The following is a 59,325-nucleotide window of genomic DNA, read 5'->3' on the forward strand; positions in this document are numbered from 1 at the left end:
AGCCCAGGACCTACACCTACCTTCCAGGCACCTCCTCCCGTGCACCCGCACCCACCACTCCCGTCATTCCAGCTCCATTCCAGCTCCTCGCTGGACCTGTGGGTCCTTTTTTTGGTTATTCTGAATGTGTCCAAGCGCCAGGGCTGTTTTTGTCCTCTCAGGAACCCCAGTGCCTGCACCTTGGGCGAGGCGGATGGGCGAGGGTGGCCTTGGTCTTCTACAAAGTAGACCCCCGAGGTAGAGCGGTTGTAACCCACAGAGCGAAGGAGAGAGGGTACCCGGGTTGGCATCGAGAGGCCCTGTTTAGAAGAGCCTCCCCAGTTAAACAAGTGGCAAACACTTCAGGAGCACCCGAGCCTCGGTCGAGGTCGTCGCCGGAGTGTGCGGTCCCCCGGGCAGGGTCCTGCTGACACTGCGCGGCTCCCTCCTCTCGGGCGAAGCCTTCCCCATCCGGCCCCGCGCTCTCCTCGCTGGTGCAGCGTCTGCCCCCGCACCCCGGCCGGCAGGTGCTGGCCAGCCCGGCTCGCCTGCTGCGGGCCTTCCCTGCGGGGTTCCGGCGCGGCCCCCATCCCCGCGCGGGCCACCCCTCCACCCGCCGCGGGCCGCAGTGGGCCGGGCCCCGCGGCAGCCGCCTCCCGCCCGCTCCGCTGCCGCCCCCGCCCCCGGTGCGGCGGGCTCAGTCCTCGGCGGGGCGCGCGGCGGGCGGCTGGACTCGGCTCGGCTGCGGCCATGGCCCCGGGCCTGCGCGGCCTCCGGTGCCGCGGCCTCTGGCTGCTCCTGGGTGAGTAGGCGGGGGTCCCGGCTCCGGCTCAGGACGGGCCGCGGGCGGGGGGCGCCTCCCTCCGGGGAAGGGGCGGCTTCGGAAGCCTCGCGGGGGCGCGGGGCGCGGGCACTCAGGTTCCGGAGGAAACCGTGACCGACCTCATGGCACCTTGGCCCCCGGCTCCAGGCTGCGGGCAGTTTCGGGTTCCAGAATCAGAACCACGTACCATTTACCTAGAAAACTGGCTAAAACTGAAAATCTGACACATTCACAGCCAACAGTTGCTGGTTTGTAGATAAGCCTCCTTTGCAGAAATGAGGCCAACCATTCTCTTCGGGGCATTTCCACAGGGGGTGTGTGTGTGTGCGTATTGACTTGCCATTCTGTGTGTGTTGACTTGCCTGTGTGTGTGTGTATGTAGGTGTGTGTTGACTTGCCTGTGTGTGTGTGTGTGTGTGTTGATTTGCCACTCTGTGTGGGTGTGTGTTGACTTGCCAATCTGTGTGTGTATGTAGGTGTGTGTTGACTTGCCAGTGTGTATGTGTGTGTGTGTGTGTGGCTAGCAGCAGTCCAGAGAGGGGCTCTTGGGGAGGTGGCAGAACACGCCTGGCTCTCTGTTCTGAGACCATGGTAGCAGGAGCCTGCAGCTGACTCAGCAAAATTTAGCAGAAATTGTCATCTTCAGTTCCCTCTTCCCACTGTTTTCATAAAATGCTAAGCAACCTTCCTGAACTGCCTCAGCTATTGGATTCATTTCATGTGTTTAGTTACCATTTAATAAAAACCAAATCAGTCATGTAAAGTGGAAGAATCCAGTGGCCCAGGGAGGCCCCCACAGTTCTTCCTGGTGGCTGTGTCCTGGCTGCCAAGCAGGGATGCTGCCCTTGGGGAAGGGGTCCCCACAGTGCCGTGCAGCTGCTCAAGAGGCAGCCAGGGGTTGCGGGGCTTGTCTGGGAGGCGGGAGGCTGTCACTCCAAGCTTCCAGTTCCCACACCTCGCCAAGGAGTGTTGGAGCTGCCCAAAACCCTTAGTATCTACTTCAACAGAATGTACTCTGAAAGCTGATCCTGCCACTTAAGTGTTTTTGCTGAAGGTATATGAAAAGCAGAATCTTATAATAATATTCTCTTCTTTTGCATTAGGATCTGTGGGTTTGACCTGGAATGTACTGTTTTAGTTTCTTAAGAAATGAGCATTTCTCTTTCAGCAAGGTAGAGAGCTGGGCTGAGCCCAGCTTATTTAAGCATAAATAAACAAATTCTCTTTCCTACCATCCAGAAGCTGCACCCTCTAAAGCTTATGTAAATAAAACACTTTATCGTGATCACATATTAAAGACCTTCCTTGTTTACCAAGAAAATAATACATGTTCTGGTGGAAGGTCAAAGTCTTGGAACCCTAACATTCTGAGAGGTCTGGCTAATGTTATATCATGGAAGAACAAACACAGCTTTATGAGGTTATCAGTTAATTAGTGTCATTGGAGCCGAGCTGTAGTCAGAAGAATTAGGAGAGCACACGTTTTTCTTTCCAAGGGGTAGTGTGAGCTAGAGCCCCTTGGTGATGAAGATTTTGCTACCCAGAATAGCAAGGTGGAATTTCTTATTTTTCATCCGTCAGAAAAGAGGGACATTTCCAGAGGAGCCAGAGTCCGTGCATCATGACTTCGTTGTAAGCTCCCGTCACTACCCGCCCACCTTCACTGGGCAGTGCTGGCCGGCGTTGGCCTGTTTGAACTCCTCTGTCATCTGTCCTGGGAAACACACACCTCCCCTCGCGTGCTGGGGGAGGGGGTACTTCTTGCAAGGCTGCTATGTCCCTGGGTCGGGAAGACCCCTGGAGAAGGGAATGGCTACCTACTCCACTATCTGTGCCTGGAGAATCCCGTGGACAGGGGAGCCTGGCGAACTACAGTCCATGGCGTCGTAGAGAGTCAGACACAGTGACTAACACTGTGTTTATTGAAATATGTGACTTTATATAAATACAAGGGTAGCTGTTTGGAACCGACCAGGACATCACAGGAAATGCAGTCCACATGACTGCTTCAGATTGTCATGCTGCTTTAGTCCGGAGGCGGCTCTAATCCTGGAGTCATCTGCAAGGTTCTTTTTTTTGCTCATCGACTCAGTGTGTCTGTTCACCCTGTGTGTGTAGTGGCAGGGAGACGTTTCTGGGTATCCGTCTTCCTTCTACAGCTGCGTGCCCGGCAGTGTGCACATCGTTAGGCGAGGGCTGTTGAGAGATGTTTATGCCCACATCAGAAGTGGCAGTAACCACACGTCAAGGAAGGGTTTTAGGTGAAATCCTTACTCAGGGCAAATAGCTAGCTGGGGAAAGCCGGTTCCTCCTGCTTTCCCCCAGGATGAAGCAATCCCATAGCTTCTCCTCACTTAGAAACGGCGCCTGGCAGTGTGATGGCGGCGCCCCGTGTGACCTGAATTCCAGGAAGATGCTGAGCCATCAGCAGGGCAGCCCCTCGGGCTTGGTGGCCTTCAGGCCCAGAGCCTGTCTTTCCTGAGGGCCGCCTGGCACGGAGGGCTCCCCGCTCCTAGGGCCCTGGCCCAGGCCTGCCTGCCGGGACGGTCTCGGGGAGGGACCCGGGACCCAGGCCCAACTCTCCGTTTAGTCCTCTCAGCTGGACATGGGGGCCGTGCGGCCAGGTCCCATCCCAGGAGCCGCAGGGGCCCCGGGGAGGGGACAGCAGGGCACCTCTCCAAGACAGACGCACTGACAGACAGACCTGAGTGAGCCCCAAGAGATGAACGTTTCCAGCCCATGACCCCGTCACATTTGAGTCTGACGTGTGCCCAGCAGGGTGGTGGGCCTGGTGCGTGGCAGATACACGGTGGGCTCTGAGAAGGGCACACGCTGGCAGGTGGGGGAGCTGTGAGATCCCTGCCTGAGAACCTCTCGTTCTGCTAGGGACTCGGGAGACCTGAGGAGGAGACCGGGAGCCTGGGGAGGGGCCGGGGGAGGGGCAGAATCCCCGCCGGCCCTGGGTGCCCCCCCACCCGCCTGCCCCTGCTCTTCAGCATCCTCCTGGCACGTGGAGACCACAGGACGCTGCTGGGGCTCTGCCCTGTCCCCCCAGCCTCCTCCCACCACCCCCATGGTGCGCCCACAGGGATGTCCTGGGCACCAGCCCTCCCCCGCTCCAGGATGGATGACCTTGGGGCTGGATAACGTTTCTAGAGAACACGTCTGTTCTTGGCCAGGAGGGTTATGTCAACACAGCAGCGGGAGGAAGCTCCCAGGCTAAACAAGAGCTTATTCTTGGTGACATAATGATGGTATTGTTGTTCATGGAGAAAAACAAAAAAATTTCCCTAAGATTGTTTTATGTTAGTATTTTCTTTGACATCGAAAGACATCACTGCAGTGATCATTTAAAACACAGATTCTGAGCAGTTTCACTAAAGCAGGGTCCATGGCCAAGTCTCGGCAGGGGAGCAGGGGATCCGGGGACCCGGGCGTCTCATCACAGCCCGGCCGCTCTTATTTCCTGCTCACTAGACCTCCCAGTGTCCCTGTCACATTTGTCCTGATCCCACCCCCCTCCCGGGTGGAGTTCTCCGGTGAATTCTGTGGGACCAGGGACCAGAGGCCGCCCCCTGCACCTACCTGGGCAGCACCCACCTGTGTGTGCTTCCAGGGCTCTGTACCCCCATACCTGAGAGGCTCACCAGCAAGGGTTCTCCTGAGCCAGGCCTCACCTGGGAGGATCAAAGACAGCAGTTTACCCGGCAAATGACCGAATGACAATGCCTGTCTCACTGTCACACGCTCCAGTCCACCGTCGACTGGAACAAAAGCAGTCCATGAATCAGATAGCAGACTTGAGAGCTGGACCATAAAGAAGCCCGAGCAGTGAAGAATGGATGCTTTCGAACTGTGGTGTTGGAGAAGACTCTTTCGAGTCCCTTGGACTGCAAGGAGATCCAACCAGTCCATCCTAAAGGAGATCAGTGCTGGGTGTTCATTGGAAGGACTGATGCTGAAGCTGAAGCTTCAATCTTTGGCCACCTGATACGAAGAGACAGCTCAGTGGAAAAGACCCTGATGCTGGGAAAGATTTAAGGCAGGAGGAGAAGGGGATGACAGAGGATGAGATGGTTGGATGGTATCACCGACTCGATGAACATGAGTTTGAGCAAGCTCCAAGAGATGGTGAAGGACAGGGAGGCCTGGCATGCTACAGTCCACGGGGTCGCAAAGAGTTGGACATGAATGAAGGACTGAACAATAGCAATAGCAAACCTCATGTTTTGGGGGAAGAGGCCTGAAAGGCAAAGGCGAGGCGAGGTGACAGAGGCTGGCCCCTCTGCGTGAGGCATTATTGCCTCGGGCAGGTTCCAGGGTCCATTTGTGCGGACAGATGCTGTGGTCCGGGTAGATGGACAGATGAGGGGGGCACTCCCTCCTGCTGGTGACTCCCCCGGCTCCTAACACTAGGGCCACATGGGGCCAGGCCTGCCAGGGCTTTCGAGAAGCCGGAACAGACCTGGAGCGCTAAGACAGCCGTCCCTGCATGGGAGTGAGGAGTCTCCCAGCTGATCTGCTGAGGCGGGCTGCTGAGTATGGAGGAGGCACAGGCTCCCAGGTCCCCGTCCCCTCCTGCGGTTGGCTGTTGAAGGGTTCCTGGTAGCAGTTAGAAGATGGCGCGATGCACAGTCGGAGAGGGCTGTCTGCTGGGCAGGGCGGAGGAGGTGATGGTTCACTGGGCCTTGAGGGTTGAGTAGGAGTTTTCACTTGTCACACAGAGTTGTTGTTGTTGTTGTTGTTGTTCATTTTGTCTTTTGGGTTCTTCTTTTCCTTTTCCAGAGTAGACGGAGAAAGGCTGAAGGTAACACGTTCAAACCAAGTGCTGTTTACGTCATCCTCTGGGGCATTTAGTGACTGGCCAGGCAGGTAGCTTCCTGGGCATTTGGCTCCTGAGTGGCTGTAACCAGGGGAGTCCTGGGAGTGGGTGGTTCCCAGTGTGCTGGCCCCAGCTGGGAGAGCAGAAGGTGATTCGGCTGGAGCGCACAGAGCAAGGCTTTCCTGCGGCTATTAGGAGAAGGTCTGGGCAGAATAGAGGTGGCGCTTTGGAAACCCCATTCCTTAACCTGCAGAAGATAGGGAAGAGCGGAGGCAGCGTGAAGATCAGCTGTGATCACAGCACTTGGCTCGCCGCTCTCAACATTCCCTCAGATTTACTGATTTTAATTGAGGAGTGACTTCCCTCGTGGCTCAGCCAGTTACGGAGTCTGCCTGCAATGCAGAGACTCAGGTTTGATCCCTGGGTCGGGAAGATCCCCTGGACAAGGGAATGGCTACCCACTCCAGTACTCTTGCCTGGAGAATTCCATGGACAGAGAAGCCTGACAGGCTACAGTTCATGGGGTTGCAAAGAGTTGGACACGACTGAGCAACTTCTTCAATTCAACTGAGTAATCGGCATAGAATAAACACTGCGTTTCAAGTGTGTGACTTAGGAGGTCCTGGGATATGTATGCACCCATGTGGACTCAAGACTGTGTGCGTGGGTACCCACCACCTCCACAGTGTGCCTCTGTCGCCTCCCCTTCCTGCCCCCTCCCACCACGCCTGCAGGGCTCACACGCTGTGAGTCACTAAGGTCCCCTCACACCGCAGACCCTCAGGGAGGGCCACGTGCGGCTGGTCCTGTAGACACAAGTTCTGGAAACCAGCCCCGTTGGCCCACTTGGTGCAGGAGGGTCTCATTTCACAGAGAAAGAAACTGTCCCAGAGGTGACGGGGCCCGGGGGCCCAGCCTGGGTGGTGGGGGCAGTGGGCTGGGGCCCAAGGGCCCACTGGCTCCGCCAGGGGAGGTTCTGAGCCCAGCTCCCCGGCCGGCCACTCCAACAAGGGAGGGGCCCTTCCCACGGCTTGCCCCCCACCCGTGACCCCAGCCCTGGGAGGCCCATGCGGGTCTGCGGCTCTGTCTTGGCAATCGTAGCATGAGCTGAGCGGCAGCAAGACGGGCCGGTTTTGCGGGCATGCAGCCGCAGGCCAAGGGCACAGGTGAGAAGAGAGACCTGGCGGGTCCTCCCCTGGGCCCTCGTCGCTCGTTAGAAAGCCCAAAGGCCCCCAAGCCCCAGGGGCTCCCGTGGGGCGCCGGCCACCCTGTCTTTCTGGCCCCAGGCCCATTGCCATAGCGATCTCACGGCGGGTCCTCTCCCTGCCAGGGCCGGGGGCATTGTCTGTGCTTTCTCGGAGCCCCTCCAGCCCCAGCCAGCCTTCCTGCACTGGAGAACACCGGCACAAGGGCAAGTCCTGCCTCAGCTTGCTGCTGTCTGCCCGGCAGCCTCGCACTTGGCCTCTTAAGACACGCGCTGTGAAGGATTAACCTCGCAGTCACCTGGGAACGGGAGCCACCTGGTCTCAAACAGCTGGTTTTAAAACATTGGGCAGTGTATTCAGTTTTAAAGCCATGGTGGGGCCTCTCTTTGCAAGGAAAAGAACTATATCAGGCTCGTTTTTTATTTAAAAAAAAAAAAAGCATCATCCTTCTCCTGTGCTGAAACTGGTTTCCAAATTCACCACTCAAGCAGCTTGCCCAACTTCATTCCAGTTGTCGAACAGCCGGGAGAACCAGCTCTGGGCTCCCGCAGGGCAGGAAAGAAAGGGTAGCGGTAGTGGTAAAGGCCGGACTTTGCCCCCACAGAGCAGAGGGCCCGCCCTTGGGACACAGACAGCGGCTCCCAGAGAGGTGGGAGCTGCCCGACCCTGGGCCAGCCCCGATCCGGGCCACGGCGAGGCCACGGGGCCGGCCCTACAGCGGGCCTCACACCCACAGTGGGGGCTCCAGTGTGACCTGAGGCCCGGAACGATTGTGGGGGACTGTTGTGGGCACCCCTCCAGTGTCCACATCAGCTCCTGGCTTTCGGTTGCCTGCCCCCGAGCACTGACCTTCTCCCTAACCCAGCCCTGCCAGCGCAGGAGGGGAGCCCAGCGCCCTTCCTGATCTCCTGAGGGCGCTCCGAGGCGCCTCGCTGCAGCCCAGGCACAGCGAGCTGTGCTAAAGCCGGGTGTCGCAGACTTGTTCGTTTGACAAATAATAAGGTGCAGAGCCGCTGGCTAGCAGGGAGGGCGACAGGCAATCAGAGGGCGGCCAAAGGAGAGGAAAACCCCGCCCACCCTAAATAAAGCCTGGAGGACCTCGGGGAGGAGGCTGCGGAGTAGGACGGGCTGCATCTGGGTCTGGGCTTTGCGGGCAAAAGGAGGTCCGCGGGTGCAGCCCGGGCAGATGTGCAGAGTGCTGAGGGCGTGGGGGCACCAGGGTGGGGCTTTCGGAACATGGCTGGAGCTCCTCCGTGAGCCAGTGTCTAAGCACTCCCCACCCCGAGCTACCTGTGACCCTGGGCGCTCCACCTGTGCACGAAGGTGGGCTTTCTCAGGGGCGTCTGGATGGAGCCGGGGTTGGGAGCAGCCCCTTCCCCCAGCTGGTCCTCGGGTGCGTGAGCTGTGCCAGGTGGACCCGGCAGGGTCCCATCCCAGGGCACCCAGGGTGGGCTGGCCTGCTCCCCACGCCTGCGGGTCCTCTCCTGAGGCTCCTCCAAGGGGGTTTTCCTCTTGCCAGCCTCTCGTCTCCTCCACCCACCACCCATTACTCCTGGTTTCTCTGGCTGAAAACCCCCAGGGTCCTCCCTGCTTCCCAGCATGCATGTCCAGATCTGGGGTACAGAGTGACACCCTCCAGGCGGTGGGCGCAGGACCGGGCATCTCGGCGCTCAGGCAGTGAAGTGAAGTGAAGTAAGTCGCTCAGTCGTGTCCGACTCTTTGCAACCCCAGGGACTATACAGTTCATGGAATTCTCCAGGCCAGGATACTGGAGTGGGTAGCCTTTCCCTTCTCCAGGGGATCTTCCCAACCCAGGGATGGAACTCAGGTCTCCCGCTTTGCAGGCGGATTCTTTATCAGCTGAGCCACAGGGTGAAGCCCGAGGCTTTTTTCAGCTCCTGCCGCCAGCTTCACCTCTATCTCCATGTGCCGTGGGCTCCCTGTGTTTGGCTTCTTCTTTGTGACCAATCACAGAGCTAATCACAGTCCCTGGCAATCCATGGGGTCACAGAGTCAGACACGACTAAGCGGCTAAACAAACAAATCAGTGTTGTCCTTGTGTTGCTGTGAAATGTCACTCTGTTGGCTCGAGCCCCTGACAAGATGTGTCTGGCCTGCTGTCTGTCACTTAGGTAAGTGGACTCGTTAGTCTCCCGCCCCCACTGGGCAACATGGAATTGGGCCCTGGAGGTCCTCACGTGGACCCTGGAGAGGAGGGTGGAGCCCCCTGCCACCACGTAGCCCCTGGGACTCCGGTGGGGACAGAGACAGGGTCTGCTCCCCTGCCTGCCAGGGGCCCTGTGCTGGCCACCCTCCCAGCCCCCAGGGCACTCTGCCCTTCACCTTCATTTGGGACAGCCCATCAACTCTGTTACCTGTAGCCGACACCACTGTCCACCTGTTCCTCTCCCCAGTCCCCATGAGTGGAAGGGTAGGAACAGCTCAGGTGACAGCTTGGCAGCTTGGTTTCTAGCCAATGAACACCCAGACCCAGAGAACGTGAGCTCAGCGCTGGGTGGTACAGCCCGGCTGGCACACACTGGTGGAAGAGCGGGGTAAGGGTCTCCAAGACCCTGTGCTGCTCACCAGCTCCCTGGGGCAGGCTGATTCCTCCCCTCACTCCCGGGCAGACGTGCAGGGGCCTCGTGGGTGATCAGCCTGTGTCCAGTCCCAGCAGGCTGTTCTTACTGCCACAGTTTCTGTGTCTGCGAAGTGGAGGCTTAGGAACCAGGTCAGGGGTGGGTGAGGCCGAAAAGGTGCGTGAGTGTCAGGCCGTGTCCCCCGGACCAGAGGACGTGCAGTCCCCGCTCTGGAGCCCAGGGAGATGGCGGTCTCAGACACACTGTCAGCAGGCGGGCCTTTGCTGGGCCCCGAAATGACTGATCATGCCATCCAGCTGGAGCCTGGACGCCCCACCCACCCCCCACCCCCGGGATCGCGGTGCCCCCCAGGGCATCTGGGTGGCCTGGGAGTCAGACGGGCCAGTCTGTGCTGGTGGGTGTGGGCCGCGAAGGGTGGAGCCAGCCCCTGACCCTGCAGGGATGGGCGAGCTGGGCAAATGACTGTCGTGCGGGGGCTCTCGTTGCAGTGACCCACCTCTGCCTGGCCACTGCCTGCCAGCACGCCGACCACGGCACCCTCCTCCAGGAGTTCTGCCTCCCCCAGTTCCAGGCACACATGGAGGCCGTTGGGAGGACGCTGTGGTGTGACTGGGGCAAGACCATCAGGTGAGTCTGGCGTGTCCTGGAGGGGCAGCGGGGATGCTGTGAGAGCGTCTCCCTCGAGGCCCCAGGAGCTGTTCTTCACTGACAGGCTGGTTCCCACGCCACAGGCTGGGACCAGAGAGAGGGTGAAGAGGGGTGCGCTGGGGGGCGGGCGCGTGGACAGGGAGGGCAGGGGCCGTGACCTCGATGACCAGGCTCAAGCTGGGTAGCGGGGCAGAGGCGGCAGGCAGCAGAGGGCTCCGTCGGGCTGGGTCCAGTCTGGGATGCTGGTGGTGGGAGCAAGATCCAGCTCCCAGGGGGCCGGGTCCCTATGACAGGAGGCCCCTCCCCCACCTGGTGCAGGGTGGTCCCCTCAGCCTCCCACCATCCCCGAGACCCAGCCTGTCCTCCCACCTGCCCAGGGGGCTTGGGCTCGGAGCTTCCTGGAACCGTAGGGTGGAGGCACGCCCCTCACCAGGGGCAGCTGGACATGAGCCCCTTCTTCTTCCCAACTTGGTCCTTCTACCAAGATGTCCTTCCCCCAAGATGTCCTTCCCCCTGACCCACAGGGTGCATCCCAGCCCCCCTCGGCTGCTCGATGAGGTCGGGAGCCCCCCCCCCCACCCAGGCCTGGCTCCTTCATCTTCTAGGGCAGCCAGCAGCAATCAGCTTGTCTGCGGTTGATATTCAAGGCTGAGTTTTCCTAGGCTGTGTTTCTGCTTCAGTGTTCAGACCCTGGGGGCACCTGGGGGCTCCAGTGGGCAAGGAAAGGCAAAGAGAAGCACCCTCCAAACACCGAGATCGCAGTGGGGTTGACAACCCAGCCAGGCATGTGGGGTCCCCAGTGTGTGTGCGGGTTTCGGGCTGGGCTCCGACATCGCCCGTACAAGGACTGCCCTCGGTTCACAGCCTGGCCAGGACACACAGGAGCTGGGCGCGGGGTCCTCAGCCTCCTGTAGTTAACATGAAGCCTGCGCTTGCCTCCAGGGTTTGAGCAGAGGCTCCGCGGCAGCCACCCCGGCAGGGTCTCCTCCCCATCCTCCTCCTCCACGGCCTTCAGGGTCTCCTATTCTGAGCTGAGAAATCAGTCAAAGGGGGAGGCAGGCTATTAAAAATCAGCTTTTCAGGCTAGTGGGCCTTCCGATTCTCTGAAGGGTTTGTGTTTAAATGAAAGGTCACACATTGTTAAGATGCAGAGAAGACGCCAAGGGGTCCCTGGGGATCCGCACTCCCCCCACCACCACCCAGCTCTGTGCAAGTGATTTGTGTGGACAGATTGCAAACCAGTGGCCGAGCAGAAGAGGTAGCGCAAGCAGCAGGTGACATGCTGAACGAAGCAGTGGTGACAGGTTCCTAGAAACGAAGCGGGCGCGCACGGTTCCCGCCTGTGCTCAGAGTGCAAACAGGAGTCGTTATCACCCGGCCTGGAGTTCTGCCGTCCTCCCAGCTGAGCCAGGTGTGATTCAGCTGGAAGTCGGAGTGGCGGGGGTGGGGCGGGGTTGCTGGGAAATTTCTTTATTTAAAAAGGAAATCAAGACCACTGAGGGAGGGAGAGGCAGAAGACCCATCGTGAGAGCTTTTCAGCAAATCAGCTGGGGCTAGCGAGCTGGTGGGCAGAATAAAGGCCCCTAGAGATGTGTGCACCCTAACCTGAGACCTGGGAACGTGTTTCATTGTGTGATGTTCAGTTCAGTCACTCAGTCGTCTCTGATTCTTTGTGACCTCGTGGACTGCAGCACACCAGGCCTCCCTGTCCATCACTGACTCTGAGTTTGCTGAAAATCATGTCCATCAAGTAGGTCATGCCATCCAACCATCTCATCCTCTGTCGTCCCCTTCTCCTCCTGCCCTCAGTCTTTCCCAGCATCAGGGTCTGTTCAAATGAGTCAGCTCTTCACACCAGGTGGCCAAAGTATTGGAGTTTCAGCTTCAGCATCAGTCCTTCCAATGAATATTCAGGACTGGTTTCTTTTAGGATGGACTGGTGGATCTCCTTGCAGTCCAAGGGACTCTCAAGAGTCTTCTCCAACACCACAGTTCAAAAGCATCAATTCTTCTGTACTCAGCTTTCTTTATAGTCCAATTGTCACATCCATACATGACCACTGGAAAAACCATAGCCTTGACTAGACGGACTTTTGTCAGCAAAGTAACATCTCTGCTTTTGAATATGCTGTCTAGGTTGGTCATAACTTTTCTTCCAAGGACCAAGCGTCTTTTAATTTCATGGCTGCAGTCACCATCTGCAGTGATTTTGGAGCCCCCCAAAATAAATTCCGTCACTGTTTCCACTGTTTCCCCATCTATTTCCCACGAAGTGATGGGACCAGATGCCATGATCTTCGTTTTCTGAATGTTGAGCTTTAGGCCAACTTTTTCACTCTCCTCTTTCACTTTCATCAAGAGGCTTTTGAGTTCCTCTTCACTTTCTGCCATAAGGGTGGTGTCATCTGCATATCTGAGGTTATTGATATTTCTCCCGGCAATCTTGATTCCAGCTTGTGTTTCTTTCAGTCCCGCGTTTCTCATGATGTACTCTGCAGATAAGTTAAATAAGCAGGGTGACAATATACAGCCTTGACACATTCCTTTTCCTATTTGGAACCAGTCTGTTGTTCCATGTCCAGTTCTAACTGTTGCTTCCTGACCTGCATACAGATTTCTCAGGAGGCAGGTCAGGTGGTCTGGTATTCCCATCTCTTGAAGAATGTTCCACAGTTTGTTGTGATCCACACAGTCAAAGGCTTTGGCATAGTCAATGAAGCAGATGTAGATGTTTTTCTGAAACTCTCTTGCTTTCTCTATGATTCAATGAATGCTGGCAATTTGACCTCTGGTTCCTCTGCCTTTTCTAAATCTAGCTTGAAAATCTTGAAGTTCATGGTTCACATACTGTTGAAGCCTGGCTTGGAGAATTTTGAGCATTACTTTACTAGCGTGTGAGATGAGTGCAATTGTGTGGTAGTTTGAGCATTCTTTGGCATTGCCTTTCTTTGGGATTAGAATGAAAACTGACCTTTTCCAGTCCTGTGGCCACTTCTGAGTTTTCCAACTTTGCTGGCATATTGAGTGCAGCACTTTCACAGCATCATCTTTTAGGATTTGAAATAGCTCAACTGGAATTCCATCACCTCCCCTAGCTTTGTTTGTGTTGATGCTTCCTATGGCCCACTTGACTTCACATTCCAGGATGTCTGGCTCTAGGTGAGTGATCACACCACCGCAGTTATCTGGGTCATGAAGATTTTTTTTGTACAGTCCTTCTGTGTATTCTTGCCACGTCTTCATATTTTCTGCTTGTGTTAGGTCCGTACCATTTCTGTCCTTTATTGTGTCCATCTTTGCATGAAATGTTCCCTTGGACTCTAATTTTTTGGAGAGGTCTCTGGTCTTTCCCATTCTGTTGTTTTCCTCTACATTACGCGGCGATGGGGAGGCAAATCACAGGTGGCACTGCGGTTGCTGCCCAGGCGGCCTGGAGGGGGGGTCATGAGGGTTGTCTGGGCGGGCCCGGCACCGTCACTCGGCTCCGCAAATCATCCAGCCTTGGCAGTTTGTGCTTCCTGGTGGCTCAAACGGTAAAGAATCCGCCTGCAATGCGGGAGACCTGGGTTTGATCCCTGGGTCGGGAAGATCCCCTGGAGAAGGGCATGGCACCCCACTCCAGTATTCTTGCCTGGAGAATCCCATGGACAGAGGAGCCTGGCGGGCTGCAGTGCACGGGTCACGAAGAGTCAGACCCGACCGAGTCTTCACTTTAACCTGGCGGTCACAGCGCCGTCAAGCTAACTTTGGTGTCCTTTTGGCCCACCCACTCACCGTCTGACTTTCTCACCATGAGATTCTCCAGGCTCATTCTGTGGGCTTTCTGCCCCAACCTTGGAATCAGCCATGTTTCCAAGGAGCCCTGGTTCCTTTTATTAAAGAGCGGTGTTCAGAGGCCAAGATAAGCATATACATATATTCCTATCAGGGATTGAGACGTAACCAGTGAAACCACGCAAGCCCAAGAAGAAAAAGAACATGGGTGAATCCCCCTTTACCCTTGGTGGAGGGCAAGGCTATTATAACTGTATTTATTTCAAGGAAGTGGCTTATGATTGTGGGGTGTGCAAAGTCCGAAACCTGTGGGGCAGGCCGAGGCTGGAGGTCTTGGACAGAGCTGATGCTCGCAGCCTTAAGGCAGAATTTATTTTTATTTTATTTTATTTATAGCTGTTTTGGGTCTTCGTTGCCGGGCTCAGGCTTTTCTCTAGTTGCGGTGCTTGGGCTTCTCCCACTGCAGAGCCTGGGCTCTAGGCCACTTGAATTTCAGCGGTTGCAGTTTGTGAGCCTTAGAAGACAGGGTTAGTTGCCCCGTGGCACATGGGAGCAGGGATCAAACCCACGTCCCCTGCATTGGCAGGCAGATTCTTAACCACTGACTACCAGGGAAGTCCGAAGCAGAACTCCTTAACTTGCTCTCAAGGCCTTTCAGCTGAGAGTGAGGTGCCCCCACCCCCGCCCCGGCCTGCATCATCAAGAACCATCTCCTGTATTTAAGGCCAACTGATGCTGGGAGGGATAGGGGGCAGGAGGGGAAGGGGACGACAGAGGATGAGATGGCTGGATGGCATCACTGAGTCGATGGACGTGAGTCTGAGTGAACTCTGGGAGCTAGTGATGGACAGGGAGGCCTGGCGTGCTGCAATTCATGGGGTCACAAAGAGTCAGACATGACTGAGCGACTGAACTGAACTGAACTGAACTGGCCTCCAGCTCTTCTGTCCTGAGAATGGCTCAGGGGTCAACGCTCAGTCCTTCCATGTGTGAAGATGCCTGGGGAGCCTCAGATTGCTCACGGGTCTGACCCATCGCTGCTCCAGGTCCTTGCGGGGCTGCTGGGCCCAGGAGAGCAGGCTCCCGTCCGTGAGCCAGGCCAAGTCCACCACGTCCCAGAGTTCAGCTCCTTAAACTGCAGCCCTGGCTCACTAATGGGAACCTAACATGATTTAAAGCATTAACTGGGGGTATAATCTAATTGGGGAAGCTTCAGAGGACATGGGAAAATGTGTTGTCAGATGCTCTCATTTCCAGAGAACTTCCTGCACTGTTGGTCAGGGAGGGGAGGAGTCGGGAATGTGCAGGACTCAGCTAGGAAACGGCTGGTTTTATTTATTTATTTTTAATGTTTGTTTACTTGGCTGTGCTGCATCTTCGTTGCAGCCTGCAGAATCTTAAGTTGCAGCACACGGGACCCAGTTCCCTGACCAGGGATGGAACCTGGGCCCCCAGCACTGGCAGGCGGATTCTTAACCCCTGGAGCACCAGGGAGGTCCCGAGGGCTGGTTGACAGTGATCATATTTTTCCCCAAGCCGAGAAATGTCGGGTGGGTTTGGAAGGCCAGGAGACAGCCCTGCTCGTCCACTTTGCTCACACCTTCAGGCTCTGAGCTGGGGAAGGTATTAGGGCGGGAGCATTGGAGGTGGGCCAGGGAATGGGCACTGCCCTCTGAGACTGGTCATAAGGGACACAAGTTTCACTTCTTCCCGGCGTCTCTGCCCCGAAGCCTCTGGGTTTGTGTCTGCCCCCCAGGTGAGGTTTTCCAGGGGGCTCAGAGGTTAAAAAAAAAAATGCTCCTGCCAATGCAGGAGACACAGGAGACGTGGGTTCATACCTTAATTGGGAAGATCCCCTGAAGGAGGAAATGGCAACCCCCTCCAGTATTCTTGCCTGGAAAATTCCATGGACAGAGGAGCCTGGCGGGCTACAGTCCATGGGGCTGCAAAGAGTCGGACAGGACTGAGCGACTTCACTTTCACTTTTTCACTTTCATGCATTGGAGAAGGAAATGGCAACCCACTCCAGTTTTCTTGCCTGGAGAATCCCAGGGGCAGGAGAGCCTGGTGGGCTGACGTCTATGGGGTCACGCAGAGTTGGACACGACTGAAGTGACTTAGCCGCAGCAGCAGCAGAGCACACACGCATGCACGCGTGTGTCTGCCTCAACGCTTCAGCGTCTGAGGGGCCCGGGTCCCTGTGGCCTGCTCCTGGGGACCCCTCGCTGCCACACGGGCCCCATGAAAGCCCTCCAGCCTGGCCTGAGCCTCGGTCCAGTTACGAGGCCTGGCCGGCCTGGGCGCTGAGGAGCCGCCCCGGGGGTTGCCAAGGAGGGCACAGGAGCAGGGCACTTAACCAGGGAGACTTGTTCGGTGGGTCGCTGGCCCACACGGGGTCTGGACAGGCCCGCCGTGATGCCCCTTATGCTGTAGGAACCAAGGGCCTGTTCTGTGTGTCGCTTGGAAGGAGTCAGTTCAGGAAATTCTTCCCTGCTCCGCAGCAGCGGTTGGAACGGCTGCTTTGCTTCTGACTCCAACAGGAACCGAGGGCAGCATCTTTCTTCAACACCAAGGTTTCTCTGGGACAGATTCTGTCAGCCCCTCCCCAGGGTCCCTGCTGTGCTTGGCCACCCCTCCTAGGCCTTGGGGGGCCCACACCCAGAGTACCAGGCAGGCCCTTCACCAGCGCCCCACAGGACGCCTGGAGGGGAGGCCGGCCCACCTGAGCACCCCCCGCAGCTGGGAGCTCTCAGAGCAGGGCCGGCACACGTGAGTGTTTGTCACGGGTCTGCCCACGAGTGCTGGGCCACATCCTTGTCGGGAGGACCTAGCACAGAGGTCCACTTCCCGCCCTCTGCTCACCTGGATTGGGGCACCCGCCAGGCGTCCCACAGCACCCACCGCCTCCAGCCCAGGAGTGCAGAAAGCTGGCAGACGCCCTGGGGCCTCTGGGGGCCATCAGGGAGGCCTCCCCCAGCTCCCCGGCCCAGCCTCAGCTGGGTCTCCTGCCCGCAGGGAGCAGGCATCGACACGGCCTTCCAGTGGCTGGACGAGGGCGTGGAGTGGGTGAGCACGTGGCCGCGGTCCTTCCCAGACGGTCCCTACCTCCCCCAGCTTCACATCACCCCCCTCATCGCCCTTCTGAGCGTGACGCGGGTAGGCAGGAAACTCTGCTGCCTGGGGGGCGGCGGGGAGGGAACCCTGGGCTCTTAGAGCCCCCCCAGGATGCGCCAGGCCCCACTGCCACAGGGGCCCGCCTGTGCTCAGGTGGGCTGGGTGGGCAGAAGAAAGGGGGCGCCCTTCCCCGCCAAAGGCAGATTCCTAAAGCCCCATCTAGGTGGCCTCTGGGCAGAGCCTTCAGGACGGCAGCTCTGGGCATAGGAGTGCCCCGGGCACCCCATGAACCCAGACACCCCACCACCCCGGGCACCCCAAGACTCCACAGCATGAACACAGGCCTGCGGTCGTGGGGATGGGGTCTCAGGAGGCCTGCCAGCCCTCTGCTCTGTTTCTGGAGCTCAGCCACAGCTGCCCTGGGGGCAGGTCCGGGGCTGGGGCCAGTGGTGGGCGCCAGGCATGCTGGAGGGGGCAGGCGGGAGCCTTTCTGGCTCCGAGAGATGAGACTGAGGGTCAGGAAGCTCCCAGGAGGAGACCCACCTGCAGAGGCAGCAACCACAGGCGGGAACTGGGGAGGAGGGCCTGGACCTCCCCGTCCATGCCCGAGGCCGCTGCTCCGTCCTCAGGTTCCCTCCACCTCCACGGCTCCCCTGGAGCTGGGGACAAACACACGCTCCCCAGACGTGGGGCCACCAGGCCCTGGCACCCCGCCTGTTCTGACGTCTTTTTCCATCAAGTGATGAAGGGCCCAGTTTCACAATCTCCCCACTTCGGGATGGAGTCGGGCCATGTCAGAACGGGAATGTCAGAAGCAGACGGCGCCCAGAGGACCCCAGCTGGGCGGAAGGGCAGGCAGATGGAACTCATCGGGGCTGGGGGCTCCCTGCTCCCACGCCTCCCTCCCCGCTCCCCTGGACACCCCTCCCCGCAGCCCCGGAAACCGCAGGCCCGTCCAGGCCCTCGGGGCAGCTGGGACTTCTCTGTCTGGGGCGGTGGGCCAGGCTCGTCGTGCTGGACAGCTTCCGGGGTCTTTGGACACCGGGAAGCGGGGCAGGGCAGGGCTGGTGATGGGAGATGAGGATGGGGTGATGCGGTGCTCTGGGAGCAAGGGTGGCTGGGCGGGGGTCATGGCAGATGTCCCTTCTTAATGCTGACCTCACCCCAGCACTCACCCTGCCCCCTGCAGCGCCCCCTCCAAGCCCAGAGACAGGGTCTCCCAGGACCGGCCCACTCCTCAGTTATTCACACCCAGGGTCTACTGGCGGAGGGGCTCTGGGAGCCCGCCCCCAGGCACACTTTGAGGTCACCTTTCTCTCCAAGTGTCTTACAGGACTTAAGCCCTGGACACTTATGTACAAGGTGCCCAGCAGGACATACTCGGGACAGCCCTTAGGTCTGAGACACCTTCTTCTCCAGCTCCTTGTCTTAGAAACAGAGACCTGGGACTTCCCTGGTGTTCCAGTGGCTAAGACTCTGGGCTCTCAGTGCAGGGGCCCAGGTTCAATTCCCGGTCACAGAACTAGATCCCACGTGCTGCAACCAAAGATCGTGTATGCCTCAAGAAAGATTCAGTGCAGCCAGATAAATAAATAAGATTTTAAAAGAAAAGAAATGGAGACCCCACTTCCTATTTTTTTTTTTTTTTTGACTTTTTAAAAGTATTTCATTTATTTGTTTGGCTGTGCCGGGTCTCAGTTGCCACATGTGGGATATTTGAGTTGCAGCATGAGAACTCAGTTCTGGTGTGTGGGATCTAATTCCCTGACCAGGGATGGAACCCGGGCGCCCTGCACTGGGATCAAGGAGCCTTAGCCACCAGGGAAGTCCGAGACCTCACTTTCTTAAAAACACACTCCTTTTGGGTAGGTGGGTAGCTGAGTTTTCCCCACAGCCAGGGCGGGGCAGGCAGTCTGTATCAATGGCAAGAAGGCCAAGTTAACATGACCTGATGTTTCCAATCCCACTTATGTTGACCCATTTCTGGGTTTTGATGTTGCAAATGATGCCACTATAAGAATTTTATACGTAGAGCCTTACTTCTTTTCGATTCATTTCTTTAAGAATTCTTGCACGTGGGCTTGCTTCGACACATGCCATGAACATTCTGTGGTTCTTGATAGGTTTGGCCCTATGGCCCTTTTAAAGGATTTCACTAATCCGCATTACCAGCAACATTCAAAAACACATATTTCCTCATGAGGAATGTGTATGAGTTTAGGGAGATTTTATTTTTACAGATTTAAATGAGATTTCCTCTTCAGTTTCAATTTGCCCCATCTTTGACTGTTAGAAGACTGGGCTGTTCTCCCATAGCTATTTGCAATTTGTTTTTTTTCCCCCTCAAATGCAGATTATCTGACCTTAACCTTCCCTGTTTATCTCTTGAGTCGTTGGGGGTATTTTTAATCTTCTTGTACAAACTCTTGACTACAGTAAAGACTGGCTCTTTGTCATCTTGTTCTAAATATTTACTCTTCATGTTTCCTTTGGTGATGTTTATTTTCCATGTTTTATTTAATTAGTTATTCAGTTACTACAAGTGCCCAGATTCATTCCTCAGAGCTCTGATTTCTGCGAGGTCCTGTCTGTTCCACAGGTTCAGCTGAGTCATGTGGCCACAACAGTATGTTGTTTCTATTTAGTTGTTCTGTGTTTTGAAATAACATGTATCTTCTCAATGCAGTGGATCGTTACCTTAAGATGTGAATGAAAATTTATGTCCTTCCTACCTCAATGACCCTAACGTAATTTTTTGAATAATATTTCCTCCCTCAATTATTTGGTTATGCTTAGTTTAATACATTTAATACATTCTTGTACACATTGGAGTCTGTTTCAGGTAGTTTTTACTTATGTTTTGGGGTCATATTCCAGCACTTCGATTATCATGGCTTTATGATATTTTCTACAAGTTAGAAGTGCTCCTCTGATCCTCTGTGCTCACTTCCCTTATATTTCACATTAGGTTGTGCTCTGTCTGACGTATTTTCCACCTGTTTTTCCGAAAGAACTGAAGAACCATTTGGCCAAATTCCATACAAACTCTATTTTAAGATTCTGAGATGACTGGTATCAATCCATCAACTTAGGAAGGATCAGCTGTTTGCAAGAGCCTTTCCCACGGGAGGCACTGTGGGCCCTGGTGTCCTGAGTGCTGGCAGCTGGTGTCGTGGGTTGACGAGTTGTTACCTTTGGGTGCTGCCTCTTAGTGATTAGTACAAGAAGTAAGTGTGGCAGGGGGAGGCGGGGGCGGGGGAGCATGGAGCCGAGATGGGGCCCGTCCGGGTATGAACCCTGCTGATTCTTTCACTGCTTACACTCTCTGGGCCTCTGTTTTCTCTGCAGTGAATGAGTCTAATAGCATTTTCTTGATTAACAGTTCCTGATTTGCCTGTATGCGAATTTCCTTAATTGGGTTTTAGGATTAGGCTGCATGTGTGGGTGCTCAGTCATTCAGTCATATCCGACTCATTTGCAACCCCATGGACTGTGTAACTCACCAGGCTCCTCTGTCCATGGGATTTTCCAGGCAAGGATACTGGAGTGGGTTGCCATTTCCTCCTCCAGGGGATCTTCCCGACCCAGGAATCAAACCCACATCTCCTAGCAGCTCCTGCATGGGCAGGGGGATTCTTTACCACTGAGCCATCTGGGAAGGCTAAAGGCTTAGCCTCCTACTTGCCGAATGGAATATATGTGTTCAGCGGACTCCTGGAGCTAAGAGTAGGGAATAACCGACGTACCTGGAGCATGATTCGTTCCTGCAAGGAGATCCTGAATACTCATTGGAAGGACTGATGCTGAAGCTGAAGCTCCAACACTCTGGCCATTGGATGCGAAGAGCAGACTCACTGGGAAAGACACTGATGCTGGGAAAGGTTGAAGGCGGGAGGAGAAGGGGGCAACAGAAGATGTTTACAAGAGTCCTTCCCACGGGAGGACTCAGCTCTGAATAGATTGGGGGAGTTCGTTCTCCAGTTTCTTCCCCCACTGTTTATTAGTTTTGGCTGCTTCTGGCTTCCTGTCTGTGGTTCAGCCATGTGTATGTGGCCCATAACCTCTCACTAAACCGCAGAGGCCTGTAGCATCCCCTTAAATGCCCGCTGTCCGCTACGTCCAGTTTTGTGTTTTTGTTGTTGCTGTTTGGCTGCACTAGGTCTTCATTGCTTTGCAGAGCCTTTCTCTGCTTGCAGCAAGCGGGGGCCACTCTGTTGCCGTGTGTGGGCTTCTCGTTGGGCTGGCTTCTCTTGTTGGGGAGCACGGGCCCTAGGCTCCTGGGCTTCAGTGGTTGTGGCGCTGACGCAGCGGGCTTGGTAGTTGCAGCTTTCAGGCTCGAGAGCATGGGCTCAGACGCTGTGACACATGGGCCCAGTCACTCCTCAGCACGTGGAATCTTCCCAGGCCAGGCATCGAACCCGTGTCCCCTGCGTGGGCAGGTGGATTCTTAACCACTGGACACCAGGGAACTCCCAACGTTTGTTTTATCTCTGTGTTTTTCTCCCCCTTTTTTCCTTCATTTAGATGCCACCTTATTCATCAAAGGGAAACCAAAAGGCCCAGTTTTCCATTCAGTTCAGTTCAGTCATGTCCAACTCTCTGTGACCCCATGGACTGCAGCACTCCAGGCTTCCCTGTCCATCCCCAACTCCCGGATCTTACTCAAACTCATGTCCATCGAGTTGGTCATGCCATCCAACCATCTCATCCTCTGTCGTCCCCTTCTCCTCCTGCCTTCAATCTTTCCCAGAATCAGCGTCTTCTGAGGAGTCAATTCTTCACATCAGGTGGCCAAACTATTGCAGTTTCAGCTTCAGCATCAGTCCTTCCAATGAATATTCAGGAATGATTTCCTTTAGAATGGACTGGTTGGATCTCCTTGCAGTCCAAGTGACTCTCAAGAGTCTTCTCCAACACCACAGTTCAAAAGCATCAGTTCTTCGGCGCTCACCTTTCTTCACAGTCCAACTCTCACATCCATACATGACTATGTATTGGTCCATACATAGCTTTGACTAGATGGACCTTTTTTGGCAAAGTAATGTCTCTGCTTTTTAATATGCTGTCTAGGTTAGTCATAACTTTCCTTCCAAGGAGTAAGTGTCTTTTAATTTCATGGCTGCAGTCACCATCTGCAGTGATTTTGGAGCCAAAAAAAATAAAGTTTGTCACTGTTTCAATTGTTTCCCCATCTATTTCCCATGAAGTGATGGGACCAGATGCCATGATCTTAGTTTTTTGGATGTTGAGCTTTAAGCCAACTTTTTCACTCTCCACTTTCACTTTCATCAAGAGGCTCTTTAGTTCTTCTCTTTCTGCCATAAGGGTGGTGTCATCTGCATATCTGAGGTTATTGAGATTTCTCCTAGCAATCTTGATTCCAGCTTGTGCTTCATCCAGCCCAGCATTTCTCATGATGTACTCTGCATATAAGTTAAACAAGCAGGGTGACAATATACAGCCTTGACGTACTCCTTTTCCTATTTGGAACCAGTCTGTTGTTCCATGTCCAGTTCTAACTGTTGCTCCCTGACCTGCACACAGATTTCTCAGGAGGCAGGTCAGGTGATCTAGTATTCCCATCTCTTTCAGAATGTTCCACAGTTTGTTGTGATCCACACAGTCAAAGGCTTTGGCGTAGTCAATAAAGCAGATGTAGATGTTTTTCTGAAACTCTCTTGCTTTTTCGATGATCCAATGGATGCTGGCAATTTGATCTCTGGTTCCTCTGCCTTTTCTAAATCCAGCTTGAACATTTGGAAGTTCATGGTTCACATACTGTTGAAGCCGGGCTTGGAGAGTTTTGAGCATTACTTTGCTAGTGTGTGAGATGAGTGCAATTGTGTGGTAGTTTGAGCATTCTTTGGCATTGCCTTTCTTTGGGATTGGAATGAAAACTGACCTTTTCCAGTCCTGTGGCCACTTCTGAATTTTCCAACTTTGCTGGCATATTGAGTGCAGCACTTTCACAGCATCATCTTTTAGGATTTGAAATAGCTCAACTGGAATTCCATCACCTCCACTAGCTTTGTTCATAGTGATGCTTCCTAAGGCCCACTTGACTTTGCATTCCAGGATGTCTAGCTCTAAGTGAGTGACCATACTATCGTGATTATCTGGGTCGTGAAGATCTTTTTTGTACAGTTCTTCTGTGTATTCTTGCTACCTCTTCTTAATATCTTCTACCTCTGTTAGGTCCCTACCATTTCTGACCTTTAGTGTGTCCATCTTTACATGAAATGTTCCCTTGGTGTCTCTAATTTTCTTGAAGAGATCTCTAGTCTTTCCCATTCTATTGTTTTCCTCTGTTTGTTTGCATTGATCACTGAGAAAGGCTTTCTTATCTCTCCTTGCTATTCTTTGGAACTCTGCATTCAGAACTCTGGTGTTTTGGCTCCCTCCATAGGCTGTATATTGTCACCGTGCTTATTTAACTTATATGCAGAGTACATCATGAGAAATGCTGGACTGGAAGAAGCACAAGCTGGAATCAAGATTGCCGGGAGAAATATCAATAACCTCAGATATGCAGATGACACCACCCTTATGGCAGAAAGTGAAGAAGAACTCAAAAGCCTCTTGATGAAAGTGAAAGAGGCGAGTGAAAAAGTTGGCTTACAGCTCAACATTCAGAAAATGAAGATCATGGCATCTGGTCCCATCACTTCATGGCAAATAGATGGGGAAACAGTGGAAACAGTGTCAGACTTTATTTTGGGGGGCTCCAAAATCACTGTAGATGGTAACTGCAGCCATGAAATTAAAAGACGCTTACTCCTTGGAAGAAAAGTTATGACCAACCTAGATGGCATATTGAAAAACAGAGACATTACTGGGATTTCTTTGGAAGGAATGATGCCACCTCATGCAAAGAGCTGACTTATTGGAAAAGACCCTGATGCTGGGAGGGATTGGGGGCAGGAGGAGAAGGGGACGACAGAGGATGAGATGGCTGGATGGCATCACCGACTCGATGGACGTGAGTCTGAGTGAACTCCGGGAGTTGGTGATGGAGAGGGAGGCCTGGCGTGCTGCGATTCATGGGGTCACAAAGAGTCAGACACAACTGAGCAACTGAAGTGAACTGAACTGATATCTCTCTCTCCATCTACCTCTTTCCATCCATCCGTCTATTTACTTATCTATCATTGCATCTACCTATTTTGTGCTCTCTGTTCTTTTATCAGCAATAACTATTGATCTGATAGGGCTCTTGGTTACTTAATCTGTGCAGACAGGCCGTTAATTCAAATATGTCTTACTGTTTTTAACATCATCATTCCTTTTTACGTGTTTTAAATTCAGGCAACAGTTTGAAGTAGATCCTAGAAATAAGCCATGTGATTAGTACATTCTCAGAATTCAGAACTTTCCAAGGAGCTTTTGGCTGCCTTTGTACTTGAGTGACAGCCTGACAGGATACTACGTCTATGCTGAGCAGCCTTGTTCATATAGTTCATGAGCATGAAGTTCACGAAGCTGCTTGTCCCATTGTCTCTGGCTTTTCATCGTGTTTTCAGAGAAAGCAGAAGATGTTTTGCTTTGTCTTTTAAACATGAGCTCCTTTTCTCTGGCCCAGAGGTTCGTGGGTTGCCAGAACCAGGGGGCCAGAAATAGACAGGAGAGGAGCAGGGCAGGCGGGACATGGGCCCGGAGGCCCAGGGGCTGCACCACGGCTGCCTGGGGAGAGCTCGCAAGACACACATCCTCAGACCCTGGCAGCTGAGACCGCTGGGGACGTGAGCCGATGGGGAGCACCAGTGCATGACACCCCTCCCCACCTGGTCCCAGAGCAGGTGGGGGAGGTTTGAGACCCCTCTCCTGGAAGCCAGGTGGGTCTGCAGTTTCCCCGTGACACCTATTTCCCTGTGTCTCCATCCTCCGGGTGCTCATGGTCCAGGCTTGTGTCCCAGGGTGATTTGGGGCCACGGAGAAGCCCCTGAGGATGCCTGGGAGCTTCTCCCTTGCTGGGGGGACTTGCCCTCCTGCATGGGCACGTGTTCCCGGGGTGGTAGAACAGTATCACCAGGCCAGGGGATCAGGGGCAGCCAGGTGCCTCAGGGGGGTGGGGTGGGCATCTCAGGTGGGGCTTCTTAGCCTCATGACTGCCTCCTACTAGGCAAGGTGGGGGACTCACGCCCCCTTGCTGGGAGCCTGGGACCACTCTACCCATTTTAAAGGTAGAAGCATGGAGCCTCAGTTCTCAAAGCCCACCGCTGGTCGCTGTCCTGTGGTACAGAATGTTCTGCGGCCCTGCCCCAACCCTCAGTGTTGCCTTGAGCTCCAGACAAGATGGGCCAGCCAGGAGGGGGCCAGCTGGGCATGGGCAGCTGGCGGGACATGTGGTTGGGGGTGAGCTCATGCTGGGGGCCCTTACTGAGGAGGGGAAGGTAGTCCGTCAAGGCTTTGGTAAGCTCTCGGGGGTCCCAGGAGAATCCAGTGGCATCAGGGAGACAGAGAACCACCAGGGCAGGGGGACGGGGGCCAGGGCCCTGCCCAGGCCCAGGGGCGGGGCCGCAGGGCCTGGAGGCGGAATCCCGTCCCTCTGGCCGCCAACGTGGCTTCCCGAAGGCCGTTAGAGTCCAAATATAGCGCCCTGGCAGTCCTGCTTAATCCCGGGCTCAGACAGGCATGTTCACCCATGTCCTGGCAAGGGCAGGGCCCTGGGCCCCAGCAGGCTGGGTGCGGCCAGCTGGGGACTTCACCCTGCTGGACCTGGGTGTCCACACAGTGGTCCTAGGAGATCCCAGGGTGGCAGCGGGTCAGAGGGGTCCCACTGGCCTGGCCACCAGTGGGCACTGCTCCTGGTGTCCTCAGACCCGGGGCCAAGCGCTGTGAGCACAGTCACACCCCACCTACCGACCCTTGGAAGACACCCCCTGCATTTGGAAACTGGAGCCTCCCTCCTCGCACCGCAGACCCCCGGAGCCAGGTCCTGCTGCAGCCTGATCCTGAGGTGGTGGTGTGCCCTGCTGCCCGTGGGGAGCCCGGCCTGGCAGCGCCCAGCTGGTGTCTGATGCCAGAGTGGCTGCTTTCGGAGCCAGGGACGGACTCCTCCCAGCCAGGGCAGAGGGGCCCAGAGTCCTTCCTGCCCGGAGCAGAGCCCATGGAAGAGGGCCAATGGGGGAGGCCCCTCCCCAACGGGGTTAGCGGTCTACATGTAGGAGGCAAGCAGACCCCAAGTCAGACCCCTGGGCCAGCCACCTCACTGCCCTCTGGGGCCACTTGATTGGTCGCCTGCCCAGCTCCCTGGGCTGCCAGGCGGGGCGGAGTCTGGGCGCCATGTGAATGGCCTCAGTGTGTCCTGTCCGCTGAACAACAGAGGGTTTCGCTGTCACAGGGATGGGGCATGTCCACTCGGAGGTCACAGCCAGCTTCGGGGTGTGCGGGCCATGCACCCCAGCCTAAGTGAGTCCCCATTCTGCATGCCCGCAGCTCCCTCCTAGTTACAGGGTGTCCATCGCCCAGCGGGGCGAGACTGGGCCTGTCCTGCCTCAGGGCCCGGTGTGCACGTGCTCCCAGCAGGAGCCCAGACCCCCTTGTGGACATCAGACCAGCCCCACCTGCCGCAGGGTGTCTGAAGAGGCGGGTGCCTGCCCCCCTCAGTCTCTGCAGCCTTGGGTCCCTGAAGTCCAGTCTCCCCGCACGGCACCCAGCAGCCCCTCTGTCCCCTCTGGGCCTTCCTGCTCCTCCGTGCGGGTGCGTCTCACAGGCTGGGCTCCACTGAGGAATCCTGGGGGCGGGCAAGGAGGGGGTGCTCTCTCTACAGAGCCTGGAGAGGGAGCAGAGGCCCAGTGGCCTGACCAGTGCCAAGCTCAGGACACCAGGACGGGGTGGAGAGCTGCCCGGCATGGTGGCAAAGCTCCGGGTTGTCCCCCAAACTCTGTGGACATCTTCCAGAAACACAGGAAAACGGTGACGTCCTCAGTTGATAGCAGTCACCTTCAGTTCAGTTCAGCCGCTCAGTCGTGTCCGACTCTTCATAACCTCATGGACCGCAGCATGCCAGGCCTCCCTGTCCATCACCAACTCTCTGAGTTTGCTCAAACTCATGTCCATCAAGTCAGGGATGCCATCCAACCATCTCATCCTCTGTCGTGTCCCCCTCTCCTCCTACCCTCAATCTTTCCCAGCATCAGGGTCTTTTCCAATGAGTCAGTCCTTCGCATCAGGTGGCCAGAGTATTGGAGTTTCGGCTTCAACATCAGTCCTTCCAATGAACACTCAGGACTGATCTCCTTTAGGATGGACTGGTTGGATCTCCTTGCAGTCCAAGGGACTCGCAGGAGTCTTCTCCAACACCACAGTTCAAAAACATCAATTCTTTGGCGCTCAACCTTCCTTATGTTCCAACTCTCACTCTCATACATGACCACTGGAAAAACCATAGCCTTGACTAGATGGACCTTTTTGGCAAAGTAATGTCTCTGCTTTATAATATGCTGTCTAGGTTGGTCATAATTTTCTCTCCAAGGAGTAAGCGTCTTTTAATTTCATGGCCGTAGTCACCATCTGCAGTGATTTTGGAGCCAAAAAAAATAAAGTCTGCCACTGTTTCCACTGTTTCCCCATCTATTTGCCATGAAGTGATGGGACCAGATGCCATGATCTTAGTTTCCTGAATGTTGAGCTTTAAGCCAACTTTTTCACTCGCCTCTTTCACTTTCATCAAGAGGCTCTTTAGTTCTTCTTCACTTTCTGTTATAAGGGTGGTGTCATCTGCATATCTGAGGTTATTGATATTTCTCCCGGCAATCTTGATTCCAGCTTGTGCTTCTTCCAGTCCAGCGTTTCTCATGATGTACTCTGCATATAAGTTAAATAAGTAGGGTGACAATATCCAGCCTCGATGGACTCCTTTTCCTATTTGGAACCAGTCTGTTGTTCCATGTCCAGTTCTAACTGTTGTTTCCTGACCTGCACACAGATTTCTCAGGAGGCAGGTCAGGTGGTCTGGTATTCCCATCTCTTTCAGAATTTTCCAGAGTTTGATGATCCACACAGTCAAAGGCTTTGGCATAGTCAATAAAGCAGAAATAGATGTTTTTCTGGAACTCTTGCTTTTTCGATGATCCAGCAGATGTTGGCAATTTGATCTCTGGTTCCTCTGCCTTTTCTAAAGCCAGCTTGAACATCAGGAAGTTTCCGGTTCGTGTGTTGCTGAAGCCTGGCTTGGAGGATTCTGAGCATCACTTTACTAGCATCACCTTGGCTGGGCGCTTTTCCCGGTGGGGGTCGGGGAGTGGGGACCGCCCCACATGCACTGGCTTCCTGGCAGCCATCTCAGCCCTGGGCCTTCTGCCCAGTTGGATCCCACAGCTCAGAGATCCTGAGCCTCTTGCCTGAGGACACACAGCAGCTTCACAGGGCAGCTGGCTGAGGCAGAAGCGGAAATCTGGCTTCCCAAGCCGCATGCCCTGCCTGGAGGAGGGGGCATCCTTCCAACCCACCCAGGGCCCCCCACACACAGCCCGGCCCCACGTGCTGCACACCGTGCTTCCAGGCGGCCGCGACTGGTCTGGAAGACTCAGCTCAGGGTGCCCCCCCATCCTTCCCCGAGGTGCGCCTCCAGCTTACGGGGTCTGAGTGGGGACTGATACACTGCCAGCTCTGAGTGCAGAGACTGCGGCCTGTGCTTCTGAGAGGCGTCTGCACCGGGGGCCTGGGACTCCCTGCTGCAGAGCCCCTATGCAGCTGGGGAACCCAGGTGTCCCCAGGGCTCATCTGTCCACACTGGGGTCCTGGACAGCCCAGGCTAGAAGGGACAGTGACCCCCCCGCCCCAATGCCCCTTCCCTCCCAGCCCAGGCTCAGGGGACAAGGACTCTGAGTGGCTCCTGGAGTCACAGACATGTCAGCCTCCTCCACGGGGCAAGGTGTGCCCCGTGCCAGGCCCGGGGTACAGCAGGGAACCCGAGGTCACACCCCAGGCGGACAGACAGCACATGGGCGGCTGCAGCACCTGCAGGGATGGGGGAGACACAGGGGTCCCAGGGCCCGGAGGTCACGCCTAGGGGTGTATCCCCACAGTACTGAGCTGGAGACAGGAATGTATGCAGGCAGGTGGCGAGGTGGCTGGGGGCATCGGACGAAGGGGTCCCCCTCTCCGTCCCTGCTGTGGACCAGGGCTGGGAGAACCATTTCCTCTGGAACAGGAGATGCAAAATCCGGCCTGAGGGTCACTGAGTGGGTCATTCCTAAGTGGGTCCTGAGAGGCGGCTGGAAACAAGACCGCATGAGAAGAAACAGGCTCAGAATTTCCCAGAACTCCCCCTCCCCCGTGTCTGCAAGGCAAGAAGCTCTAGGCGGCCAGGCGGGAGGAGATCCTGGGGACTCAGCGCCTGTCTGTACTGAGTGGGGCAGCCCTCTGTGCAGCGTCCCCCAAGCTCCATGGACCCCAGAACACTGCTGGCATTTGCCTTGGTGGAATGTCTCAGGAGTGGGACAGTCAGGCTGGCTCCAGGCCAGGAGAAGAGAGAATGAAAGAGCAAAAGACAGAGGAGCTGAAGCCAGAGGCCCCAGGGTGGGAGGGGACGGTGAGAATGAGGACTGAGAGGGCTTGTCCAAGAGGGCGGAGTCCCGCAGTCTCCCCAAGTACCTGGCTTCCTCTGCTGTCTAGGTGATGGAACCTCCAGATGGGGGTGTCTCCTGAGGGACAGAGAAAACGCCAGCCTCTTTCCACTTTTCTTCCTCTTCTTACCTTGAACAGCCCCCTTCCAAGATCCTTTTTTCTCACCTTTATTCATATCATTTTCATTTTCCAAGAAGAATGGCATTTGTCCACCTCGCTCAGCAAGTGCCGGTGGTCTGGGAGGTACTGTTTAGCCAGGGAGCTGGTCTTGTGAAGATGGGAGCTGGAACTGACCTCTGCCATTCAGGCTTGGTATGAAGCCTGTCGCGTTGTTTGTTTATTTGTTGACCCGGGAGTATTAGGGGGCACCTCCTAAGCGTGTGTCATTCCTGGACAGACATGGAGCTCGTGGTTCCCAGTGCTCCCAGGGAAGATGGGTTTGCCCAGACATGTAGAACAGGAGTCAGCAGACAGAGACCCAGTGTAGTGGGAACCTAGGAAACACCCGCAAGAGTGCGTTTGCACGCCGTGGTCATGCTGACTGCAAAGCGTTCCTGGCGAGGTGTCCTGTGGGTCAGCCCTAGGCTGGCAGAAATGCATGAAGACGCCTATCACTTGGTCTCGGTGGATTTTTCCAGCTGGGTGGAATCTCTCTGATCTCCCTAGTTTAGGGAGGGCTTCGCAGAATGGTGTCCACCTGCCCCCCACCCCCATAGCAAGTCCTTGGGGTCCAGTGAGCCCAGGTACACTGCTGGCTCGGGTCCCACCAGCACAGCACAAGTTTGCAGGTGACTCCAGAGTTCGAAGTGAAATGTTTTCAATCCAACCATCAAGAGGACTTCTTATATGCTCCCTGCAGTGTCAAGAAAAACAAAAGATGCCCTGTCCTGTGCAGCCTCCAGGCACTGTGGGTCTGGGGAACAGTCCCCCAGGTGGGCTTGGTTACCCGCCCTGAGGGCCACTCGGTCCCTCCTGTGTGTGGTTGGAGGCCCTTTGCAGAGATGAGCTGGCCTGGCACACTGGCTCCGAGCCTGGAGCCTGACGTAGGGTGGGCCAGCCCATGGCTTTCTGCCACCAGAGGAAGTGGCCTGGTGAGCTGTCAGCCCCTCCCAACTTTGGAAAGGTCCTGAAGTGGCTATTTATGAAATCTTGGGTGGGAGCGAAGGTGGAAAAACCAGGGGGAAGGCAGACCTGGCCACCTAAAACATAAACGGGTTCCTAATTGTGATGAAAATGCCTCAATAGCAAACGTGATGTTTGCTATTCATTTGAGAGATTTTGTTTTATCACATTAAGAAGAACTTCTTTGTGCTTTACAAAGTTGGGCTTTTTTAAAAATCAGAAATGAATGTTTAGTTTTATCAAACGCCTTTGCCACATGTATCAAAACGATTGCTGCTTTCCTTTGACAAACTGAAGTATGATTTTATAGTAATAGCACTGAAGCCTTCCTGAAATAAACCCACTTTATTCTATACACTAGCTTAAAGTTGCTAGTGTTTGAAAAAGGACATCTGTGTCTATTTATAAGTGAAAGTGAACATCTGTTGCATGAGCCTGCCTGTTCCCAGGCACGTGGGCGGGCCATCTTAAGAGGTTTGGGATCAGGGTTTTGTTAACTATTTCAAAGAGCTGAGAAGCTTGACATCTTTTTCTGTGACCTTAAGAATCTGAAAGAACGGCCTGAGTCTAGCACCTTTTGTGAAAGTAGTTCTTTAGCAATTTTTTTCTTTTTTCCTCTCAGATTTTCAACTTTATAAGTCAAGATCATCATTTATAATCTCCCCCAAAGCATTCCCATTCATCAAAGACTTTCCAATTTTTAACATACATGTTTTGCATGTTAGTCTCATACTTTTTCTAATCTTTTAACTATGGTTTTGTATGTTGGTGTTTTCTCTGCTTTTTTTCTGGATTATCACAAATGTGATCATTTCATTGTAGCTATTTTTCTAAAGAATCAACTGCTGAATCTACTTATTCATTTTTATGTTTTTAAAAAATATCAATAAATACTAGTTTTCAATAATTAGTAATGCATTTAAACTATTTGCCCTTTGGAGAGATCTATTTTGTGTTTCTTTATTTAAATGTCTTTATTTGGATTCTTACTTCATTTATTTTCATTTATTTTTAGTAATAATAAGATAAATTACAACTGCAGATTTTTCTCAAAATTCAGTTTTGCCTTGATTTCATTAATTTTTACATGCAGTGTTGCCATTATTTTTTCTTAACAACCTATAATTGAATTTTTAAATGCCATTTGGCCCTGAAATTATATAAGAGTGATCTTTCATTTCTAGGAGTTAATTGTTTTTTAATTTTATCCTTTTTTTTTACTAATTTCTAGTTTCTGATATTGTAGCCAAAGACTTAAAATCTCCACTTTGAGAATTTACCAAGTTTTCCTTTGCGGCCTAAATAGGATCCTGGGACTTTTAAAAAGCTTGTTAATTCTTTGCAGGATAGAAACTTCCTCATATAGTCACTGAAATCAGGTTTATTAAGTTTATTTTTCATTTTTATGCTAGTTACTATTCACTCAACCTGGAGAGGTGTGTTACAGCCCCCCACAAGAAGAGTCTGTCCTGATTACTCACAGCAGGAGGCTCTCTGGACCCTGCGGACCTGTGACAATGCCCTTCTCCGTATGAACGCCCCTCTCTTCCCGGCTACCAGGTTACCGGGTTACCAGGTTACCGGGTTACCAGGTTACAGTCTTCTGCCCTGGATTGTGCTCCATCGCCCCCGCGTCCTCTCCTGTCTCCAGGCAGATCCGTCCCTTTCTCTTCCTTCTGCTTTTGTTTCTCTTGCCTTTGAGATGACTGCTATGAACAGTCAGCTGATGAATGGGGCTTTGTTTTTCCCTACACTCTCCCTGCCCTCATGGTGTTTGCAGTCTAGAAACCGAGACCAACAGTGAGTGAACAATCCTGAGTTAAAAGTTCAGATACGAAGAAGGACACAGCTGTGAAGGAAAACCCTACTTTGCTGGGGATCCTAACGAGTTGAAGCATCAGAAAAAAAGGCCTGTTTGAGGAGGTGACATCTGAGGGACATGCAGATACTGGCCTTGTGACGACCAGGTGAACGGTCTTCCACACAGAAAGTGCAGCATGTGCAAAGGTCCTGAGGCAGAAACACCAGCCAGGCAGGGTGGCCAGGGGGAGAAGGAGGGGCACAGTTGAGAGTGAGGGGCGGGGGCTGCATGAGAGCTTTTGAATGCAGCGCAGGTGCGGGGAGGGGGCAGAGCATTGAAGGTATGAAGCAAGGGCGAGCTGGTGTGGGCAGTGGGCGAGGCTGGAGAGCACAGAGGCCAGGGCTCTGGCCCCAGGAGCCCATGGTGGACAGAGCCCAAACTGCAGAAGAGAGGAAAGCGGAGGAGGAAGATGATGGCTGCCTTTGGACAGCAAGGATATCCAACCAGTCCATCCTAAAGGAAATCAGTCCTGAATATTCATTGGAAGGACTGATGCTGAAGCTGAAGCTCCAATCCTTTGGCTACCTGATGCGAAGAACTGACTCACTGGAAAAGACTCTGATGCTGGGAAAGATTGAAGGCAGGAGGAGAAGGGGACAACAGAAGATGAGATGGTTGGATGGCATTACCAATGCCACGGACATGAGTTTGAGCAAGCTCCGGGAGTTGATGATGGACAGGGAAGCCTGGCATGTTGCAGTCCATGGGGTCGCAGAGAGTTGGACACGACTGAGTCACTGAACTGAACTGACTGAGCTGCTAAGCTGAGTAGGGGGAGGAGAAGAGACACAGATGCCCACGCCCCTGGCCCACGATCAGTGCAGAGAAATGAAAGCTGGTCAGTGACGGGGCTGCAGGAGGGGAGGGAACCCCTGGAAATGGGGGGACCCAAGGCAACTCAGAGAGGGCAAGGCTTCCCAGCCAAGAATGAGAGGTGGGGCTAGGCCGGGGGCACCCCGAGAGTCAGGTACATGGACAGCCCGCTGTGCCCAGGAAGGCTTCAGATGGGGGTGAGGATGTCAGGAGTGTTGGAGGTTGCAGTCGCAGGGCCCGGCAGAGAAGTGAAGCAGCGCCGCAGAGCGCGGAGGACCCTCACGGGCGGGAAGGGCGCGGTCAGATGAGGCAGGCCACAGATGGGCAGATGGAGCGAGAAGACAGAGAGCCCCGAGCGAGAGACGGGGCGGGGTGGGGGGTGCTGACCGCGAGGGAGGGGGTCTCTGGGGAAGAGGTCAGGGGAGGAGGGACCAAGGAGAGGCGGTCCCCGAGGAGGGGGCGCCATCTGGTGGCCTCGTCCTTCCGGCAAGAAGGGTCCAGGGAGCGCGGGGTCCTTGGACGCCTGGGGCGGGGAGCCAGCGGGCGGATGGATGCCAAAGGGGGTCCTGGCCTCGGGGCCCTCTCAGCCCCCAGGCGCAGACGCCCCTCGGAGACTGGGCATCTCATCCCCGCAGCATCCGTGTGGAACCCGAGAGGAGGAGAGGGCCCTCTGGCCGGCCGCGCCCCCGAATTGCCACAGCCTTGTATCTCTCCGAGGAGTCCGCCCCTCCTCCCACTACATCCTGGAGCAGCGCTTCCCGCCCCCCGACCTGAGGGAGGAGGGGAGTCCCAGAGCTCTATCCCACCCCACTCCGGAGCGGCCTCGGGGGCAGAACCCCCGTGCTGGAAGCAGAGGGTGGGAGAGGGGGCGTCCCCAAGGTGGTCCCCGGGCCGGGACTGACCCCACCCAAGTGGGGCAGAGGTTAGGCCGGTGGAAGGAAGGAAGGCCGCAGGCTGCGGGCCTGCTGGGCCTGGCGGGGGTCTGCAGGAGTGAGTAGGAGCCCGGGGCCACCGCAGCCCCTCTGAGCCCTGGGCGGTGCCAGACGTGCAGCGGCCCCGCCCCCAGCAAGGTGCCACCCGCCAGGCAGCGGGGCTGAGGGTGCTCGCGCCCCCTACCCCTCGCCAGCCGGGCTCCCGGCTGGCACTCAGTCCTCCCAGCTGCTTGGGATTCAGAGCGTTCCCTGCGCCAAAGGCTAAGGAGACGTGCTCCCCACAGCTGCAAATGCAGGGGGCTTGAGTGTCCGGCTTTCTACAGGCCTTTTAAAACATACAATTATAAAAATAATATGTGCCTGTAGGAAAAACATGAAAAAAAATCCCTCCAAAAGCGGAGATAGGAGAATAAAAGTCCACCACCCTCTAGGGGTGACAGCTCCTCTTAACGTTCCGGGGTCTTCCCCTCCTGCATGGACCGCTTTATGCTGAAACCACGCTGTCTGTGTCATTTGGTCTCCACGGCTTCTTCTGTTCAGCGTTTTAGCATAACTGTTTTCTTCCTGAATATCTTTTTATAGCTACATAGCAGAGGCTCTTGTAAGCAACTTGAGTCCCTGTCCTACTGCTTGCTCTTTTTCAAAATTAAAAATCTGTAGGAGACATCTTCTTACATGACTTTGGTCTACCTTTCATATTATTAATTTAGGAAAATTCCCAGAAATAGAATTCCTGACTCAAAGGGTATCCATGACTTTGAAGTTCTCCAGACATAATTGCCAAATAGCTTTTCAGGAAACTTTTACTAGTTTATCTTCTACTAGTAAAGATACAAACACCTGCTTCATTTCACTGTACCTTCACCAGCACTGCATAATTCTCATTTTGAAAATGGATTGTTTGGAAGTTGCTTCTTTCTTCCTTAAAAGTGAGGTTAACAATTTTTTTCCAGATGCTTGTTAGCCATTTGTATTTCTAGAACTATTCAGCCAAAAGCTGAATGAGTATCCTTCTTTGTGTCTTGGTCTCACCCACACACCTCCCTATCTACCTAACTACCATCCCCCCACATCAGTCTGGGGAAAAAAAAAACCCTGACGCCGGGAAAGACTGAGCAAGAGGAGACGGGGACAACAGGGGATGAGATGGTTGAATGGCATCACCAACTCGATAGACATGAATCTGAGCAAACTCCGGGAGAGAGTGAAGGACAGGGAAGGCTGCTGTGCTGCAGTCCGTGGGGTCTCAAAGAGTAGGACAGGACTTGGTGACTGAACAACAGCATGTCAGTCTAGCATTTAGACGGGCTCCCCAAGCTGGCCTCAAATGGGTCCCAGTCTCCTTCACGTGCCCCAGCTGCCAGAGTGCCAGGTGGTGCCACCTCCCCTACAACCAGCAGGTATTTAAAGCTGCTGGAAAAAAAAAAAAAGAAAGTGAACCAAACTCGTGGTTCCTCCTCAGATATTCTGAAGACTTAGACACACACCGCCTGGTCAACATTTACCCGAGTTTATAGAACAAGAAATGTACCCTTCAGGGACCACACACCAGTTGTCCGGAAGTTGTCCACTTACTGGGCACCTGCTGTACACCAGGTCCTTGACCTTGTTTAATTTGATCTGCCCAATAACCCTGTCAGGTCAGGACCTGTCTCTTCATTGATTATAAAGACACCAAGGCTTGGATGACCAAGGCTGGAGAAGACTCCTGAGAGTCCCTTGGACTACAAGGAGATCCAACCAGTCCATCCTAAAGGAGATCAGTCCTGAATAGTCATTGGAAGGACTGATGCTGAAGCTGAAGCTCCACTACTTTGGCCACCTGATGGGAAGAACGGACTCATTGGAAAAGACCCTGATGCTGGGAAAGATTGAAGTCAGGAGGAGAAGGGGACGACAGAGGATGAGATCGTTGGATGTCATCACCGACTCAATAGACATGAGTTTGAGCAAGCTCCGGAAGTTGGTGATGGACAGGGAAGCCTGGCGTGCTGCAGTCCATGGGGTCACAAAGAGTCGGATATGACTTAGCCACTGAACAACAATAAGGCTTGGATGGGAGAGATGAGGCCCCGGGATCACTCAGCATAAGAGGTGGAGCTGGATTTGAACCCAGTTTTTCAGGGCACCAGGGCCCATACTCAGATGCTCTACAATCAGGACCAGTCAGTCCTGATGCTGGTTGGTATCCCCAGAGCAGACAAGTCCCCTGTGGGCAGGGGCGGGCACCTTCTTGTCAACAAGAAAAAATAATCGTCAAGTGCAGTGCCAGGAGCCTGGACTTGGTGGGACCCAGACATACTGAAAACTCCCACCATACTGTTCAGGAACATTCCAAGCAAAGTTCACATGGGGGCCCAGAATAGAAAGTCTTGGCCAAAAAAGGAAAATGATTCCATTACATGAGAACTGAAAATATAGGGTTAAAGCAAGAATATTTCCTGATGATTATTTTGGCCCGTTCAGTCGGTATAATGTTCTTTTGATCAGAAGAATGTCTGTACTCTGGGGGGAATTCTTGTATCACATCCTTGCTGACAGAGCTCACAATATTTATTGAGAGTTTCAGCTGTCACTTCTGTATAAATAAACAGGATGAAGTGGGCAGCCAACTCCGCATGAAGGATATTTTTAGACGGGGGTGGAGGGGTTGGCTTTGCAGACAGGAAGGATATTTCAAGGAGAAAGTGCTTGGCCCCAGAATGGCCCACCACTGGCTCAGCCTCAACATGTGCCCAGTCTGTGGTCCCTGGTATCACAGTTTCCTGGGTCAGGGGTTCTTCCCATTCTGGCAATGCCTCCTTCAAGGGATAACCCAGCTCTATTCCTCAGGCAGAGCACAGGGGACAACATTTAGGACTGACTGTGTCACCGTGTCTGCACCACACCTAAAACTACCCATCAATTTGATGGGTCTGAGGTGGGGAAGAGGACACTCTGGTAACATGTATCCCTGTAGTTGGCCAACCACATGCTCAAAAGGCTGGTCTTTGGTTTTTAACGACACTTTCACTCACCTCGTACCAGGCTTCTAACGTGTACTAATTCATTTTTCCACAATGAGACCCAGTCTGTCCTGACTTCCTGTAGGTTTTTCCACTTCCATTTTCTGCTTGGAACATGAGTCCTTGTTCTCTTAGAAAAACCTCACACCCCTGTAGGCATGGCTCCTGCACACCATCCACCACTTCTGCCCACTCCATCCATTTAGATGGTCATGTGGACTGAGGCAGGCCTTGTGTGCATGCAGGGTCATGGCCCAAAGGGCAAGCAGGGCAGAAAGAACAGTGACCTACTGATCGAGAGACCATATGATAGGAGCTGTGGTGGAGGGGTGCTTGGGTGCTGGAGGGACCCCAACCTTTTCCCTCTGCTTTTCAATACATGCCTGAGTGTCTCCTCAATGTTGATTTATGGCTTCTGCTCTGTGTACTCATTTCCCGTCCTAAAATAAGGAAAAGCATATTTTGTAAATCTTCATTTTACTGGGAGGAACTCTTCATTTCTTTGTGTGGGTCCAAAGTTCCTTCTGTTATATTCTTTTGACTGAAGAACTTTAACATTTCTTGTAGCACAGGTCTGCTGACCACGAACTCTATAAGCTTTTTTCTGAAAAGGTCTTATTGAAAGCTCATATTTCAAAGATATTTTTGCTGAGTAAAAGATTCTGGGCAGACAGGGGTTTGTGGCCCTTCCCTCTACCCCTCCCCCCATCCCCACCTAGTACTTGAAAAATGCCACCCATTGTCTTCTGGCTTGCATAGTCTCAGTGAGAGGTCTGCCGTAGTTCACATCACACATTCCTCTGTAGATGTCTCTTTTTTTCCTGAATGACTCCAAGATTCTTTTCTTGGATTTTTTTTCCTTCACCATTGGTTTTCAGCAGTTTGACTTTAATATCTAGGTGGCTGTTGTTGCTGTTGCTTTGCTTTTTTGTTCTGTTTGGGGGGGGGGGTGTCTCTGGCCTTCTTGGATTTATGGTTTTTCATCTCATTATTTATAGAACATTCTCATTATCTCTTAAATATTTCTTCTGCCCCATTCCTTCTCCTTTTGGAATTCCAATTACAAGTTAGAGATAACATCATTGACAGTGCTCTTAATTTATCACAACTGTTAGATGCTCTGTGTTTTTCTTTTTGTTTCAGCTTGGGTAATTTCTATTCACCCATCTTCAAGTTCACTAGTTCTTTCCTCAGATGCCAAGTCTGATGATGACCTCATCAAGATGGACTCTCTGATACTGTGGGGTTTCTTCCCCCAGCATTTCTCTTTGACTTTCTTACATTTCCATCTCTGCTGAAATTCTCTGTTGGTGCATATTGTCTACTTTCTCAACTAGACCCTTTATCATATTAATATTTTTAAGTCCGTGTATGGTAGTTACCATATCTGGGTCATCTCTGAGTCAGATTCTGTTGATTGCTTTATCTTTTGACAGCAAGTCCTAATGTTTTATTGAATGCTGAACTTGCATGTTTAGAAGAGAAGAGATTGAGACAAATAGTATTTACATCTGGAAATAGTTAAGCCTCTTGTGTCAGGCTGTTATTATGGGATTTAAATTGATCTTGTGAAGAGTTGAGCTGGGTCTGGGATTTGGTGTTGCTATGGTTTCCTTCAGAGCATGATAGCCTTCAAAGATCTCTGGCAATGGGCTCCCATTGTGCTGAGGGTGGGGCTAGAGAATTTTTGTCTGTGTTCTGTGTCCCACCCTGAACACCTGTGCCACAGAGGAGGTCTCTCTACCCCTCCCTGCAGCAGAGTACTGTTGCTTGTTATTCTATGCCAGATTTATTTTGGTAGAGAGGAAGAGGCATTCCCTTGTCCTGGTCCAGTCTCAGCTTAGAAAAGCCCTAGACCATCAACGTCCTCCCTGTATCTGTGGGGGCTTGGGTGGGAGATTCCTGTCCCTCCTCCCGTGGTGTGGGGGCTTGGGTGGGAGATTCCTGTCCCTCCCCCAGTGGTGTGGTATCATGCAGGTTTCTAGGTCCAGAATGGTTTCCTACTGTCCTCCCAAGGGAAAAGAGTTTTTTCTCCCCTTCTCCCAGCCATGGTGTGTCTTCTTGTGCCCTGGGGCTGATGGCTGTGCCATCCCTCTTTCAGCAGCTCAAGGCTTAGCTTCCTGGAGATAAGGGTCTGGGAGGGCTTCAGTCCTGTTCAGCTGCAGCCACAGAGACTTAAATAGGTAAATGCACTCCCATGTTCAAAGCAGCAGAATCTGTTCATCGGGATCAGTTTTTCTCATCCTTCAGCGGCCCAAGGCAGTGTTGCTGCTTATGTGAGAAGGGTTGGGGAAATGTGTGGTGTCCGTGCCTGCCCCTTTCTCACATGCTCCCCCTAGAGCCTCATGAGAAAGAGCAAAGAGTCACGGAACCACCAGTACACCTGGGGCCCCAGGAATTCCAGACTGACCCCCTCAGCCCACCCTGAACCCTGGGCAGCTCATTATTATGCAGCTGGTACAGCAGCTGCATCCTCTTCACACAGCCTTGCTCCTCCCTGAAACTCAAGTTACACTGCTGACTTGCAGTCTCAGCTCTCTGATGGACTCAAAAAAATCTATGACTTTGTAGTTTCTTCAGCTTTGTTGGTTGTCGTTCAAGAGGAATCAGCATTCTGTTTTGCTTTTTCCATCCTAAGCAGAAGTGATACCTTCTGGAAACTACATTTTCATTTCCCCAACATTGAATCTTCATTTATTTTAAAAAATTGACTCAAAAAATTAAACGCAAACTTATAATATGATCCAGCAATTTCTGGCTTCTGAATATGCACCTGAAAGAACTGAAAGCAGAGACTTGAATATGTAATTGAACTACATGAACTGCTACATGAACTCCCAGCAGCACTTCTCACAACAGTTAAAACATAGAAGCAACCCAAATGCCTGTCAATGAGCAGATAAACAAAATGAAATATGTTCAGCCTTAAAAAGGAAGGGAACCCTGTCATGTGCAACAACATGGATGAACCTCAAGGACATTCTGTTCAGTGAAATAAGCCAATTACAAAAGGACAAAGAATATATGAGCCCACTTATGTGAGCTACCTGGAGTCATCAGATTTCACAGAGATAGAAGGCAGGAGTTGCCAGAGACTAGAGGGAAGACAGGTGTGAGTGTTTAATGGGAACAGATTTTCTGTTTGGGAATGAAATAGTTCTGGAGATGGATGGTGCTGATGGTTGCACAACAATGCCACTATAGTTAATGCCACTGGACTACACAGTTTAAAAGAGTTGAAATGGTAAATTTCATGTTATTTATATTTTAGCATAATTTACAACAAAATGTATTGGTTCTTGGCATGTACCAGGGACGCTTCTAGGCACTGGGATTACAGAGGTGAACAAACAGACAACATCCCTGTCCTTATGGTGTTTACACTCAATAGGCAAAAAGAATGCATAACCTACCAGAGTGAAGGGTGACAGCACTATGGCACAATTCCAGAGAGAGTGGGAAGATGAGGCATTGGGGTGAAGGTAGGGTGGGAAGCCTCACGACAAGTCCTGTGGACTGCTGGGGGAGCTTCCAGGCTGGGGTGGTCTGCACAGGGTGATGGGGATGGCAAGGGGCTCAAAGGGCTGAAGCTCGTTTTTCCAGACTTCTTTCTGAAGATGCTTGGCTGGTCCACCTTCTAGTCTGCCCTTGGTATGACATCATAGCTCCTAGAATCCCTTAGCTCCAGCTTGCCTTCTGGGGTCTGGCCACACGCTTCCCACACACACCCACCCAGGAGCCTTCCAGGACCTTTGTCTCTAGAACCAGTCACCACCTCAGGGCCTGGGCTTCAGTGGAGCTTGCCACAGGGGATTGGGGTGGAGAGCCCCCAGCTCGAGTCCCTCCGGGTCCTCTGCCCACCAGGGCCTGACGACCTGCTTTTCCACCTGCAGGAGCTACAGGGAGCTCTCCGACTGCACCAGGCACGTGGTGCAGAAACTGGACTGCTTCTGGCCAAACGCGGAGGTGGACAAGTTCTTCCTCGTCGTCCACCAGCGCTACTTCAGAAACTGCCCCGTCTCAGGCAGGGCCTTGCAGGACCCACCCAGCAGCGTCCTCTGCCCCTTCATCGTGGTCCCCATCCTGGTGACCCTGCTCGTGACGGTGCTGGTGGTCTGGAGGAGCAAGCGCCCAGAGGGCATCGTGTAGGCCACGGTCTGTGTGTGGGGGCAGGGGGAGGGCTGCCCGCTCACAGAAGCTGCAGAGCAGGTGGGAGGTAGGCACGGAGGCCCGGCCTGACCAAGGCTTCTGGAGCCCCAACGGCAGAGCAGACCCCCGCGCCCCCCCGCCTCCCCGCAAATCCCCTCTTCTACTGAGAAGAGCTCACCCCGGGATGCCAGCCAGAGTGGTCAAGCACACGCGTTGGCCTGGGAAGGCAGCCCAGGGGCTGGGAGGGAGCGGGCACAGCTGTTGGTCTTGCTGGGGGTGGTCTGAGCTGTCTCCCAATAACCCCCACCACAGTCGCTTCCTGCCTGTGGCCAGACTGTGGAGAAGTATTTGTGATTAAAGGATGTCCTCAAATCTGGGCAGCGTCCTTCTTTCTGGATGTGGACCAGTGGGAGTGGAGAGGGCAGACACGCCAGCCCCTCCAGACTTTCTCTGACAGGAGAGGCCCTCGCAGGGATGTCTACAGGGGAGGGTGACGGCCCCGCCAGTGTGGGAGACCCCCCGCCAGTGTGGGAGACCCCCCGCCAGTCTCCCACACTGTCTGGACCTCAGTGAGCTGGGACTCCACCCCAGACGGGGCCGGGTCTGCTCTATGTTCATGGAGGCCCCTCCCCAAAGATGGCTCGCCAGCCCCCAGGTCCCTTCTGTCCCCCAGGCTTTTCAGCGGCCGTTTCCTCTGTTTCCCTCAGGCTGCGGCAGCACGTGCTTCCCAGGCTCCCGCTTACTGCCGGGCTTCTAGAAGGTTCTGGAAACCCAAAGGGCGTGCCCTGCGCCGTCCCTCCCAGATGTCCTCAGAGCTCAGCCCGCTTCTCCGGGGTCCCTACAGCTCCCAGCCGGCCGCAGTGCCTCCAGCCCAGGAACTGCCCCCTCTCAGGCCCACTGTCCTCTGCCCAGCGGGACAGCCACCGAGGCATGGGGCCACAGCCTCTGGGCTCTCGAGTCCACACTCACGGCCCTGGGGCCCTCCTTGGCTCCCCACGGGGTGTGATCCTCCGCCTCTACCAAAGGAGCCAGAGCCGGGGCGGGGGAGGGACGGACCGGAGCAGGAGGGTGGGGCTCGGAGGGAGGCGCCAGAGAGCTGGCGGCCCTCCCTGAGGGAGCCCTCTGCCCGGGGAGCCTTCCAGAGGCAGCTTTGGGGCTGTGGTGACTTCAAGGACAGGCCCCACCTCTCCCCACGTGCTTTGCTGGCTGGAGGGGTGTGAGGGGTGGGGTGGGGTGAGCTGTGAGGTGATGGGGTGTGAGGTGGTGAAGTGATGGGGTGTGAGGTCTGAAGTGTGGGGTGGGTGTTGATGGGTGTGAGGTGATTGGGTGTGAGGTGATGGGGTGAGGTGTGAGGTCTGGGGTGTGAGGTGATGGGGTGAGGTGTGAGATCTGGGGTGTGAGGTGATGGGGTGAGGTGTGAGGTCTGGGATGTGAGGTGTGAGGTGATGGGGTGAGGTGTGAGGTGATGGGGTGTGAGGTGATGGGGTGAGGGGTGAGGTCTGGGGTGTGAGGTGTGAGGTGATGGGGTGAGGTGTGAGGTCTGAGATGTGAGGTGATGGGGGTGAGATGTGAGGTCTGGGGTATGAGGTGTGAGGTGATGGGGTGAGGTAGGAGGTGATGGGGTGAGGTCTGGGGTATGAGGTGTAAGGTGATGGGATGAGATGTGAGATCTGGGGTGTGAGGTGATGGGGTGAGGTGTGAGATCTGGGGTGTGAGGTGATGGGGTGAGGTGTGAGATCTGGGATGTGAGGTGATGGGGTGAGGTGTGAGGTGATGGGGGGAGGTGTGAGGTCTGGGGTGTGAAGTGATGGGGTGAGGTGTGAGGTGATGGGGTATGAGGTGTGAGGTGATGGGGTGTGAGGTGTGAAGTGATGGAGTGAGGTGTGGGGTCTGGGGTGTGAGGTGATGGGGTGAGGTGTGAGGTGATGGGGTATGAGGTGTGAGGTGATGGGGTGTGAGGTGTGAAGTGATGGAGTGAGGTGTGGGTCTGGGGTGTGAGGTGTGAGGTGATGGGGTGAGGTGTGAGGTGTGGGGTGGGGTGGATGATGGGTGGGGGTGGTGCTAGGGTGGCGGGTGGTGGGTAGGGGTATGGAGAGGATCACACTTGGTGGAAAGGCCTCTCCTGCCTTGCTGCTGCTGCTGCTAAGTCACTTCAGTCGTGTCCGACTCTGTGCGACCCCATAGACGGCAGCCCATCAGGCTCCCCCATCCCTGGGATTCTCCAGGCAAGAATACTGGAGTGGGTTGCCATTTCCTCCTCCAATGCATGAAAGTGGAAAGTGAAGTCGCTCCTGCCTTGGCTCCTCCTTAATTGGCCGCTCACTTCTGCACCACTGACAGCCAGCTGATTAATAAGACTTTCCAGATTTGACCAAGGGAAGGAACCTTTGCAGGACGGCAGGCTGCTTCTCCCTCACATTGCCCTATGCAGCCCCTGAGGACCGTTTTCCCTTAGAAGAAAACGACTGCGGGGAACTGGTCACTGCAGGTCAGAGGATGGCTCAATTAGAAGAATGTGTTTTCCAAGCACTCTCTTCTGAAAGGTCTAATCTGAAAGCTGTCACCTAATCTCGTCATCAGAATGTCACGTGTTCTGGAAAAACGACTATGGATTTATTTTTAAACCTTTGAAAATGTATTTCCTGTCATCACAGCCTGTGAAAAAATAATCACATTAACCCTGACAGAGAAGGCCAAGTTCAGCCTCAGGACAGCCTCCTCACTGTCCCCACTAACCCTGGGGCTCCATGCCCCCATCTCGTCCTCCATAAAGTGGGGAGGGTGGTGGGGTCCTCCTTGAAGGGTGAGGCGTTGATTAAGCAGAATGTCTTAGCCCTGGTTTTCTGAGACGCCCAGAACAGATTCCCCGTGAGGCAATTGTCCGTCAGGGCAGCACCTAGGAGCTGGGGAAGGTCCCAGATGCCACGTGATCTAAGAAAGGTCGGCAAAGCCACAGGGGTCTCTGCACCAAAGCCTGTGCCTTGGAGTCCTGGGGAGCAGGCCTGCCTTGACCCACCCATCTCCTGTCTTGGGAGCGACCCTGTGAAGTGTGGCCTCGAGGTAAAGCCCCAATGGGTCACAGAGCCATCAGTGGGCCCAGGGCAGCCCCGCTTCTGGTGATGAAGGGTCTGGGAGGAGCATCCTCAGGAACCACCCCTGCAAAGCACAGACGGTGTGAGCACTAAACACAGTCATTACTTTAAAATTATCCGAGCTAATGGAAGAGGGCGGCAGAGGATGGGATGGTTAGATAGCATCACTACCAACTCAATGGGCATGAATCTGAGCAAACTCCAGGAGACAGTAAAGGACAGAGAAGCCTAGTGTGCTGCAGTCCACGGGGTCTTGAAGAGCTGGACATGACTTAGTGACTGAACAGCAACAATGGAAGAGTGACTAATAATTAAGTATTTATCAAGTTTATTAAATGTTATTTTGTTGTTGTTGTTGTTTAGTTTTTTATCTCTTGGTGGTGCTATGTGGCATGTGGGATCTTAGTTCCCTGACCAGGGATTGAACTGTGTCCCCTGCATTGACAGCATCCCCTGCATTCAACCACTGGACTGCCAGGGAAGTCCCTAATGTGTCTTAAAGTACTCAAAAATTGGGTTTTGACTTTAGAGACAAATTTGTTTTAATTGAAGCATAGTTGATTTACACCGTGGTGTTAGTTTCTGGTGTACAACAAAGTGATTCAGTTATAAATATGTATATACATTATTTTCAGATTCTTTTCCATTATAGGTTATTACAAGATATTGAATAGAGTTCCCTGTGCTATGTAGTAGGATCTTGTTAACTTACTTTATATATAGTAGTTTGTATCCACAACCCCAAACTCTTAATTTATCCCTCCCCCCTCTTTCTCCTTTGGTAACCAAAACATTGTTTTCTATGCCTGTGAGTCTGTTTTGTAAATAAGTTCATTTATATAACTTGTTTTCGATTCCACACATAAGTGATATTATATGGTGTTTGTCTTTCTCTGATTTCACTTAGTATGATCATCTCTAGGTCCTTTCATGTTGCTGCAGATGGTATTATTTCATTCTTCTTATAACTGAGTAACATAGTAAATAGAGTCCTGCAGTATTTGTCTTTCTGTGGCTGGCTTTTAGAGAAGGCAATGGCACCCCACTCCAGTACTCTTGCCTGGAAAATGCCATGGATGAGGAGCCTGGTGGGCTGCAGTCCATGGGGTCGCAAAGAGTCAGACACGACTGAGTGACTTCACTTTCACTTTTCACTTTCCTGCACTGGAGAAGGAAATGGCAACCCACTCCAGTATTCTTGCCTGGAGAATCCCAGGGACGGGGGAGCCTGGTGGGCTGCCGTCTATGGGGTCGCACAGAGTCGGACACGACTGAAGTGACTTAGCAACAGCAACTATCTCATTTAGCATAATGCCCTCAAGGTTCATCCATGCTGTCACAGATAGCAGGACTGCTTCCTTTTTAAGGCTGAGTAACATTCCACTGTATGGATAAACCACATGTGTTTATCCCTTCATCTCTTGATGGACACAGCTTGGCTACAGTGGATAATTTCTAAACATTTAGGTTTGACTTTGGAATGCATATTTGTAAGTACATTTGAATTCATGTGCACCTGACTAGAACTTTCCTGGCAGTGACACAGCTCTGCTGTGTTTAGGGGGTTTAGGGGGACCCAGAGAGCGTTCAGAGTTCTCTTCCTCATCAGTTCACCGGTCTTGACTGGAATAGAGACCAGACTTTGCCCTCACCAGGGGGCTTTCCGTCTAGCCCAGGTTCATGGTCAGTTCAGTTCAGTTCAGTCACTCAGTCATGTCTGACTCTTTGCAACCCCATGAGCTGCAGCACACCAGGCCTCCCTGTCCATCACCAATTCCCGGAGCTTGCTCAAACTCATGTCCATTGAGTTGGTGATGCCATCCAACCATCTCATCCTCTGTCGTCCCCTTCTCCTCCTGCCCTCAATCTTTCCCAGCATCGGGGTCTTTTCAAATGAGTCAGCTCTTCGCATCAGGTGGCCAAAGTATTGGAGTTTCAGCTTCAATATCAGACCCTCCAATGAACACCCAGGACTGATCTGTGTTTGCAATTCACAGGGCTGAGGGCAAAGAACCCAATACCAGCAAATAAGGTGCTTAGTGAGAACTGAAAAACCGAAGTGGAATTTTTGTATTATTTGTTTGAGATTGTCTTATAAATAATCATGTAAGCAAAAACAAATGACTTTCTTATTATGGCTGGCCCTTCTGCGTCCTCGGATATGGAGGACCAGATATGAGCCTCTGCAGATCTTGGGGCGTGCAGGGGTCCTGAACCCCATCCTTCGTGGTCACTGAGGGACAACTGTCATTTCCTAGGCCTGCCTTTAGCAAATTTCCATGAGCTAGGTGGCTTAACACAGAATGTGTTCCCTCACAGTTTTCTGGAGGCTAGAGATCCCAGGATCAAGGTCTTGTCAGGGCCACAGTCTCGCTGAGGGCTCCAGAGGAGACTCCTTCTGGCCTCTGGTCATCCTGGGCATCCCTCAGTGTTCCCCAGCTTGGCCCACCAGTTTCACCATGTTCTCTGTGTGTCTTTGTGTCTTCTCTTCTTATAAGAAGAGCTCCAGGTCGCAGGCGCCGGGATGGAAATCTGTTCAGAGCCGTGGTTCGGGCATCCCAGGGCCAGACTCCAGCTTGTTGGGGTCTGCTTGGACCTCTGTCCAAGCTGTGTGGCTCTGAGCAGCTTCTTCACTCTCTGATCAGTTTCTGTGCTCGGAAAAGGTTATCCCTTATCGTCATCAGCCACATCCCAAGGACTGTGTTTAAGCACCGGAGAGCAGGCTCCTGGCCAGAGGACCTACGTGTTAGTGGAGGGAGTTGGAGGCGGGCTGTGGCTGGGGGCCTTTGAGGGAGGAAAGATGTTTTAAGCCACTTTTGTCTCTTTTATGAGCATAACTGCTCTTTGGTTCCTTGCAGAATAACTTTAGGAAAGATCTGTGGTACTTTTCAAGGCTATTTTTGGAGGTGAACTTGGATCTGACTTTGGTTTCTTCTTCATGGAACCATGTGCTGAGAGGGGCTGGGAGGCTGCCTGTCTTTTGCGTCAGTCATGTCCGACTCTGTGCAACCCCATGCACTGCAGCCCACCAGGCTCCTCTGTCCATGGGATTCTCCAGGCAAGAAGACTGGAGTGGGTTGCCATTTCCTTCTCCAGGAGATCTTGCCCATCCGGGGCTTGAACCCACCTCTCCTGCACCTCCTGCACTAGTAGGTGGATTCTTTACCACTGAGCCACCTGGGAAGCCCATTATATGTAGATCATATGATGATGTCCAAAAAACCTCAAAGTAACAGGTTTGTTGGATACTGGAGTGGATAGCCACTGCCTTCTCCAGGGCTCCAGGGGATCTTCCTGATCCAGGGATCGACCCGGGTCTCCTGCATCGCAGGCAGATTCTTTACCACCTGAGCCAAGCTCTGATGGCTTCCCTGCCCATCTTCCCTGCCTGCATCACAGGCAGATTCTTTACCACCTGAGCCAAGTTCTGGTGGCTTCCCTGCCCATCTTTACTCGGGTCTCTAAACAGGGAGAAAGGACAGCAGGTTGATGGCAACCTAAGGAACAGTTTGCTGTATATAACCTTAAAAGCAGTCCCCACTCACCCACCCTAGCCACAACCGCTGGGCTGCGGATGGCCACCCCTCAGATGAATCCCCTTCCCAACAGACACACTCATTCACAGGAGGCCAGATGGTTTGCTCCCTGACTGTTCTCTGAGTCGGGGCAGGAGGCAGGTGGGGGGGATGTCCCTGCAGGTTAGTGCAGACCATCATCACAAAGGCAGCTGCATCCTAGTGTCCACCCAGGCTGCCCAAGGTCACACTTGGAGGCTACTCGGACTATCATCCTGGCACCCTCTCCTTGCTAGAAAGAGTCCATGTGGAAAAAAAAACAGGTAAGGTCAATATGGCGGGCCGGCCAGCTGTTTCAGCATCAAGCAGGTGGCTGGAAGGTATTCGAAAATGGTATTACAGCGCTGCCGGGTTCAATAAACTGGGCTTAATGCGAGATGACACAATACATGAGAATGATGATGTAAAAGAAGCCATAAGAAGGCTTCCTGAGAACCTTTATAATGACAGAGTGTTTCGCATTAAGAGAGCACTGGACCTCAGCATGAGGCAGCAGATCCTGCCTAAAAAAAAAAAGAAAAGAAAAAAAAACAGCTTCCTAGGTGGCGCTAGTGGTAAAGAACCCACCTGCCAGTCCAGGAGACGTGGGTTGGATTACTGGGTTGGGAAGATCCCCTGGAGGAGGAAATGGCAACCCGATCCAGTCCTCACCTGGAGAATCCCAGGGATAGAGGAGCCGGGAGGGCTACAGTCCATAGGGTTGCACAGTTGCACACGACTGAAGTGACTTAGCACACACAGCATAGAGACGATGGCACCAAACTGCCTGCGATCGGATTGAATCCCAGCTGTGCAGTAAAACTGATGAGGCAGGGTACTCGGCCCCTCTGGGCCTCACTTTCCTCACATGCAAAGGGACGGCTGTAGGTACTCTGGGGAGTCGCATAGACAGCTCTCAGCCCTGTGTTCTACGCCTCCTACGTGCTCTTTAACTTGGCCATGGTGCTGCGTCCTCATGAAGGATCTGGGCGCCGAGGACTGTGGGTGTGCGTGAATACCCGTCCTGGGCATCTATTTCTGTCTCTCAGGTGGTCCCAGCCCCAGTGCACGGAGGGCAGGGGGTGTGTGGAAGGGACAAGCATCATGATGACGATGACAGTTCAAGGGGTGACGTTAGGGACGGCCCCCCACTGCTGGGGTCCACCGCATTTGGTGTACAGCAGAGCTGTATCAGTCTGCTGGGGCTCCCATAGCACAGCACCAGGGCCTGGGCAGCTTAAATAGCACAAGGGTATTTTCTCCCAGTCCTGGAAGCTGGAAATCCAAGATCAAGGCGTCATGGGGTTGGATTCTTATGAGGCTGCCCTCCTCGACTTGTAGATGGTCATCTTCACGTGGCCATCCCTCTGTGCATAACCGTGTGCTAATCTCCTCTCCTTATGTCACCAGTTGTGTGGAGTTAGGACCCTCCCCAGTGGACTTACATCACCTTATTACCTCCTTCAAGACCCCATCTCCAAATTTAGCCACATTCTGAACAGCTGGGGACCAAGACTTCACACATGAACTGCGGCGAGGGCACACAGCCCAGCACTCACAAGAGCCCACCTTCCCCAACCACTGAACTGCCACTCAGGTGGTGGTCAGCTTTCCCAGTGGACCACAGCAACCAGTTTAAGCTGTGATGGAATGAAAGGGCTGTAATTCACCATGAAAAGTCGTAGGAAACAGCATTGTAGCAAGGCAGTTGCTACAGAAACATCACAAGATCGAATAAAAACCTGCTTTAAGATGCATCACACATTCGTGCTGGGGGAGCGCAAGGCTGCAGGGGCAGGGGAGGGTCTTGGTGGGATTCCTAAGAGGTCCCCGGAGCTGCTGCGTTCAAGGGCATTGGCAGCTTGGCAACACAGACTTTTCACCTTGTCTCATTTTTTGAAAAACAGATCGTTCCCTTCTTGCCTGTTGCCTGTGTTTCTGCACAATCATGTTTTTTTTTTTTTTTTTGGTGGGGGGGCTAGAAACAGAACAAAGAAATGAAGGGCTAAGGAGAGAGGAGGGAAAAGTACAGATATTTTTCTTGAGTTAACTGGGTCAACCATCAGGACAGCAGGGAGAAGAGGAAGACTGTTAGAGAATATTAAAGAGATGCCGGCAGAACCAGCCTGCTGTGAGGGGAGGGAAGGAGGGCGGGCAAGGGCAGCCTGGGCCTGCTTCCTGAGGGTGAGGGCGAGAGATGCCGGCCAGCCACCCGCAGCAGGCCAGGCGTGGGGCAAGCACCAAGCTTGTGTCCAGCCGCTGTCAGGGATGCTGACTCGACTCACCTCTGCTCCTCTAGCCTCATCAGCCCTGGAGGTGGGCTCCAGTTCTCAGATAAGGGGACTGAGGCACAAGGAGATGCCAGCACAGGGGCAGCTGCCCTGAGCATGGGTGCTGGACCCCGGGTCTGAAGCCGGGGCACAGGGCAGCTGCCCTGAGCATGGGTGCTGGACCCCGGGTCTGAAGCCGGGACACAGGGGCAGCTGCCCTGAGCGTGGGTGCTGGACCCCAGGTCTGAAGCCGGGGCACAGGGGCAGCTGCCCTGAGCGTGGGTGCTGGACCCCGGGTCTGAAGCCGGGGCACAGGGCAGCTGCCCTGAGCATGGGTGCTGGACCCCGGGTCTGAAGCCGGGGCACAGGGGCAGCTGCCCTGAGCGTGGGTGCTGGACCCCGGGTCTGAAGCCGGGGGCACAGGGGCAGCTGCCCTGAGCGTGGGTGCTGGACCCCGGGTCTGAAGCCGGGGCACAGGGCAGCTGCCCTGAGCGTGGGTGCTGGACCCCGGGTCTGAAGCCGGGGGCACAGGGGCAGCTGCCCTGAGCGTGGGTGCTGGACCCCGGGTCTGAAGCCGGGGCACAGGGGCAGCTGCCCTGAGCGTGGGTGCTGGACCCCGGGTCTGAAGCCGGGGCACAGGGGCAGCTGCCCTGAGCGTGGGTGCTGGACCCCGGGTCTGAAGCCGGGGGGCTGCTGGCTCCCAGACCCCCAGTTCTATCACCTGTGCCACCTCCCTTGGTTCAGGAGAAAGGAGACCAGTCAGGAAGTGGGGGCTCCAGGAGGGTGAGGGCAAGGAAGTGTGGGTCATTCCTGGGTGTGTGCATCTCCAGGTGGGCTCCCTTCTGCAGGACTCATACCCCTACATCCCCAAGTCCTGCTGGGCCACCTCTGCCCCTGGGGGCGCCCCCCCCACACACACACAGCAGCCTCATGACTGATCCTTTTGGGAAGCCACGGGATGGAGACCAACGTGGGGAGCCCCATCCAGGCCTCTGCAGCCCCGCGAGGTGCCCTGGCTCTCCATGGCCCAGCAGGTATTTTCTCCCTGAGGAGAAGGCTCTACATCTTGCCTGGAGGAAGAGACTGGGAGGCCTCTTGGTTCTTCCACGCCACCTCTTTGTAAGTCTCCCTGCCTCTCAGCCGCCTGTGCCCCCAGGAAGGATGACTGCTTGGCCCCTCAACCAGAACAAGCTGTCCTTAAACTTTGGGAACATAAGGCGGCATGTCCAAGGGAGGAATGTTTGTGTAGCTCAGGAGTCAGGGGCCAGGCAGACCCCCTCCCACAGCCCCCTACCCCTTGCTGCTTCACTCAGCCCCCACATCCTATTAGGCCCCCCAGCTCCTCATCCAAACCCAAGTCCTTTCCATCACCCTTCTTCTCAATCTCCAATTTTCAATTAAAGCAATTCCACCCCTCCCCCCCCCCAAAAAAAAACTGGTACTAATAAAACAGTGAATTTCTATTGGGTTTGGATGGAGGACTTTCACAATCCATTGTTCCCTTCCTTGTGCTTTTAAGAAGATAACTGCTTTCTAGTTTTCAAGTCCTGGCCCTGCAGAAGGTCATGCACAGCCTGAAAATGATTTAACAGATCAGGAGAGACCGGCTGGATCAGCACTCACCTAACTGTGACCTGTGCCTGAGCGTCTTTCCTACCCATTCATTGGCCTGGACGACACCTAGCTGCCACTGGCTGGGTCCTGACGTGGCTCACTGGAGGGCTAGAGAGTGGAAAGAAAACGATTGCAGCTGAGACCATGCCTGGCTGGCGGTTGCCTGGTTTCACAAAGGGAGGAAACGCTGCCGCGAGTGTTCAGCCTACCGCTAGAGGCGCTAGCGAGTCGGAAGCCGCGCGGCGGGGGAGAGTTGGGGCAAGACGGGAAGCGACCCTTCCTCTGAGTCAGAGCGCCTGCCATCTACCCAGGACCCCTCCTTGCTTTTTCTCACTTATTGCGACCCCTTTCTTTTTTAACTAAAGGCTCAGTCACAGGTACAGCAAAGAACAGCTAAAGACTTCCTAGTGTTTAAAACAGTGCCCAGCAAATGGTTGGCACTCAAGAAATCCATATCCAGGTGACTGACTGTAATTAGCAACATCACTGACACAATGACATGGGTTTGGGTGGACTCCGGGAGCTGGTGATGGACAGGAAGGCGTGGCGTGCTGCGGTTCATGGGGCCGCAAAGAGTCGGACACAGCTGAGCAACTGAACTGAACTGAACTGAACTGAATTAGTAACAGATAACCACCCTTATGGCAGAAAGTGAAGCAGAACTAAAGAGCCTCTTGTGAAAGTGAAAGAGGAGAGTGAAAAAGTTGGCTTAAAGCTCAACATCCAGAAAACTAAGATCATGGCATCTGGTCCCATCACTTCATGGCAAATAGATGGGGAAACAATGGACATAGTGAGAGATTTTATTTTTTTAGGCTCCAAAATCACTGCAGATGGTGACTGAAGCCATGAAACTAAAAGACGCTTGCTCCTTGGAAGTAAAGCTATGACCAACCTAGACAGCATATTAAAAAGCAGAGACATTACTTTGCCAGCAAAGGTCGGTCTAGTCAAAGCTATGGTTTTTCCAGTAGTCATATATGGATGTGAGAGTTGGACTATAAAGAAAGCTGAGCACCGAAGAATCAATGCTTTTGAATTGTGGTGTTGGAGAAGACTCTTGAGAGCGGGAGGAGAAGGGGATGACAGAGGATGAGATGGTTGGATGGCATCACCAACTCTATGGACATGAGTTTGAGCACGCTCCAGGAGTTGGTGATGGACAGGGAGGCCTGGCGTGCTGCAGTCCATGAGGTTGCAAAGAGTCAGACACGACTGAGCGACTGAACTGAAAATTAGTAACAGTGAATCGCAACCTCATCAGCCAGTCCTGTGCTGTTAGGCGTTTAACATAGCAGTATCCCTCTATTTCGCATTGTCGTGCCAGTAATAAATCACTTTTACTATGGAAGTAATCTGCACACTGTAGAAAATACAGGTAAACAAAAGAAAAATAGTCTTTATTCTTACCATTCAGGTAATTTTAACACAGGTTTTGCATATAGTCTTCTAAACTTCAATTTGTACTTAGATACACGGGTGGTAGGTTCCCCAGCTGGCACTAGTGGTAAATAACCCACCTGCCAGGAGAAAGGAGACACTGTTTCAATCCCTGGTGTCCAAAGATGCCCTGGGGAAGGAGATGGTAACCCACTCCAGTATTCCTGCCTGGAGAATCCCATGGACAGAGGAGCCTGGAGGGCTGTAGCTCATGGGGTCACAAAGAGTCCGATGTGACTGAGCACATGGATGACAGATAAACCAAAAAAAGGGGGGGGGCCTGTACAGTTTTGTAAACGAAGTCTTCAATTTTTAAGATGTAATTTAACAAAATGACTACACAGTTATAAATTTCTACAGGCGGGGTGCTGTCTGTTTTGTTTACAGATATTTATAAACAGTGTTCTGATGCACATGTCCCTATTCTATTCCTTAAAACAAATGTTTAGAAATAGAATTTGCGGGGCAAGAGGAGGCAGGCTTTCTGTGATCCGTTTCGAACATTTGCGTCGCCCACTCGCCAGCATCTGGTGGAGCCTCCATTCACACGCACTGTTGTTGGTGCTGTCTGGGTCTGGTTCCCTCAGGGCAGCCTCTGGTGCGGATACTGCCCACAGGAGTCTTGTGGAGCAAATCACCACCCAGGCGTTTTACCCATTTATAGATTACACGCCACAATACCACTCTGCTTGCCCAATTTGAGTGTGTACACACTTTCCAAAGGGCTTCCCTTGTGGCTCAGCTGGTAAAGAATCCGCCTGCAAGGCGGGAGACCTGGGTTCATTTCCTGGGTTGGGAAGGTCCCCTGGAGAAGGGAAAGGCTACTCACTCCATATTCTGACCTGGAGAATTCCATGGACTGTATAGTCCATGGGGTCACAAGCAGTCGGACGCGACTGAGAGACTAACACACACACACACACACACACCCCTCTTAAATACGGAATCTAAAAAAAATTATACAAATGAACTTAGACGAAAACCAAGGAAATCCGAATAAAGTGTAGACGTTAGTTAATAATGATGTGTGTCCATCCTGGCTCTTTGATTCTAACAAAGGTGCCATACTGATGTAAGGCATTAAAACCAGTAGCGATGGTGTGGGCCGTGTGGGAATCTGCATTCTCTTTGTAGCTGTTCCGCACATTTAAATCTATCTTGAAGTAAAAACATTTATTTAGAAAAAGACAGAAACAGTGGCTGGTCCTCTCCCACCATTTCTTTGTGAGTCATCATCCCTGTAGATTGTCAAATGGACATATCTGACACAGCAATTTTCAAACCATGCAAAAATGAGTGTGGAGGCGGTTCAAGAGGATGACTTAAATATCAAAGGTCTGAGAGAGGTGCTGAGAAAACTGATGGAGAGGTTTTGCAAACATGCCCCTCTTTCCTGGGAAAGTCAAGCCCTCTGCGTGGGACGTCACATCATGCTAGCTAACCTCATGGCTGCTGAGACACAGTCCATGCGTGATGGAATCTTTGTTCTAAGAGTTCCCTTGGAGCTGCACTTGAAGCTCAGCCCCTGATGGCCTGGCAGCCTGGGTCCCCGGAAGCCACCCTGGGCTCCTCGGGAAGGATGAGGAGGCACACCAGGGCCCCAGGCCTCCACAGCTCCAGGACAGCTCCAGACTCCAAATATACAGCCACAACTTGAAGAACACAGACCTCACGGCCAGTATGGATACAGACCATTATTAACTAAAGTTTATACTTTATTCACATCTCCTTGGTTTCCCTCTAAGTCCTGTTTATAGTCAAGATCCCACCTAGGACATTACATGACATTTTGTTGTCGTGTCTCTTGAGGCTCTCCTGGGGGGGGGTGGCAGGGGGGCCTCTGCGGTTGGAGGTGCACCCCCCACCTGAAGCAGGGAAGGGGCTGGACAAGTGTGTGTGTGTGTGTGTGCTTGGGGGTGGGGAGAGATGGGTGGGAAGGATGGGGCAGCCCACTGTGTGCGAGTAGCAAGATCCCCCACCCACGTTCCCACCACCTACCCCTGGTCTGACACAGAGCTAGCTCTGGTGCTGAGCCGTGGACCACAAAGAAGACTGAGCACCGAAGAACTGATGCTTTTGAACTGTGGTGCTGGAGAAGGCTCTTGAGAGTCCCTTGGACTGCAAGGAGATCCAACCAGTCAATCCTACAGGGAATCAGTCCTGAATATTCTTTGGAAGGAATGATGCTGAAGCTGAATTTCTAATACTTTGGCCACCTGATGTGAAGAGCTGACCCATTGGAAAAAACCCTGATGCTGGGAAAGATTGAAGGCAAAAGGAGAAAGAGGCAGCAGAGAATGAGTTGGCTGGATGGTGTCACTGACTCAGTGGACATGAATTTGAGTAAGCTCAGGGAGCTAATGAAGAACAGGGAAGCCTGGCGTGCTGGAGCCCATGGGGTCACAGAGAGTCGGACACAACGTGGCAACCAAACAACAACAAGCGAACCAAACCAAACTGGGTGCAAAAGGAAAAATGGTACCAACAGCCCCTTTCACACCAGTTAATGGTACAAGAATGCGCCAGTCAAATACCCTCATCCGCAAGCCAGCTTCCAGCTCTACCTCCCCCTCCTCCAGGTTCCTGGGCCCAGTTCTGAGTCCCAGGGTGGCCCTTAGGGACCTCACCTACGACAATTCCATCCTCACTGCAACACCACTCCAAATAAACAGATAATTGACCAAAACACAGCACGTTTACCAACTGAAGAAAGTTTCTTCCTTGTGTTTTTCACCTATTCTCTTTATTTTTTAATTAACTTTTATTGGAGGATAGTTGCTTTAGAATGCTGTGTTAGTTTCTACTGTACGGGACAGTGAATCAGCTCCACATCAACATGTATCCCCTCTGTTTTGGATTTCCTTGCCATCTGGGCCAGCACAGGGCACTGAGCAGAGTTCTCCATGCTCTGCAGTCAGTTCTCGTTAGTTATCTATTTTATACACACTGGTGTATGCGCGTCAATCCCAGGCTCCAAATCCATCCCATCGTCTCCCCTCTTTCAACGATTTTCTGATTCCAGTTGAGCTGTGTTGCGCAGACCCCCTGCATCAGCTATCTAATGCTGTGTAAGAAAGCACCTGCAATTCAGCAATGAAAACAACGGACGTTTCTTACCTGGTCATAGTCCAGGCACCACCTCCCTGGGCCCTCTGAGGCTGCAGCATCTCACCAGCCTGGAACCCAGGTGTCAGCTGGGCTGCCTTCTCATGCGGAGGCCTAACTGGGGAAGGACTCACTTCCAAGCTCATCCAGACTGTTGGCAGAATTCATCTCCTTTCAGCTGAGTGACTGAAGATGCTGCATTTTGCTGGCTGTCGACTGGAGGCCCCCCTCAGGCCCTTGCTAGGTGAACTTCCAGAATACAGCTCCTGCTTTATCATGCCAGCAAGGAGACGCTCCAGTGTGTGCTAGTAAGACAGTCTTAGACGCATATCTTACTGTAGTCATGGGGGTAACACCCCACCCCTTCCCTATATTCTGTGGTTTCTAAGCAAGTCACAAAGTCCACCCATTCTCAAGTTCAAACAGGGCATGAACTTGAGGCGCACTAGGGTCTGCCTGCCACATTCCCCACAAGGAGATTTTGAATCTGTCGCAGGGAGGACACTTGGGGAAGAGTTCTGGGGTGCCACCCTGTCAGGATCAGGGGAGACGTGCAGGGTTGTGCCCTGGCAGGCTCTCAGATTCACAGTCACTTGGCCCAGAAAGGCAAAAGACATTTGTCATGGTAAGATCAAAAAGCTGCACCACAGCCAAAGCTTTTGCCATGTATGCTTATGTGCAATATCATGGTGGGCCTGAGTTGTGCAGTGCACACCTGTATGACTGTCCTTGGCAGCCCTGAGTCACATCTGTAGACGAGAGGCTCCTTCAGAGCGGAACCTCACTGAGGAGTAATATCTGGTCTGACTCCAGTTCCACCAACGGACCATATGTCTGTGCAGCTGAGTTTACTTAACACTACACCCTCTTTCCCAGCTAGTCCTTGACTTTTCTATTCCTCCAACACATCCAGAAAGCTTGAAATATTTTCTCTGGAACTTCTGACTGTTTTCACCCAAGGCGATCCAACATTCACAGCTTCTGGGAGTTTGTTTATTTTCTCACACTGCTGGGTCGGTCTCTAGAAATGGCGCATCCATGAGCTGGAGTCTCCATTGAAAACTTTGATCTCTCCAGAGCAACGATCGTCACGGCCGTCACATTGTGGGGATGGCCCACCCTCATAAAACGCTTTGGCTACAGTGTCACAGCTGCATGCTGTGACACTGATACTAAGACATAAAACCTCAAACTGTTAAATTGATTCCCAGACGTCTTTGCTGTTGTTTGGTATCTCATTTGTGTCTGACTCTTTGTGACCCCGGGATTTCCCAGGCAAGAATATTGGAGTGGGTGGCCGTTTCCTTCTTCAAGGGACCTTCCCAACCCAGGGATCAAACTTGCCTCTCCTGCATTGGCAGGCAGATTCTTTACCACTGGGCCACCTGGGAAGCCCCCAGGCATCTTTGGCACAACCCAAGACTGCTTTTCAATTAACAATAAACAGAATTTCAGGACAGCTTCCTTTTTCTCGTGACATCCTTAACTCTTGTAATTCATGACAATGCTACCCACTTACGGAGTACTCATCATGTTTTCCGTGTTTCCCCCAAGGGCCCTCTAAGTCAGACCGTAAAGCGTCTGTCTGCACTGCAGGAGACCTGGATTCGATCCCTGGGCTGGGAAGATTCCCTGGAGGAGGAAATGGCATCCCACTCCAGTGCTCTTGCCTGGAAAATCCCATGGATGGAGGAGCCTGGTAGGCTACAGTCCATGGAGTCACAAAGAGTCAAACACCACCGAGCGACTTCACTTTCACTCTTCACTTAAGGCAGCTACTATTATAAATAGCAATTCACAGATGAAAAGACAGCAGACTTTGGCTTGGAGAGGCTCAGACCCTTGTGAAGGGAAGGTTGAGTTGGGACAGCGAGGTCTGCCTGGCACAGGGCCTGCTCCACCTGTGGGGCAACCATACCTGCCTGTTAGGAGTGCAGTCCCCACCTGGGCCCACATGGGCAGCACCCCGGGGTTCCCTCCATCCTCTGGCGCCTGGTTAACGCTGACACTGCTCTCTCCAATCTGCATGAATGTGGGCCGCTGGGACTTGCACACGGCCCATCACCAATGGGTGGAAAACCAGGCGGGTCTCCTTTGGTTTTCATGGTGGATTTATAGCACCTGCTTTGCCCTCCCTGGCGCAATGATTTCTGCCAGCTTTAACTTTTTCTTTGACATACGTGATGCCAAATGAAAACAGACTGAGTAAAAGAGTGGCTCTCAATTTCCCAAGGAGCATTTCCATTGTGACTTTGCTCACACGGAATCCTGCTCTTCCACAGCTTTCACGCGGCCACCTTTGACCCAGGACAGGGGCCCTGCTGGCCGAGGGCACTGCCCCCACCATGTGCCCGCTCCCATGGTTTCCTCCTCCTGGCGTGGGCACTGTGACCTCTCCTGGGGCTGCAAACCTACCCAACCCTTGGCCTCCATCCACTCTTGCCTGTCCTGCTTCTGAGGAAGAAAAGGGGGACGCTTGCAGAGACCCTGAAAGTAGATCAAGAAACTACCTGCTTTCAGTGCCCCTGGCAGAGGCAGGGGCAGGTGCAGGAGTGCGGCTGTTGGGAAGCCTGGCCCCCGGTGCTGGGGTTCATTTCAGGAAGGTGAGGACCCAAAAGGCTCAGTTCCTTGAGCCCTGGCCTTAGAGAAGAAATGCATTCTCTTGCTCAAAACTTCTCACCACACGTCCACTCCTACAAAGCCCTGATCCCACGAAGGGCCACGTGTCCAGTCCTACAAACCCCCGATCCCATGAAGGGCCACGTGTCCAGTCCTACAAACCCCCGATCCCATGAAGGGCCACGTGTCCAGTCCTACAAACCCCTGATCCCAC

General features: G+C 53.3%; 1 protein-coding gene across 1 annotated transcript; it reads left to right on the forward strand.

The window, feature by feature from the left end:
* Positions 1–673: 673 nt before the first annotated feature.
* Positions 674–41,789, forward strand: RAMP1 (receptor activity modifying protein 1). The gene is made up of 3 exons (XM_061412789.1): positions 674–781; positions 9,918–10,056; positions 41,162–41,789. The coding sequence occupies exons 1-3, from the start codon at positions 730–732 to the stop codon at positions 41,415–41,417; spliced, it is 447 nt and encodes a 148-aa protein (XP_061268773.1). The 5' UTR covers positions 674–729; the 3' UTR covers positions 41,418–41,789.
* The last annotated feature ends 17,536 nt before the right edge of the window (positions 41,790–59,325 follow it).

The sequence above is a fragment of the Bos javanicus genome, chromosome 3 (genome assembly GCF_032452875.1).
Source record: "Bos javanicus breed banteng chromosome 3, ARS-OSU_banteng_1.0, whole genome shotgun sequence".
Taxonomy (NCBI): domain Eukaryota; kingdom Metazoa; phylum Chordata; class Mammalia; order Artiodactyla; family Bovidae; genus Bos; species Bos javanicus.

Coding starts and splice junctions, on each gene's coding strand:
- RAMP1 (XM_061412789.1), top strand. CDS start 730: ATGGCCCCGGGCCTGCGCGGCCTCCGGTGCCGCGGCCTCTGGCTGCTC. Junction 782..9,917: donor CGGCCTCTGGCTGCTCCTGG/GTGAGTAGGCGG, acceptor CTCTCGTTGCAG/TGACCCACCTCTGCCTGGCC. Junction 10,057..41,161: donor GACTGGGGCAAGACCATCAG/GTGAGTCTGGCG, acceptor TTCCACCTGCAG/GAGCTACAGGGAGCTCTCCG.